Source organism: Schistocerca gregaria, chromosome 6 (assembly GCF_023897955.1).
Source record: "Schistocerca gregaria isolate iqSchGreg1 chromosome 6, iqSchGreg1.2, whole genome shotgun sequence".
In the NCBI taxonomy this organism is placed as follows: domain Eukaryota; kingdom Metazoa; phylum Arthropoda; class Insecta; order Orthoptera; family Acrididae; genus Schistocerca; species Schistocerca gregaria.
The window spans coordinates 121,177,179-121,249,267 of record NC_064925.1 but is presented as its reverse complement, the minus strand read 5'-3'; positions in this window follow the sequence as shown (position 1 = coordinate 121,249,267).

Here is a 72,089-nt window from a genome sequence, read left to right as displayed (position 1 = left end):
GTCCGAAAGAAAGGTATTACATTTGAAATGTGTCGCTGAATTTTTTAATTTTGAATGCGGAAAAGGATGACGTTCTGACTGTCTTCTCAAGCCCAGGATGGTAAACAGGCATTCCACGTAGCTATTAATTCTGGACCTATCTCAAAGTAATAAAAATGCTACTGTGACATTCCAAGAATACATACATTGATATTAATGACAAGATTGGGATTTAGCCTAAAATGATAACAGTCTCTCCCTTTTCCATATTACATTTAATTTACCAAAACTCTCAAGAATCAAGTTATAATCAATAAGCAGTTTTAATTACTTCTTCTCTCAATAAATCAATTAATATTCAAACATTGAATATGTAATTAATCAAAATATATCTTTGTGTATGAAAATGTTATCAACTGAAACAAGTAAATCCTTAGCAGTGAAAATTACATCTACGTCTTAGCTGTAGAATGAACAAAGTTGGGGGAGGAAGACTTTACCTAATCTATTCTCAAGTACTCATTGGAGGGTACGTTAGTGATTAGCTCGTCAATTTCTCTATTCAGAGCGTACGCATTTTGGAGTATGCAACTGTCGCAAAATTGGAGTCAACATTTAATTTCGCCAAAAGCGTTTCGTAGGTTACCAAACGGCAACTGCGTCGGCGTTGTCTCAGGGCTGGATCTGAAATCGCTAATTCCCTACTCTGGCCTTCACTGAATGTAATGAGGCTCAAACGCTATGCGTTCCATGTCACGTTCGAATTTCCCTAGTCCAAGTTAATGACAATTGCACACTCGCTCTGGGTTGAAGCGATGTGCACAAAATTTCTCCAGAAAAGATTTTCTCAGGAATATTGAACTATCGCTTTACGTTTGTCACCACGATACGTGAAGCGTATCGCCCTCACTTCGCAAACATGGAGTCATAGTCGCGCCTTTACCACACGCAGGTGTGTAGCCCGCCGCTAGAAGTGAGCGCCAACTCTCTCTGTCTCTGTGTCTTAATTGAGTTCTCAAAGTGCTAATTGATTCGTCCCAGTGTCATTAGCCACCTGAGCCGTCCGTCTCCAAGCTGCGTTCACTTTGTTATATTACTCATGCCCCTGTCGTTAAAAGGGTAAATCGTTTGTTATTCGGTACATGCTATAGCTCTAATTATTTCCTATTGTCAATAATATAGTTATCTGCCGGGGATTTTATTCGGTATCTTCGTTATGCACCTTATGTAAGGCCAGAAAATTTGGACACCTTACCAATTTGAAAAAAGAACGTACAACTTACCAGTTTTGTTTTCCTCATTAACGCTCTTCTCATTGAAATCAGGCACAAACTCTGTTATAACTTCTTCATACGCATTCGTTTACATCACTTTCTTGCTATAGTTACCGCTTTTCACATGCCAAATAGCAGGACGGTGGTTCATGGGGTGGGTTCCTGTAGTCATGTTCTAGTTCATGAACCACGGGCAATGTATGAGTGGCCAAGTAAGTGGTCCCGACAGTCGGGATACCAGTTACTTTGGAATAAGGCTGGGCATCTCGGACATATTCTGAGTCGTAGTCGCCTTTGTGCTCATACGGCAAAGACTACCAATCCACCGGTTAGTCCCTCAGCCGTTAGGGGTAAAACCCAATGGGACTCGGGGCAAGTAAGGCTAGCAACCTGCTTCCCTGGGACTTTAAATATGATGCTGGCAACGATCAGAGCAAAATGTCTCGGACCTTTGGAGGTGACGGAGTCCCACCTCTAACTGACAAACCACGGACTCCTAAGATACGACTTGGCAAACAAATGGTAATGAGATGCGGAGCTATTAATATCAATGGGGGCTACTCTGGGAAGAAAGTAGAGCTGGCAGAGGCTGCAAGTGAGATGGGGCTGGACGTTTTAGCTGTTAGTGACATTCGGGTAAGGGGTGAAAAAGAAGAGGAAGTGGGAGAATACAAGGTCTACCTGTCAGGAGTCAAAGCAGGCATAGCACAATGGGGTGTAGGGCTTTACATCAGGAAAGAAATGGAACCCCAATAAGGTATGTAAACGAACGACTGATGTGGATAGATTTGACAGTGTCTAGCAAGAAAAATAGGATTGTGTCAGTATATTCAAATTGTGAAGGGACAGATCAAGATAAGAGGGACAGTTTTTATCAAGCACACAGTGATGTAGTTGTTAGAGTAAAGGACAAGGACAGTGTTCTGCTCATGGGTGATTTTAACGCCAGGATTGGAAATCGAACAGAAGGGTATGAAAAGGTTATGGGTAAATTAGGAGAGGATATGGAGGCCAACAGGAACGGCAAACAACTCTTGGATTTCTGTGCCAGTATGGGCTTAGTAACCACAAACTCCTTTTTTTGAACATAAGAACATTCACCGGTATACTTGGGAAAGCAGGGGAACCAGATCTGTCATTGAATATATAATAACAGATTAGGAATTCAGGAAGGCTGTGAGGAACACACGTGTATTCAGAGGATTATTTGATGACACTGATCATTATTTAATCTGCAGTGAAATTGGGATTGTGAGGCCGAAAGTGCTTGAGGTCAGGTCCATATGTAGGAGGATAAGAGTGCAGAAACTTCAGGATAAGGAAATCAGTACATAACAGCGATCTCAGTAAGGTACCAGTTAGTGGAATGTAGTCAATTACAGTCATTGGAAAAGGAATGGACAAGGTACAGGGACACAGTACTAGAAGTGGCTAAAGAATTTCTTGGAACAGTAGTGTGTAAAAGTAGGATGAAGCAAACAGCTTGGTGGAATGACACAGTCAAGGCAGCCTGTGAAAAGAAAAAGAAGGCGTATCAAAAATGGCTACATACTAGAACTCAGGTAGACAGAGAAAGTTACGTTGAAGAAAGAAACAAAGCCAAACAGATAATTGGAGCATCCAAGAAGAAATCTTGGGAAGACTTTGGAAACAGGTTTGAGACTATGGCTCAAGCTGCTGGAAAACCGTTCTGGAGTGTAATTAGCAGTCTTCGAAAGGGAGGTAAGAAGGAAATGACAAGTATTTTGGACAGCTCAGGAAAACTGCTGGTGAATCCTGTGGATGCCTTGGGCAGATGGAGGGAATATTTTAAAGAGTTGCCCAATGTAGGTGAAAGTACGATCAGTAATGTTTCAGATTTCGAGGTAGAATGGGATAGGAATGATGATGAAAATATGATCACATTTGAGGAAGTGGAGAAAATGGTCAATAGATTGCAGTGCAATAAAGCACCTGGGGTGGATGAAATTAAGTCGCAACTCATCAAATACAGTGGAATGTCAGGTCTTAAATGGCTACACAGAATAATTGAAATGGTATGGGAGTCGGGACAGGTTCCATGAGACTGGACAGAAGCAGTAATCACACCAATATTTAAACATGTAAACAGAAAAGATTGTAACAACTACAGAGGCATCTCTTTAATCAGCGTTGTGGATAAAATCTTCTCAGGCATTGTTGAAAGGAAAGTGCGAGTATTACTTAAGGACCAATTGGATGAAAATCAGTGTGGGTTTAGGCCTCTTAGAGGTTGTCAGGACCAGATCGTTAGCTTACGGCAAATAATGGAGAAGTGTTATGAGTGGAACAGGGAATTGTATCTATGCTTTATAGATCTAAAAAACGCATAAGACCGGGTTCCTAGGAGGAAGGTATTGTATGTTCTACGAGTTATGGAATAGGCGGCAAACTTTTGCAAGCAATTACAGGTCTTTACATGGATAGTCAGGCAGGAGTTAGAGTTGACGATAAATTGAGTTCATAGTGAGGACAATATTATGGAAATAGAAGAGGATGTAGATGAAGACGAAATGGGAGATACGATACTGCGTGAAGAGTTTGACAGAGCACTGAAAGACCTGAGTCGAAACAAGGCCCCCGGAGTAGACCACATTCCATTAGAACTACTGACGGCCTTCGGAGAGCCAGTCATGACAAAACTGTACCAGCTGGTGAGCAAGATGTATGAGACAGGCGAAATACCCTCAGACTTCAAGAAGAATATAATAATTCCAATCCCAAAGAAAGCAGGTGCTGACAGATGTGAAAATTACCGAACTATCAGTTTAATAAGCCACGGCTGCAAAATACTAACGCGAATTCTTTACAGACGAATGGAAAAACTGGTAGATGCAGACCTCGGGGAGGATCAGTTTGGATTCCGTCGAAATGTTGGAACACGTGAGGCAATACTGACCGTACGACTTATCTTAGAAGAAAGATTAAGAAAAGGCAAACCTACGTTTCTAGCATTTGTAGACTTAGAGAAAGCTTTTGACAATGTTGACTGGAATACTCTTTTTCAAATTTTAAAGGTGGCAGGGGTAAAATACAGGGAGCGAAAGGCTATTTATAATTTGTACAGAAACCAGATGGCAGTAATAAGAGTCGAGGGGCATGAAAGGGAAGCAGTGGTTGGGAAAGGAGTGAGACAGGGTTGTAGCCTCTCCCCGATGTTATTCAATCTGTATATTGAGCAAGCAGTAAAGGAAACAAAAGAAAAATTTGGAGTAGGTATTAAAATTCATGGAGACGAAGTAAAAACTTTGAGGTTCGCCGATGACATTGTAATTCTGTCAGAGATGGCAAAGGACTTGGAAGAGCAGTTGAACGGAATGGACAGTGTCTTGAAAGGAGGATATAAGATGAACATTAACAAAAGCAAAACGAGGATAATGGAATGTAGTCAAATTAAATCGGGTGATGCTGAGGGAATTAGATTAGGAAATGCGACACTTAAAGTAGTAAAGGAGTTTTGCTATTTAGGAAGTAAAATAACTGATGATGGTCGAAGTAGAGAGGATATAAAATGTAGACTGGCAATGGCAAGGAAAGCGTTTCTGAAGAAGAGAAATTTGTTAACATCGAATATAGATTTATGTATCAGGAAGTCGTTTCTGAAAGTATTTGTTTGGAGTGTAGCCATGTATGGAAGTGAAACATGGACGATAACTAGTTTGGACAAGAAGAGAATAGAAGCTTTCGAAATGTGGTGCTATAGAAGAATACTGAAGATAAGGTGGATAGATCACGTAACTAATGAGGAGGTATTGAATAGGATTGGGGAGAAGAGAAGTTTGTGGCACAACTTGACTAGAAGAAGGGATCGGTTGGTAGGACATGTTTTGAGGCATCAAGGGATCACAAATTTAGCATTGGAGGGCAGCGTGGAGGGTAAAAATCGTAGAGGGAGACCGAGAGATAAGTACACTAAGCAGATTCAGAAGGATGTAGGTTGCAGTAGGTACTGGGAGATGAAGCAGCTTGCACAGGATAGAGTAGCATGGAGAGCTGCATCAAACCAGTCTCAGGACTGAAGACAACAACAACAGTTCAGAGTAGTTACAGGGGTAAGACAAGGCTGCAACCTGTCTCCACTGTTGTTCATATTATTTATGGATCATATGTTGAAAACAATACACTGGCTGAGTGATATTAAGATATGTGAACACAAAATAAGCAGTCTTGCATATGCAGATGACTTGTGATGGCAGATTCGATTGAAAGTTTGCAAAGTAATATTTCAGAGCTAGATCAGAAATGTAAGGACTATGGTATGAAGATTACCATCTCCAAAACGAAAGTAATGTCAGTGGAAAGAAATATAAACGGATTGAGTGCCAAATAGGAGGAACAAAGTTAGAACAGGTGGACGATTTCAAGTACTTAGGATGATATTCTCACAGGATGGTAACATAGTGAAAGAACTGGAAACGAGGTGTAGCAAAGCTAATGCAGTGAGCGCTCAGCTACGATCTACTCTCTTCTGCAAGAAGGAAGTCAGTACCAAGACTATGTTATCTGTGCACCGTTTAATCTTTCGACCAACTTTGTTGTATCGGAGCGAAAGCTGGGTGGATTCAGGTTACCTTATCAACAAGGTTGATGTTACAGATATGATAATAGCTAGGATGATTGCAGGTACTAGTAGATGGGAACAATGGCTGGAGGGTGTCCACAATGACGAAATCCAAGAAAAACTGGGAATGAACTCTATAGATGTAGCCGTCAGGGCGAACAGGCTTAGATGGTGGGGTCATGTTACACACATGGAAGAAGCAAGGTTACCCAAGAGATTCATGGGTTCAGCAGTAGAGGGTAGGAGGAGTCTGTTCAGACCAAGGAGAAGGTACCTGGATTCGGTTAAGAATGAATTTGAAGTAATAGGTTTAACATCAGAAGAGGCACCAATGTTAGCACTGAATAGGGGAACATGGAGGAATTTTATAAGGGGGCCTACGCTCCAGGTTGAACGCTGAAAGGCATAATCAGTCTTAAATGATGATGGTGATGATGATGATGATGAATAGCAGGACGACTTTCTGCTTCACTTACAATGTCTTCTGTATTAATAAAATCTAAACTCATGGGTACAGCGTGTGCAGTATAATGTACAATGAATGTTTCGCGTCACTGTCTCAGAAATGATTGCCTGTAGGTTGGTGTATCTGCAGCGCGGTGTCTGTGATTAGTGTTCCAGTGTGAACACTCCAGTTCAAACTAATGTATGTCTGGCGGTGACTGCCGTGAACACGGTGACCTTGCTGGTCACGTATGGCGATAAGGCACTGCTGGGTCACAGTGGCTTCGTGAGGCAGTGCAGTGCCCCAGAGTGAATGCTGCAGTTCAAACGGAACTTATAAAAAAATTAATGCAGATAATGTTTTGTTTCTCTAATGTGCTATTTTACTTTTGTACAAAGACTGAACTATGAAGGAAGAAAGAACAATTAGTGTTTAACGTACCATCGGCAATTTGGGGCATTTGAGGCGGAACACAAGTGAAATCACTGAAATCATGGAAATTCTAATTCTGGATGGACATCAGAACTGTCGTCCTCCTGAATGCGTGCCAGTGTACTAACCACTGTGCTACCTCGCACGGTGGTCTAACTATTCTCTTTGCCAAACGTAACTTCACCTATAAGTTAGACTGGTAATGCCATGTGTGTTTTGTACTGTTACACAACAAATCTTCACATATTTTGAGAAATACTACAGACCATTTTTTGTTTCTTTTAAGTGCTGTTACATTTTTTGTGATAAATCTGTTTTCGTCTGCAATCAAAGACAGAAATGCCCACTGTGTGGAACCATCTTAAATGACGTCACTACTGCTGTGAGCTGCTCAGTTCACGTAAACAAAGGAGCTGCCAGTTTGGTCTAAATATTTATCAACCTAACATTTCGCATTTGGTGCTTTTCGTAATTATACTTGTACGAGACTAAAATATGCAATTTAAGTTACACACCTCATTAAATATCTCTTCAAAATGCATAATTCTTAGTACAAAGTCCTGCGCTAAGATGTGGTAAAATGTGATGCCTGCAGATGAAGGCACTACAGAGCTTAGTATTATTTAGTAGTTCATTAGGGAATGGAAAGAAAACTTTTACTGTAAACTATTTACAGAACATTGACACTAAATCTCAGATCAGTAAACTTCACAAATTTCTTCGAAAGTTCAGTTTTGTACCAATAGTGGAACATGATGTCAATTCGGCCTAAGATCGAAAATATTAAGGAAGGTTATAGTAATCAGTTATATGTTTCTATTGTTGAACATGATGCATTATCCTCTTTCGCTCTAAATTTTTTTTTGAGGAAAATCTTTACTGAAATACTTCTAAAGATACTGGGTGATGATAGTTCGATGTTTCTACCACTCGTAACATAACATCAAGTAAGCCTAAAAAGGAAACGCCAATAATTGTATATTTTTTGGTAAAATTACAGACAATTTAGATGTTGAAATATCATTGTGACACTTAATCTGGGAGTCTACAGTTGTGTTTTAGTTATCAAGTGTACCTTAACTTGAAAGTTAGATCAATAGTGCTATTAAACGAGCCAGTGGTCTTATGCTGAACAATAATTCACACCATTTCAGTGTGGAAACAGCACTGAGATATTTAATTTCCGGGTATAGTTTACATGAGTGGTAAAATGTTAATTATGATTGGGAGATATAAATATATTTGTGTTGGCTTGGTGGCATTCTGACTGGATAGTTTCCCAGAAAATGGTATGGCTTAAGGAAGAGTTGAAAATATGATTGGGCGATAAAATGCTGTGTTGACTTAGAAGCTCTCTAACTGGTTCCAAGAAAGTCATGTGGCTTAGGAGAGGCCTGGAAGGGCCTTCACAAACAACAGTCATGTATATTAGTCCCTAAATTCCTGTTGCTTTCCTGCTATCGGATGTAGTCTCATCGTGCCCCTATAAGATGAAACCGTTTTAATAAATTAAAACTGCAGAACATCCACAATTTTGTAATTTTCTTATGGATATGCAGTGGTTCTAGCAAGCATTGACTTAAAAATCATCCTAAGTATCTAGAACATCCACTAAATATTTTCAAGATTTTTTTATCTGCCCTGAAATTGTATCAAAAAAGAGCACCATGAGGCTACAAGCTACAACGGAGCACTTACTTCGAATACTTTGCTAATGAAAAAACGAACAGATTAAAATATTAGTGGTTCAAGGAAAAAAAACGATGTGCTGAGGACAAAAACAAAATTACTCAACCTAAAGCAGTGAATTACTTGGAAAACAAACCAGGACCTACAGTGTCAAAAAGCGAAATAAGGCAAAGCGGTCACAATACTGCAGAGTCCGTCGAAAGCACTATGTTTTAGACTGTATAACATGCATGGAATATGTCTGTGAAGACATTGTGGGTCTGTGTTCTGCAGTTGTTGAACCTTTTCTTAGTCCTGATTGTAAGGCAATTTTAGCTTGAATGTTCATTTATTTTACTTTTGTCTAGCGTGCTGAAATTTCTTGTTTATAAAAGGAAAGAGGTTTTCTTTTTGGTTCGTGAGAACAAATACATTTGCACTAAAAAGAATCATTTTCAGCTAGATTGGTATGTTGCCACAAAATAACAACATTGGATATGTGGTATCTTATATTTTCTGGTTCTACAATAATTTAAGAAAATTGGTCTTAGTAATTATTTGCGACCCATGTTTTTAATAAAGATTACTTGATGACTGGCTGTTAGTTATATACCACAGGAAACATTATGAAATTCTAAATTTATCCTTTTTTTCATCTAACATGGAAATAAATTAATTTTGCAATATTGTAGATAGCATTTCCCCTAAAGTCTAAAGCAAAACTGTTGAACTTTATGTGGGTCTTAATTGATTGTCTTAGCTCAACGTGATGAAGATGATTAGTCAGAAGTGGTTTCTGTGTTTTGTTTGACTGTAAACGCACTCTTTTTAGGCAGATGATATATATGGTATCCTCTGCTCAGATCAGTTTGCAATAAAAAATTCTGTAAAGACCATGATACACAAATGTATCAGATTTCTGGTATTATTGACAAGAAGAATTTACGCCCTGTCTTCCTACTAAGTCGTGGTATACATGAGTAGTGACGCATATATAATTTTACAGGGTGGTCCACTGAAAGTGACCGCGCTAAATATCTCACAAAATAAGCATCAAACGAAAAAACTACAAAGAACGAAACTCGTCTAGATTGAAGGGGGAAACCAGCTGGGGCTATAGTTGGCCCGCTAGATGGCGCTGCCATAGGTCAAACGGATTATTTTGTAAGATATGTGGCCCGGTCACGATCAATGGACCACCCTCTATAGGCGTTGCCGACCGCAGCGCCGTATTCTGCCATTTTACATATCTCTGTATTTGAATACGCATAGCTATACGAATTTATTTGGCGCTTCAGTGTATATTAGCTTCTAATGTTATTTAATAGATTCGGAGACTCGAGTTTTTAATCTCCCCATTTTGATGAAATTTGTAATTTTTTGTGATATATTGTCAGTGTATGAGATTCTGTACGTAAATTCTTTTTCTGTTGATTTATTGTGTAGTTATTATATGGATTTTTCTTTACTTTCTCCAGTATTGAATCAACAATGGAAGCAATCTCCAAACTGTTTCCCAGCATTTGTTTTGTATTCCGTGTTTCTTTATCACATTTTTAGTAGGCTTTTTCTACCCTGATCCACATGCAGCTTTTTTATGAATGTTCAAGTGACATGAAGCTGAAGAGATTTCTGTGTTCTTGGCGTTTAAAGTTTGAGAGACACCGACAGGTAAGCCATCAAGTCACTTAAACCTGGAGACACTCGAGGAAAGCATAGACATTACCATTACAAACTAATGGGTATATTGTTCACCTGCTGCTTTGACACCCCAGTGATATTGACGAACTTTTCTGCAATCGGCCTTCAGTTCCTGGCGTGCAGTGTTGCAACGTAAAGCACCTGAGAGTGACACAGGAGTTCTCAGGTTGCATGTCAGTTCTCATAAGATCGGAAATTTTCAAAAATGGTTCAAATGGCTCTGAGCACTATGGCACTCAACCGCTGAGGTCATAAGTCCCCTAGAACTTAGAACTACTTAAACCTAACTAACCTAAGGACATCACACACATCCATGCTCGAGGCAGGATTCGAACCTGCGACCGTAACAGTCGCGCGGCTCCGGACTGAACCTCTAGACCACCGCGGCCGGCACGGAAATTTTCATCCTGTATGAAGAATGGGAGGTGTGGTTACGCTGTGTTAGTCGCTGAGCCAACCAAAGACAGAGTTGGTGATTGCTGAACAAATTTTCCAAGTAGGAAAAGCAGTCAATGTCAGCTGTTAGTTTAATAAGTCAGAGACAGGTCAGTCAGTGAGTTAGCAGTGCTGTCAGAGTGGATACACACAGGAGGAGAGAGATCGTGAATTTTCCGTCTGGATGCCAGTCTATTCTTGACTCCGTCTTCGACATTGTGTCAGATCGCTGCATTCACTGTGATGTCTATCGTCACTTTATGATATGCTTGTTTCATTCCATGTCGAATGGACTTGTGTTATCGAACAATGCTAGAATCTCTAGGCAGCCTACAACACATCCCTGTCAGACATCAGATTTCAAATATTAAGCTGACACCGCTCTGCAATACAACACACAATGAGTGCAAGAAAAATAATACTGCGTCGGCTGCTGAGACCGCACTTTACCTGAAGGGATTAAATCAGCCAGTACACTAAAGGGAATGCCCTATGGGGTTGCTTCTAAGCCAGAGAACGTAGAAGATGAAAGTTGTCGGCCGTCAACACGCTGCCACAGATTGAGAAGTAACCGACACGTCACGATGAAGATGTTTTTTCCTCACACGCCTTTATATAAAACAGACTCCAGTGACTGTTGAAATTAAATGAATCACTCTACCTCTGCTTCACCGATTACTGTATCGTATTTATGCCTAGTAAAAACGGCAATGGGGTTATATTTCTATAGCTGATTGTGTAATAAATGTAAATGTTGCCATCCTTCAACCAATTTATTTTCATTGTTCTTAGTTTTCATTTGTCCTTTCGAATTTTGTACAACATCCTACTGCAAATGCACCACAGTCTAGTTCCCATATCGCGAACATCACGCATAATGTCGCAGTACATGGAAACCGTACTTTATGTGAGTGACAGTTACTGTATAGCAAGCGAACACATAGTTTTCACAATCCCGGGCTTTCGTCAACCCTTTTTAAAGGATAAAATACTTTATAAAGCTGAAAGTAAATGACATAAAACACAAAATGTAACAACCGGACAAGTGCAAGTAGGAGTTGCGTTCTGAGAGTTCTGTATAAGCTTAACTGAAGGGCTTATTTCGATAGTGGTTCAAGTCCATTTTTGTTCATATTGAGTTACAGAGTACTAAAGTTAAATGAGCGCTGAAAGATCTGCAGTTGAGATACCAGAAATATTCAAGCATATGGCTTCTTGCTAGAAATGAACCTTTCTTTCTGTTTTAATTTCAGAAGCATTATCGACAGAAAAGTGGAGGTAATGGACTTTTACCACTATTGAAATAAGACCTTCAGTTATGCACATAGGTAGTTCATCAATAGGTTTTATGAGTGACTTTGCGAGTATCAAAATATGTGACATAATTTGCCATATTTTTTCACTGCATTGACTTGGAAGCTTAAATTTTTATACCCCAATGTTAACACCATATACTTTAGTTCCTTTTGTTTTTGTCATCATTCTTCTGACTGATTTAATGCGGCCGGCTACGAATTCCTCTCCCGTGCCAACTTTTACATCACAGAGTTATTTGCCGGATGTATGCCAACCTCGGTCTCCCTCTACAGCTTTTACCATCTACAGATCCCTCTAATAACGTGCAAGTTATTCTCTGACGTCTTAACACATGTCCCGTTGTCCTGTTCCTTCTTCTTGTTAGTGTTTTTCATATATTCCCTTGCTCGCAGTTCACCTAATTTTCGATTTTCATCTATAGTACCACGTCTCAAATGCTTTAACTCTCTTGTGTTCCGGTTTTCCCACACTCCGTGTTTCACTACCATACAATGCTGTGCTCAACACACATTCTCAGAAATTTATTCCTCAAACTAAAGCCTATGTTTGATACTGGTGGAGTTCTTTTGGCCAGGAATGCCCTTTTTTTAAATGTCCTCCTTGCTTCATTCATCATGGGTTATTTTGCTGCCAAGGTAGCAGAATGGCGTAATTTGTCTACACCGTAAACCCCAATTCTGATGTTAAGTTTCTCGCTTTTCTGATTTTGTTACTTCTCTTTACTTCCGTCTTTGTTCTACTTATTCCGAATTCATGTTCAGTACTCAATATATTGATCATTCCTGTAATTCTCCTTAACTTTCACTGAGGATAACAATGTGATCAGCGTATCTTATCATTCATATTTTTCTCCTTGAATTTTAATGCCAATTTGAAATCTTTCTTTTATTTCCGTCATTGCTTTTTCGATATGTAGATTGGACGGTAATGGCGAAAGACTACATCCTTGTCTTACACCTTTTAAAATGCGAGTGTTGGTGTTCCAGTCATATTGCTCCGTCTTGGTTCTTGTACATATCGTACATTCCCTGTAGCATCCCCCTATTTTTCTCAGAAAGTCAAACAGCTTTATCCTTCCTAAAGGCAAACGGATCGTGTTCTGACAAATTATCGGATTGTCACGTTTTTTTTCCATTTTTCTGTAAATTTTTCTTGTTAGCAACTTGGTTGCATGGGCTGTTAAGCTGATTGTACGATAATTCTTTCACTTGCGACTTTTACATTCTTTGGAATTGAGTGGAGAGGTTTTCCCGTAAGTCTGATGGTGTATCGCTAGTCTCATACATTCTACACACGGACGTGCATGGTCGTTTTCGTGTTACTTCCCTTATTGATTTTACAAATTCCGACTAAATATTATACATCGCTTTGCCTTATTTGATCTTAAGCCGTTCAATACTTTAAATGCTGATTCTAATACTGAATACCCTATCTCTTCCCTGTCTGCTCCTCATATAGGCCTTGAATGTACCCTTTACACGTATACGTTCTCTCCTCTGCATTTAACAGTGAAATATCCACTGCACTTTTCATGTTATCACCCTTTCTTCTACTTTCTCTCTTTTTGTTTTTTATGTGTTTTTTAATTTCTGCATACTGATTGTGTTCTTACGATGACCATTTCTTCACATTATTCATGCAACCATTTCTCCTTAGGTATTTATTTCCTTCCAAAATAAATTGTATTTCCATATTCATCAATTTCCATTAACATTTTTGTATTTCCTTCTTTCATAGATCAACTGAAGTATAACCTCTGTTAGCTATGATTTATTCGCATTTGCCTTCTTTGTACCTTTGTTTTTCTTTCTAACTTCTAGCTTTCCAGTATCGCAGTATTTATATGCTCAGAGAACTTGTGTATCTCTTTATTCCTTAATACTTCCATATCTCACTTCTTTGCGCATAGATTCTTCCTGACTATCCTCTCAAATTCCAGCGTAGTCTTCGTCATAACTAAATTGTTATCTGAGCGTATACCTGCTCGTGTGTGTGCCTTGCACTCCAATATTTGATTGACTAATTAAAAATGGGAGGTTCAGCAGACCTGTGGGGGTGCAGTCGAATTTCAGATTATCCAAAATCAGCAACACATGCGTGCAATTGCGAGATGACTGCTGGTGTCACCTTGAAAGTCCGAAGTATCCACAGCATTCTCATCATGAGTGTGTAGAAGCTAGGATGACACTTGGTCATCAAAGGGATAGATAATGTTCATGTACTCAGCAAACAGAATGAGTAGGCCCAAATACCATACAACCATCTTCAGCCTGACGTACAACCCAACTTACGGTGGGCTAAACACCTCACAGGACCGCCGGTGCACTAGACGCATTACAGTAGTATAAAACAGCCAAACAGTGACTCTTCGGACCACACTACTGGCCTCCAATTAGCTACTGTCTAGTTTCTGTATTGTCTAGCACATGGACAAAGTACAGCTTCATGTACCATTGTCAGCGAGGGACTTTTGTGAGATATGCTCGAGAAGTTCAATTTATGTAGTTCCCTTCGCAATACTCTCTTGTAAACAGGTTGAGAAGGAATTCCATCCACTGACAGCAGCAAATTTTGTCAAGTCTGAAACCGAATGTCGCTGATAAGATGTGATAACTCCTGTCCAATCCAGATAGTTAGGATCTTTTTCCAACCACTGGCCTTACGCCACGATGCATGTCTGCGAGTGGTACACCATTCCTTGAAGACATGTTGGAAAGTCTGCGTGTATACGTTATGTGGCGTCCCCGCACTCCAACCGCGTGCTGATATTGTCGATGCCGTAGAGATGCTACTGCCACAGCTCTCGCAGTGTTGTTGAGACACGATGCGCGATTGCGTAGGTCCCCGTTGGTGAACGAGAGACAGAAACGCGCACTCGTACGATGGATGCTTCTTCTGATTTAATATCGAATGTTTGCAGTAGTTGTCAAATCTTATCTCATCCGCATCGTACACACCACAAATTGCGAGGAAGCATTGTAATTATCAGTCTTCTCGTACGTTGTTGGCTCGTTGCTATGGAGTTGAACCTGTGTGAAGCAAGATTCACAGATACTCTTTCATTACGTCTGTATGTACCTACGCCGTAATGTTTAAAAAAAAAATATGTTCAAAAGTTCTCTTCTCAATTAATGAAGTAGGTATTTTAATATTCAGATTAAATTGTCCCTGCTGAACAGTCGTTGGTTAGCTATCATTGATTAAATCACTTAATAATGTAGTCCACGCTTGATATTTCACTTGGAACGAACAGTTTATTGTTCCTTGGCCACTAAATACTTTATAACTTTCGCACCACACGCACACGCAGTTGGTTAGTAAAGGCAGTTCTATTAAAATTAAGTTACTTAACAATTACGACAACTTGACTCTTCAGTGTAATTGTATTATCTTCGTGAAGTCGTGTAATTGTGTCCTACTCGATACTAATTGAGTGTAGTCCTTTGATTTACTATCCACCCTTTTTTTTAGTTCCAACTATTTGAAAGTCAAGACCAATATTCACTAGTTTCGTCAATAAAGTTCAATTAACCCGTTATGCACGGTTAAACGCGTATATTAGTTCCTGTCTTTCTTAGAAAATCATTTCCCGAAGTTCGTGAATCACGTCACGCAAGAAACACTTCTGAACGCGAAACAATGTCGTCGCGTTCCGTACTCTCAGTAACTAAGACAAGAATTGTTCTCGCACGTCTTTACAGGACAAGAGCCAGCAAGCGACTTTCTTCTGTGAAAGAGTATTGTAGGTGCATTGAATTTCTTCGTTGCGCTTACAACCTTAGCTTTCAAGATATTAATTGCAATTATCACTTGGATATTTGTCCATCAATTATATCTGAAGTTTCTTCCTCCTCTTTTCATAACAAAAACTCTCAGTGATGTATAATGTTGTTGTTACCAAAACTTCTTGGTGTTAACATATCGGCAAAGATGTTGTATTTGCCAAGATAACTCTTCCCTACTTCATATTATGATATTTTGTCTCAATTGACTTTCAGGGGGTCATTGGGGTGTTATAGTAAGGAAATGGGGCAACTACATTTGCCTTGTGGCGATGGCCACCTCTGACACGATTACTCGTTTCTGCCATTCTGTCACTACATCGACTAGCTACACAGATTCAGTACGAGTGGCACACATGCATCACTTCAGTGCAAGCACACTCTGTTTTGCGGTTGACTAATGTTTCGTCCACTGCACTTTTGAAGCAAAGTGCTCGGTTTACAACAGAGAGATGAAGGAAAGTGACCACAGATAGATTTTCATCACTACTGCGGCAGCGGGGTCGCAGCTAGTCAGTCAGTATGGGATTTTGGGGGCGGCATTTGGAGGAGTGGGGGCGAGGCAGGCGTGGTTGGTGCTGGCTACTTGTGGACAGCACAGGGGCTGCAGGGGGAGGGAGGGGGAGAAGGGAGCAGACCACCCCCGCCTCCCACTCACTTATTGAAGGCTGCCCGGGGCGCCGTGTCGCAATTACAGACGTCACCCACCCCGTCCCTTTCCGCTCCACATCCACCCCCTCCCCTGCTGCACCCTGACAAATTGCGCCGCTCCAGGGATTACGGGCCTCTGCAAACTCCACGTCTGCAGACACCGCCGCCACCATTGCCGCCGCTGCCCGAGGCGACGTGTAGGCGGGGCTGTGACCGGCCGGTGGTTCAGCGACACGGCCGGCCGTCCAGAGGCGTCTGGCTACGAGTCTGTTTGCCAAACATATTTTTAAAAAATCAAATCCCTTCCCTTATTTTTTGGTCAGGTAGAGAATCTGTGCTGCAATATATTTTACATGAGCAATGTTAATACAGCACCGCAGTAGTTGCCAAGAGAATCCTAATGTATGCTACATGTTTCGACCTACTAGCACATCGTCAGGCCACACATAAAAATCGCTTTACTATATGGAAAGCAGGTGACTAACCACGTTTTCCATAATAATACTTCTGCCTCGAGTGTAACACACTGAAGTTCAAATCTGCGATTCAATTTAACTATTTGAAATGTTTATATCTGATGTTTGGAAGACGGAAATTTAGAAGTAGATTTGAACTTAAGAGTTTTAAACTTGAGTTAGACCGTTAATTATCAAAATCATAAACGGTTACACATATACATGCTGATGAGATATTTTGTGGCCTGATAACGACCTCAGAGACTGAAATCGAGTTGTCAACGTGGCTTTCGCAAAACTCTTATTTCATTTATTTCGTAATAAAGTTTACTGTGGTATCTTATCATTCTATCTTTTCATGGATACGCTTCGGTTTCGGCCTATGTATTATCAGATCCAACCAAATGAAATTCTCTTTTCTTCCTTTCAACAGGGCTCTTGCTCACATGATATATGGAAGAGAGGGTATGCTTAAACCGCCATACGTAGTTGAATCCAGAATGCTGGAAACGATGCTCCAGCATGTCAAGAGTGATGGCTGTAGAGTGGGCTTTTACATGCTAAACAAAATGTCGAAGCAGCAGCCACTATAAGTATTTTCACGGAATTAGCGGAATAATTACGCTCAGTAATTACGTAAAAGCTGTGGATACAGTCCTCAACAAAATCATCTTCTTTAACGATATTAATGTAGTGCTTCGTTCGACACTCAAAATGTTTTCGGTGTCATGTTTCCAAATTAAGAAATAACTGTAATTTCTAGGTATTTGATTCAATCGACAACCTTACAATTTGTGTGATTCGTGGTGCAATCGTAATTTTTTGGTGCTCATGTGGATGATCCAACTTCTTATTGTGAGGGGTCAACTGTCACTTTTCGCACCATGCAGAAATCTTGTCTTAATATTTTATAGTTGTATACAAGGAAGAAACCTGCAGATACTAAAAGGTATCAGATAGATTATATAAAGGTGAGACAAAGATTTAGGAACCAGGTTTTAAATTGTAAGACATTTCCAGGGGCAGATGTGGACTCTGACCACAATCTATTGGTTATAACCTGTAGATTAAAACTGAAGAAACTGCAAAAAGGTGGGAATTTAAGGAGATGGGACCTGGATAAACGGAAAGAAGCAGAGGTTGTACTGAATTTGAGGAAGAGCATAAGGGAACAATTGGCAGGAATGGGGGAAAGAAATACAGTAGAAGAAGAATGGGTAGCTTTGAGGGATCAAGTAGTGAAGGCAGCAGAGGATCAAGTAAGTAAAAAGACGAGGGCTAGTAGAAATCCTTGGATAACAGGAGAAATGTTGAATTTAACTGATGAAAGGAGAAAATATAAAAATGCAGTAAATGAAGCAGCCAAGAAGGAATACAATCATATCAAAAATGAGATCGACAGGAAGTGCAAAAGCGGGACTGCTACGGTCGCAGGTTCGAATCCTGCCTTGGGCATGGATGTGTGTAATGTCCTTAGATTAGTTACGTTTAAGTAGTTCTAAGTTCTAGGGGACTGATGACCACCGATGTTAAGTCTCATAGTGCTTAGAGCCATTTGAACCATTTTTTGAAGTGCAAAATGGCTAAGCACGGATGGTTAGAGGACATATGTCAGGATGTAGAGGCTTATCTCACTAGGGGTAAGATAGATACTGCCTACAGGAAAATTAAAGAGACCTTTGGAGAAAAGAGAACCACTTCTATGAATATCAAGAGCTCAGATGGAAACCCAATCCTAACCAAAGAAGGAAAAGCAGAAAGGCGGAAGGAGTATATAGAGGGTCAATTACTTGAGGACAGTATTATGGAAATGGAAGAGGATGTAGATGAAGATGAAATGGGAGATACGATACTGCGTGAAGAGTTTGACAGAGCACTGAAAGACCTGAATCGAAACAAGGCCCCCGGAGTAGACAGCATTCCATTGGAGGTACCATCTAAACTCGCTAGTGAGCAAGATGTATGGAACAGGGGAAATACCCTCAGACTTCAAGAAGAATATAATAATTCCAATCCCAAAGAAAACAGGTGTTGACAGAAGTGAAAATTACCAAACTATCAGTTTAATAAGCCACAGATACAAAATACTGACACGAGTTCTTTACAGACGAATGGAAAAACTAGTGGAAGCCGACCTCGGGGAAGATCAGTTTGGATTCCGTAGAATTACTGGAACACGTGAGGCAATACTGACCTTACGACTTATCTTAGAAGAAAGATTAAGGAAAGGCAAACCTACGTTTCTAGCATTTGTAGACTTGGAGAAAGCGTTTGACAATGTTGACTGGAATACTCTCTTTCAAATTCTAAAGGTAGCAGGGGTAAAATACAGGGAGCGAAAGGCTATTTACAGTTTGTACAGAAACCAGATGCCAGTTATAAGAGTCGAGGGACACGAAAGGGAAGTAGTGGTTGGGAAGGGAGTAAGACAGGATTTTGGCACTCCCCGATGTTATTCAATCTGTATACTGAGCAAGCAGTAAAGGAAACAAAAGAAAATTTCGGAGTAGGTATTAAAATCCACGGAGAAGAAATAAAAACTTTGAGTTTCGCCGACGACATTGTAATTCTGTCGAAGACAGCAAAGGACTTGGAAGAGCAGTTGAATGGAATGGACAGTTCCTTGAAAGCAGGATATAAGATGAACATCAACAAAAGCAAAACGAGGATAATTCAATGTAGTCGGATTAAATCGAGTGATGCTAAGGGAATTAGATTAGGAATTGAGACACTTAAAGTAGTAAAGGAGTTTTGCTATTTGGGAACAAAATAACTGAAGACGGTCGAAGTAGAGAGGATATAAAATGTAGACTGGCAATGGCAAGGAAAGCGTTTCTGAAGAAGAGAAATTTGTTAACATCGAGTGTAGATTTAAGTGGCAGGAAGTCATTTCTGAAAGTATTTGTGTGGAGTGTAGCCATGCATGGAAGTGAAACATGGACAGTTTGGACAAGAAGAGAATAGAAGCTTTCTAAATGTGGTGTTACAGAAGAATGCTGAAGATTAGATGGGTAGATCACATAACTAATGAGGAAGTATTGAATAGTGTTAGTGAGAAGAGAAGTTTGTGACACAACTTGACCAGAAGAAGGGACCGGTTGGTAGGACATGTTCTGAGGCATCAAGGGATTACCAATTTAGTATAGGAGGGCAGCGTAGAGGGTAAAAGTCGTAGAGAGAGACCAAGAGATGAATACACTAAGCAGATTCAGAAGGATGTAGGTTGCTGTAGGTACTGGGAGATGAAGAAGCTTGCACAGGATAGAGTAGCATGGAGAGCTGCATCAAACCAGTCTCAAGACTGAAGATCACAACAACAATGTTTTATATTTCTTTTTGACCTTCTGATGACTTTACTAGCCAGTAAGCTACCTCACCATCTGTAAACAATCTAAAAGATCTGCTCATATTGATTTCTACATCGTCTGTTTAGATTAAAAGCAGGGAAGGGCATATAAGTCTTCCTTGGGGAACTCCAGATTCAACTTCGGTTTCGATAGGTGACTCTCTGATAATTTCTGTGAAATGTGACCTTTCTGCCAGGAAAGAAACGAGAAGTGACTGTCTTTATTGGAAAAACTTCCAGGAAAAAGTTCTCGTTAAACTTAACAGGGCTGTTTTTCAATTAAAAGGTTTGATCTTTTTCAACAAGACTTTGATCAATGAACGTGGCATTTGGAGAAGTTCCCACAGATCTATTTTGTGAAATCTGAGAGGTTTAAATGTAATGTTTCAGTAATTCATCCAGGAAATAAACGGTGGGAAGTCAAAGTTAAACCATTTCAAGTTTACTCAATTTTGCAAGTAAACAATGTTGAGTACCCATTCAGAAATTTTTAAAGGATGAAATATTGGGTAGAATTACCGTTTTAAAAATATATCGTTAAATACTGGTTTATCTGAATGCAATAATCGCGTCGCATTTACTTGTAATATCCTACTTATGAGATTTTATTGGATCTTTACTGTGCAGTTTCTCGACGCGATGAACTTGTTCTTCAACGTTATTTATAGCTGAAGCCTTTAATCACGTTAATTGGTGCCAAATGTAGAGCAAATGGTGATTTCTAAAGTAATGTAATCTGTGAAACATGCCAGTTCTCCCAAGACTTATACTTAAACAAACTCTCCGAACATCATCCTCACCATCACAAGCTCCATCCCCTATACGTACAGTAACGGTGCAGTCCATTGACGAGTTGTTCTTCACAATAGTTAATTTTCTTGAGGTCTGTGTTGAAGCTTTTGCATTACTGGGCACTAATACTTTTAACCTATATATATACACAATTACTTAAAACTTCATCTTTTGACAGTTAAAGCTGTTGTCATTTGTATCAAGCCATCTTAAAACAATTCATTGGGAACTAGCCAAACATTTATTATTGTGGGAACCTTAACTGATAGACAAGCTAGAGAGCAGAATCACAATGTCGAATATCTTAAGGTGTCTAAAGTGATCTTATAATGGCGATAATATATACACATACTGGCTAGCATTTAACATATTTTATTCGTTAAAATGATGAATCAAAGGCCTCCTCCAAAAGCGATAATGAGAAGGGATTCTGATAAGTGCGACTGTTCAGTAGATAAATGCTACTCAAGAAATTTAAACCTGTAATTATTTTCTATAAATGGAACACAAATTTGTTCACGAATTTGTACACGAAACAGTCGTTTATATTAACTTAAGCCAAACACGTAAATAGTCCTCACTTGATAGAAATGTTGGCAGGAACCTAGTACACACGATACTGCATAAAATCTAGTGTGCCTCTCCAATACTAGGAGGGGGAGCAAAGAGAACAGATGAAATGTATTATGTCGATAAACAAGTGAGTAATCGCATGCAGCACCACGATCTCACCTAAGGGGGGAAAGTGATCTATGGATATCACCGCTAAGAAAGCTCAGATCGAATTTTGGCGGATGAAAAGTCAAGTGAAACCCTGTAGGCTGGAGCTGCATATATTACCGACAGTATGGAGCAAGGCGGCAAGCTGATGTCGGCTGCTGCTCATGGTCGCCTGTGCTGCTTCGAGATAGTGCTCCACCTTGGAGACATAATCCAAGTAAATTGACCTAGTGTTTGTCTGGTGGCCGAAAACGTGAACCTACAAATGCAATTACTCAGCAGAAAGGCCGGCAAAGTACGGGATCAACTCCTGCAGTTGGCAGAAACCAACTCTTCAATCCTCCTTGCCTCGTGCCCAGAGAACGACCGCTGTGCTGTGTCAAAACTCGGCCAATCGTCGCTGATAAACAAAGCTTTCGCCAATTATGGCTTTACAACAATTTCGTCTAGACTCCCAATACCGTACTCCGTCAACCTAGGCGCCAAACCATTCCTTCCAGCATGTCCCGACAGTGACTGCAAACGTGTGCTGAAGTGACGGTCGAACAGCCAATCATATCCTCCACCAGGAGTGACTGGGAAGCTTTCCTGGCAATGGGCGCCAATGGAATATGGCGCTAAGACGGCGTATTCCCGCCCAGAACAGAGGCTCTGGCGAGAAAACTACTTCCAGCCATTGTATAAACAGTGAAGATCCATTTCTTTGGCCCCTGAGACCCGACACAAAAGAGAAAGCTGCCAGCCAGGAGTCGGGACCGTGTCAGCAACTACCAGCGGCCAGGTGTCCCCCCACCTCTAACTGTTGTAAGTGCTTGGCCTACTCACAGCGCAAAAGTTCCCGCTCGTCCCCTATATGAAATGAAGTGAACTACTATTTGCATGCACCCTACTCCCGATCATGTCTACACCTATACACAGCCTGCAATTACCTACTTTGCATGACAGTATAATACAGAAGTGAAATGACACTAATTTGCATGTATGCAAATTCACATTTTAGGAATGTAAGATGGGCCTGTTTGATGGCTCTTAATAAATGTATCATGAGGCCAGGGAGCCTGCCATCTTGCAACATGCATAACGTTTTATTTCCTGTCAATTTTTACACTTGTTTTATTTGTTAATTTTAATTTTTCGTTTTACTTGGTCAATACAAATAATAAATGATTGTAGTAGCAGACTATATAAGCACTAGCTCCGCTGCACTTGGTGCAGGCAGGCCACATGGGATAAACTGACAGTACCCCTATCCCATTTCATGACTAATTTATATAGAACCTATGTACAATTAGCGTTGATATTTGATATTACTCCATTTTAACAATGATAATATTTTAGGAGCTTGAAATTCTTAACGTCACCGTAAATCTTCTGAAGTCCTGGAAGTAACTTCTATTACAGACTGTATGTTAGTTTCTTTCCTCTCTTAATTGTTTAACTATAATTAAGGCGATTACTCTTACATTGATGTAAGTTATACAAAAGCACTGACAGAGCATGCCGTAAAACCGAAACAAGTTAATTTTAAGTAGGTTAAATTATATGTGAAAAAGATACTAATCTACCCAGTTCGCAGCGTAATGTTATGAGATACCCCACAAAATCGTTATTGAGCGTCTAAACTGAAAATTTCATCACTATGTACGTAACTAAAAAAACATTTCTGGTCCTGCTAATATTACGCGTGATAGCCGACTAATGTCATGATATCACCTCTCTCAGATCGTGGAGTACCACTCAGATATAAAAATATAGTAGAAGGGTGTCCATTTCTATGTCAACGAAGGTTAGGAATAATGACGTCACCTTTAAGAATGTAGCCATGGGGAGGGGAGAGAGGGAGGCGGGGGGGGGGGGGGGGTTGACAAATATACACCGTCTGCAGAGAATTCAGTCCAAATCTAAAACGCACTGACAACGAGAAAGTATGGAACACGCTGTTTGTTGATTTTTTTAGGAATACCAAGCAAAATTTGTCCTGTTACAGATTTCAGCGTCCTTTGTAGCTGCTTAGTTTGCCTGTTTGGTGGAACTGGCCCAGGTAGTGTTAGCAGACAGAAATTTCGTTGAATTCCTTGCGAAGTAATACAATTACCGTACTGGCAGCACTGGATTTATATCGCTATGGCATTAATGGAAAGCACATGTGTAGTGGGGCTATCAAACACGAGTTGCGGTGTAATTATGCTGATGTAGAAACAATACACAGATCCTTAACAGTATCAATAAACGAGACTACACATTAATCATACCAATGCACGAGTTAAATGACATTAAGTGTGGATACTTGATCATATATTACCGATTGAGACAACACACTTTGATGCTCACACAGTGCTTAAATGGGGTTTGGACATCCCAGTAACGGAATTTCGTTGGACTTGAGTTTTTTTATATTTCTAATCATTATTATTTAAACTTTTATTGCCGCAGTTTTAACAGGAAATCATAAATATCCCGAAAACATTCAAACATGTCTTAATTAGACAAGATGCTATTCGATTTATTTTGAAGTATCTTCAGTGGTCACATTTTTAGGTCTGACTTCAGTTACTGACGTCCTTCTACACAAGTATTCTATTTGTATCACACTGCACTTCACTGACGAAATATACTACTGTCCAATATTTTGTAATCCAAATGGAGTACCTCTGTGTAGAGGAGCGTTACGAAATAAAGTAGGAGGCGGAAAGAAAACCGACGTCCTGAGGATGCTCTAAAACAAAGCGAAACGCATCTTTTCTAATTAAAACTTTTACAACAGTAGCGAATACGTAATATGTTCCAAATTCCTTGCATTGCCTTTTTAATGAATTTGTAATAATTTTTCTTCAACCAGATTTTCCTCTTACACTAAAAATTGAAAATTTGAAATGCGACAGTACGTGATTTCAAGATTAAGGCAGCCTTCTAGAGATCACGGCAGCTATTAAATGTGTAGGGGTGATCTAATAGAAGATATAAAATGTGGAAAACACGAAACAACCGCAGTAAAAAAACTCCACTAGGAGAATCAGATTTCTAACAGCACATGAATCTCCAAAGAACCAAATGCTGGTGCTTCCAGCTGTAAATTTCTGCTGCGTATTTTGTACTCGTTATCGAGTAGGTATGACTGCAGACTCCCAAAATATTCAGAGGCGCACTGCGAGGATTGGAACAGGTCTGTTCGGGCTGTGTCAAATACTGGGAAGTCTTTGTCACAGTTTCGCGGAACTCTCTTGGGAAAACGTGGGGAATCGGTGTTCGACAAGTCAGTTTCATAACTCTCTCGGTAGAGGGTGAGTAAAGTACAACTGGCCTCGAAAATATTTAGTGCACCTTAAATTGCAACCAGCCTTACATTTTTCGCACTCGGCGTAGATAATGTAAGTTAGGTTGCCTATATTAAGGTGCCTGAAATACACTCCTGGAAATTGAAATAAGAACACCGTGAATTCATTGTCCCAGGAAGGGGAAACATTATTGACACATTTCTGGGGTTAGATACATCACATGATCACACTGACAGAACCACAGGCACATAGACACAGGCAACAGAGCATGCACCATGTCGGCACTAGTACAGTGTATATCCACCTTTCGCAGCAATGCAGGCTGCTATTCTCCCATGGAGACGATCGTAGAGATGCTGGATGTAGTCCTGTGGAACGGCTTGCCATGCCATTTCCACCTGGCACCTCAGTTGGACCAGCGTTCGTGCTGGACGTGCAGACCGCGTGAGACGACTCTTCAACCAGTCCCAAACATGCTCAATGGGGGACAGATCCGGAGATCTTGCTGGCCAGGGTAGTTGACTTACACCTTCTAGAGCACGTTGGGTGGCACGGGATACATGCGGACGTGCATTGTCCTGTTGGAACAGCAAGTTCCCTTGCCGGTCTAGGAATGGTAGAACGATGGGTTCGATGACGGTTTGGATGTACCGTGCACTATTCAGTGTCCCCTCGACTATTACCAGAGGTATACGGCCAGTGTAGGAGATCGCTCCCACACCATGATGCTGGGTGTTGGCCCTGTGTGCCTCGGTCGTATGCAGTCCTGATTGTGGCGCTCACCTGCACGGCGCCAAACACGCATACGACCATCATTGGCACCAAGGCAGAAGCGACTCTCATCGCTGAAGACGGCACGTCTCCATTCGTCCCTCCATTCACGCCTGTCGCGACACCACTGGAGGCGGGCTGCACGATGTTGGGGCGTGAGCGGAAGACGGCCTAACGGTTGCGAATGGTCCTCGCCGATACCCCAGGAGGAACAGTGTCCCTAATTTGCTGGGAAGTGGCGGTGCGGTCCCCTACGGCACTGCGTAGGATCCTACGGTCTTGGCGTGCATCCGTGCGTCGCTGCGGTCCGGTCCCAGATCGACGGGCACGTGCACCTTCCGCCGACCACTGGCGACAACATCGATGTACTGTGGAGACCTCACGCCCCACGTCTTGAGCAATTCGGCGGTACGTCCACCCGGCCTCCTGCATGCCCACTATACACCCTCGCCCATGTCCGTCAACTGCACATACGGTTCACGTCCACGCTGTCGCGGCATGATAACAGTGTTAAAGACTGCGATGGAGCTCCGTATGCCACGGCAAACTGACTGACACTGACGGTGGCGGTGCACAAATGCTGCGCAGCCAGCGCCATTCGACGGCCAACACCGCGGATCCTGTTGTGTCCGCTGTGCCGTGCGTGTGATCATTGCTTGCACAGCCCTCTCGCAGTGTCCCAGCAAATTAGGGACACTGTTGCTCCTGGGGTATCGGCGAGGACCATTCGCAACCGTCTCCATGAAGCTGGGCTACGGTCCCGCACACCATTAGGCCGTCTTCCGCTCACGCCCCAACATCGTGCAGCCCGCCTCCAGTGGTGTCGCGACAGGCGTGAATGGAAGGACGAATGGAGACGTGTCGTCTTCAGCGATGAGAGTCGCTTCTGCCTTGGTGCCAATGATGGTCGCATGCGTGTTTGGCGCCGTGCAGGTGAGCGGCACAATCAGGACTGCATACGACCGAGGCATACAGGGCCAACACCCGGCATCATGGTGTGGGGAGCGATCTCCTACACTGGCCGTATACCTCTGGTGATCGCCGAGGGGACACTGAATAGTGCACGGTACATCCAAACCGTCATCGAACCCTTCGTTCTACCATTCCTAGACCGGCAAGGGAACTTGCTGTTCCAACAGGACAATGCACGTCCGCATGTATCCCGTGCCACCCAACGTGCTCTAGAAGGTGTAAGTCAACTACCCTGGCCAGCAAGATCTCCGGATCTGTTCCCCATTGAGCATGTTTGGGACTGGATGAAGCGTCGTCTCACGCGGTCTGCACGTCCAGCACGAACGCTCGTCCAACTGAGGCGCCAGGTGGAAATGGCATGGCAAGCCGTTCCACAGGACTACATCCAGCATCTCTACGACCGTCTCCATGGGACAATAGCAGCCTGCATTGCTGCGAAAGGTGGATATACACTGTACTAGTGCCGACATGGTGCATGCTCTGTTGCCTGTGTCTATGTGCCTGTGGTTCTGTCAGTGTGATCATGTGATGTATCTGACCCCAGGAATGTGTCAATAAAGTTTCCCCTTCCTGGGACAATGAATTCACGGTGTTCTTATTTCAATTTCCAGGAGTGTAGTTCACGAGATACGAAGTCAAAAATATTAAGCTGCATGAAAATGAAATTACAGGGCGAAATTCGCTAGATATGCACGTGAAATATGTGCACAAATGCGCATGAAATAAGTTAAATATGTGTGAATTATATTTGAAATGTTTGTTTAGGAGCAAAGAAGCTCATCCTAAACCTCTGGAATACCTTCAATCAAATTCGGTTCACATATTAGATCCAGTCTGCAAGGAAATTCTGAACTGTTGTAGGGGTAAGAACTGCGAGCCTCCTATTTAGGGTGAATGTGATTACATTGAGCGATAAGGAGTGAAAAGGAAATGGACAGACAGTGTAGGGGGAAGGAGGATATAGGAGCAGGTAAGAAGAGTAGTGGACAGAGATAGGGGTGGCGAAATGAACTGAGAGAGAGAGGGAAGACAAAGAGATAAACAGAGTGAGGAAGGAGGAGGCGATGGATAGAGACAGGAAGTGGAAGACACAGATAGATGAGGGAGGAGGAGATAAACGCAGAAAGGAAAGGGAGGAGTTGAACGAGGAGAGGGGGACGAGGAGATGGTCAGAGAGAGGAATACAAGAAGAGGGCTGAGTAAATTGACAAAGAGAGGGTGAGGAGGAGGTTCAATTAGAGGAAGAGATGGACAGGAGTAAAGAAGAAGATGGACAGATGGGGAGGTACAGATTGAAAGAGAGAGGGGGTAGTGGGAGGTGGACAAAGAGATGGGATGGTGGAGGTAGACAGAGAAAGAGAGAGTGGAAGTGGTTGACAGTGTAAGGAGTATGGGAAGAGAGTGGTGAGAGAAGTGGATAAAGAGAGTGAGGATGAGTAGAGAGAGGTGGAAGGAGGAGGTGGATAGAGAGAGGAGAGTAGGAGACGGACTAATGAAAGATAAATCTACACCTGGGCAACACTGGGTTTCTCTTTTAGTTCTCGTATAGGGGACCCGTGGTACAGAGTAATTAGGTAGTTATAAATTATTCCATTTGATACCCCAATTATCTTCGTTCTTAACTGTTGAGAAGCTTGCAATAGGCTATCACCAAAACGTGCAGTGAAAAACAACCACTGGATAAATGTAAAAGTTTGCTGATGTGGTTGCCGTTCCTGCGGGGGGCAGCTGTGCTTATCAACGTCTTGTTACTCTTTCCATTGCATCCAATGAACCAAGACTGTAGCGCAACGGTCAGAATTTACCATTTAAATACTCTTCCTACTCAGGAGTAATAACCGTGAGCATATCGAGCCTCTAACACAGTAGTGCAAAAAAATTTTATAACCACGAACAGTGGGAGTACTTAAGTTTTTTGTGCACTGTTTTGAAACTGAAACTGGAAAGAAAAATTGGTTTTTGTCCCTACGATAACTGGTAGCTTGATGTACGTCTGATATATCTTATAGCACTGCACTCCCATGGTAGCGATATGACGTATTAATAATAAGAAAGCATTCATAAACAACCTGTAAGAGAGCTATGATATTAATCCTGCATAAAATAACACTGTAATTAATGCAAAAATATGTTGCACAGCGAGCATAATTCTGTGATTTGAGTGTTATAAATTTGAGTATTAAATCCGGTCAGGTAAACTGTAACTTTAAGCTTAGTGCATTATAGACTTAAAATGATTAAAAAAAGGCAACATCAATGTAATTACTCTCAATTAATAAAACTAAGAAATTTCAATAGAAATTATTTGTTTACAATATATATTCCTCTATGCCTCTCCATGGTGATCATATGTTTAGTAACAAGTCAAGATACATTTCTTCTTCCGTAGACTCAACGTACAGTCAGAGATGCCACCTCACATATTTTACTGATCACAGTTGTATTTAAAGCACACACTACCTCTCTTATTGTGAGCCACAGACTTCCCCTGCTCTTTTAACAACAAATAAATTCTCTGGCCTATCTAGTGCACTTTTGTTCGAAACTTTAAGAACAATGTCTACATGTATCTTTTGTTTTTCACTAATCGTTTTGGTGTTTGGATCTTAGTTAGTCTTTTTAAAAAGTAACCACAAATAAAATTACAACTTTGTATGGATAAAATAAAAGCATCTACACACATAGATCCCCAGGTCACTATTCTTATACGAGTATTATCCAGAAAGTAAGTTCCTATCGGTCACGAAATGGAAACCACTGGGAAAATCCTGTAAAGCTTTGCACAGATGTGATGGGCAGTGTCTCTAGTGTGCCCGTTGATCGTGTCGCGTGGCTCTTTTCTGTTTTGAGTGAACAGTGAGCACGTAAAGATGCCTAGGGAATAGCGTCTCCAGCAAAGTATGAGGGCCTCGTTAGAGATTTCATCTGCGTCATGCAGCCCACGTAACACAACTGTCGAGCAGTTCCTTCTTCATGCCAATTCTGGGTCGCACACTCCAGGGGCAGTGAACGCTCCTGCAGCGTTTCCGATGAGAAGTGTTTGATCACCCACAATACAGTCCGTAATTGGCTCCCCCTGAGTCTTCTCTCCGCTTACAAGAACCGCTGGCTATGAAGACAAAACTTTTCCACAGACAACGAGCTGCAGACCAGTGCAGATAACTGGCCGAAAGCCCAGGCACCTCCTTTCTATGACGAGGATATTGGAAAGTTGATACAGCACTACGACAACACCCGAAGTTGGAGCGGCGATTACGTGGAGAAGTGGGTGGAAGGTGTACCTAACTGTTGCAAATAAATCGTTTCTGGTTTTCACTGTGGATCAATTTCGCCACCGATCGGAACTAACTTTCTGGACAACCCTCGTATTTACAGAACAGTGGCGTATATATTAAGATATTCATACTAAATTATTTAAAACCTAGTAAATAAAAGAAAATTTTGAGTTGTGCATTAATGTCTTCAATTTGTGTACGTGTTTTGAATGTGTATTGTTGTCATGAATTTAGTGTGTCGTTACATGGCTCGATATATACAACAACTAACTCCAGTAAACAAATCCATATCATTGTTAACGAACAACTAACACTGCCCTAACACTGCCGAAGAAACAAGCCCAAGACATAACCGATCAGTACTGTATGCAAGCTTGATGTCGAACAGTATAGACGTCATTACTGTTTCCAACTAAAAGTCCATGGACTGAATGCAATAAGTTTGTTTCTAAACAAGACACACACTGCATATCATCGGTATTTGCACTGTTGTGCTGATATTTTCAACATAATAAAGACACAGAGCTGAAGAGACGTAAGAAATGAAATCAAATTTCTCTGTAACGGTTTAATGGAAACCACGGGTTCGTCGTTGTGGAGTGTGTTCTTGGATAACTACCGAAACTTCGTCAGTGAAGTTCGTATTCACCACGCACATGTAGCTGTAGATGTAGAACTAAATATTAATGTTGAATGCAAGTGGGGAAAGTACTTCAAGTGAATCATAGTGTCTGCGTGCACCATATAAGTAGTACAACTATATCAGATACTGCGAACTACATGTACTTATTTCGTATGATTTACATAGCTTAAATCAGACAATTTAGTCAATTCTACCAAGCTGAAGCCATACATTACTATTAAGTTCAAACTTTTTAACTGCATGATAAAAAATTGTATGTGAGTGCGATGGAGAGGTAAGCCGGGACGTAACAGTTCTTCTTTGCTGGTATTATCTCATACAGGCTTAAAAATTCAAAAGATTTATTAGTTTAAAAATGACACTGGTATAACAATCATTCAGGCAGAAGTGTTGTACAGACACTGAACACAATTTAATAAACCTAATGACCCTTTGGAAATGTATCTTTGCTGTATTCCACATCCTACTGGAATACTGACAGCACTTCTGACTCCAGACTGAATTTTAACTCTGGAGCCAAGTTCTTATCGACTGAACAATCCAAGAGTGACTCTTGCTCGCACTCAGAGCCTCACTTCTGCAATCCACTAGGTTGTGTTTTTAACGATTTCTCTGCAAGGCTATTTATTTTTCAGGAATGCTTCTCCATCAAGGGATGCAAAAGAGTATTCACGAAGCTTGTATAGTAGAAGAACTGGTAGAAATGAGACTGTTAAGCACAATCTAAGTTGTGCCTGGTAACTAAGTCAGTAACAGTATTTTTCGAGATTTGGAACGTGGTTTTGACAAATCATATTTCCAGCAGGAATATTTATGAAACAGATATTTTCATTGCGTGCAAGAGCTGTCTACCAGAAAATGTCTTCAGAATAATTTATTTTCACGCGAGTTTCAAGTTGACAGCGAGATGCAAAGACTGTCAGTGCACTCATTTCGTCTGCTAGGAATGCCACAGTCTTCGACTGCACTGCGCTGGCACATCTATTCGCTGTACGTTGGAAGCGCTACCTGAGTGACTACTCCTGCGTCAGCACATTAGATATTTGAGCTAGTGTGCCTATGTGGACTCAGGAACGAAGCTTAGTCGTGTTTCCACCGGCCACTGGGGTGGTCACATAACGTGGTCACTGTCTGCATTCCTCCACGATTCAGATGGTTTAAATTCGAAGTCTTATGCACATTTCCATAGCGATTCCTCCATGCATCCTACAAGAACCTGTGGTGATACGATAGTTTGCTCACAAATTTTGGAGCAATAACCTACTTCTTTTTCAGCTTTATAGATATGCTTCGTAGGTGATGAAAAAGGAAGGAAGCATGGTGTCTGATGTACCGTCGACGTCTAGGTCATTAGGAGAACAAGATCGGATGATTTCAAATATGGGGAAGGGAATCTGTCTTGCTCTTTCAAAGAAACCATTTCGACATTTGCCTGAAGCGATGTACGAAAATTTCAAGACCTAATGCCTGAATGAGCGGACACGGGTTTGAACCGTCGTATTCCCTAATGCAAGATCAATGTACTGACCACTACTGTACCTCGCTCGATCTTTGTGATAAACTTTAAAAATCGGTTGTTAAAAATGAGAGACATGGATTCCTGTTCAAGGGTTAATATCAGTTTCAGAAACTCATCCGGGAATATAGACCAAGGTTCACGTTAGAATAACATGTATATAGTGTTACTATGAGTGTTAGAAATTATAAGGGATTCCTTTTGTTCCGATTTTGATGTTTTGTGATCATTGTATTCCATGAGGTCCCATGGAGAACGCCAGTAATTTCATTACTGAGATATCGTGTTGGCTTCCTTGAATACTGGGCAACAGTTGTTCGCAAATTTCTCTTTAATCATCTCTCATTCCCTACCTGTTTACAGGTTATTAGGTTTTCTTGGTTATTCATAACGAACCCCGAACACACTTAACTGAATACGTTTTGCCTTCAGTGGAACCGTCATGTAGACCGGCTGTCATAGCCATTTTCAACGATTATTTCTTTGTACGCATATTATATCAAGTATAAGGTAGATGTAAGGAACTGACAACTTGGAGGCACCTTTCGATACTAAATATACTGACAATGCAAGTTATGATTACTTTTGAAACGGTTCATTAGTTTCCACTCCATAAGCAACAGGTTTCGCTGTTCACTTGCACCGGGAAATACAGAGGCGACTCCGCCGCCAACTTTATTGCAGGACGCGGCCTGCTGCGGGTGCTACAGAATCCATGTGGACGTGTGGAAAGAAATGTGTCAGGCTTCATAATACATATTTATATGTGTCGTGTATTATGTATTTCTTGTACGTGAATATGAATCTGCACATGAACTTTCCTAATACTCCTCACACTATTCCATAAAGCGTGGCCAGATCTTAGATGGGAAGTAGCTCTGTAGTATAGTAGTGCCAGCCTTACTCCTGGGTAGGGAATCAGAGAGACAGCACAGGCAGGTAAAAGTCAAAGACGTTCCAGTGTCACAAGATTTTGGATGGAGAGGTTGGTCACGGCCAATTGGTTCGACCATCCCCTCCACCGGGGCCCAGGAAGAGGTCTGGGTGCCTGTGATATTCTGGGAGTGTTACAGAAGACGGGTAAGTGAGCAGACGTGCCCTCAGTGCGTCTGTCTCGACGTTCACGCGTGGAAAAGAGGTGAATAATTTCACTAATACTTTTATTTCCAGCTTTGGATTGTCTAAGGAAATGAATGTTCTCGTTTAATTTCGGAAATTTGACCCCCTATGTTAATGTATCTGGTCGCCAGTTTGTCCGTTATCCTCCTCACATAGTGGATGTTCCATGTAAAATATGGGGAGACTTTGGTGGTATACATTTGGCCAACGCAATTCCATCTTGTCCGTAGAAATGTGCGTGCAGATTAGTATATAATATACCCGAGCTATAAGTTGTAAAATTGTAATATCTGTAAACTGAAACAATTGCTGCAATCGATGTAAAGTCGAGTGATAATGTTTAAAATAAATATGTAATCAACTGTCATCAATCTTTAACATAGCTTAAAAATCACAAAGAAGTCAAGTTAAAGAAATTTATTTAAAATAAAAGATATAGAATGCAGGGACCCAGACATCAGCGTGTGAGCCCTCCAGCCCCTTGCCTAGTATCGTACAGAAAGAGCACGCCCTCTAGGTAGCGCTCTCAAGCTCCCCTCCCCAGTCATCCGTTGCGCAATTTTCATTCAGGGCTTGACGGCATCAACTTTCTTCTGGCGTCCCTAGGCAAGGAGGTTTGAGGGTAATCTTCCACTTTTACACGTAGATGTGAAGCTACCCAAAATGGAGTTTACGTTTCCATAGCGCGCACTCTGTGTGCAAGGGAGGATGCAAAATGCTCTTACTTACAGGTTGTGTTAACGGATTTTGGTGTGCTGAATGTAACCACGTATAACTTGGACGAATCTTCACAATCCAAAATGTTACCATTGTGCTATGGAAGTCCCTTTTAGTCTCCGAACATTTTATAAAAAAAACCGTCAGATCACGTTAATATTCGTTTGTGGGCCAAAATCGTATAAAGAAGACCAAATGTATTGATACTGAAGTCATGATAATTATTGTACTCAGGTTAAATTTTAAAAAAGAGAGAGCTGAAGGAGTTTTACAAGTGAATACTGATAAGCTGCGTACGTAGTGTATGCTGATACTGAAGTAGTGGCAAAGGATGGACGAGTTTTATCGCGATATATTCTGCTGGCGCAGTTAGCTACGTCAGAGCGACTCGTCAACATCGGACCACTACCTACCAAAAGCCTTACAGCAGGAAGGAACTGGAGATAGGCGAGTGTGTGTGTGTATGTGTGTGTGTGTGTGTGTGTGTGTGTGTGCGTGTGTGTACGAGGTGGTGGGCGCCAGTCGCCGGGTAAATGCTTTAGAGGGATTGGGCCGGGTAGAGAACGTGGCGCGAGATCAACATTTGGGCACAAGTTGCGATAACACCAATAAAGTTATTTGGTCCCGGTGGAGCGGATGAAATGGAGACCCGTTCCGCAGCACCCGAATGAATGAAGGAGCGGCCAGAGGGATAGCTTCCGGGTTCCCGACTGTCGGCTGTTCTCTGAAAGGAGCTCCGTCTCCAGTCTTCATCAGACTCACCCAAGAGAAAGGTAGCGTAAAGGGCTCTCTAAAAATCGGTGATATCTCAAAGTCAATATCGTGTATGTATGGAGTGTCACGGGTAGATAATTTTTTACTAATCTATAATGAATTCAAAATCAAGCCACGTACATAGGATTTGTCGACCTGGAAAAAGTGTTCGACATTATAATAAGGTGTAAGCTGTTCGAGATACTGAAAAAAGTAGGGGTAAGCTATAGGGAGAGACGGGTCATATACAATATGTACAACAACTAAGAGGGAATAATAAGAGTGCACGATCAAGAACGAAGTGCTCGTATTAAGAAGGGAGTAACACAAGGCTGTAGCCTTTCGCCCCTACTCTTCAATCTGTACACCGAGGAAGCAATGGTGGAAATAAAAGAAAGGTTCAGGAGTGGAATTAAAATACAAGGTGAAAGGATATCAATGATACGATTCGCTGATGACATGGCTATCCTGAGTGAAGGTGAAGAAGAATTAAATGATCTGCTGAACGGAATGAACAGTCTAATGAGTACACAGTATGGTTTCAGAGTAAATCGGAGAAAGACGAAGGTAATGAGAAGTAGTAGAAATGAGAACAACGAGAAAATTAACATCAGGATTGATGGTCACGAAGTCAATGAAGTTAAGGAATTCTGCTATCTAGGCAGTAAAATAACCAATGACGGACGGAGTAAGGAGGACATCAAAAGCAGACTCGCCATGGCAAAAAGGCATTTCTGGCCAAGAGAAGTCTACTAATATCAAATACCGGCCTTAATTTGAGGAAGAAATTTCTGAGGATGTACGTCTGGAGTACAGCATTGTGTGGTAGTGAAACATGGACTGTGGGAAAACCGGAACAGAACAGAATCGAAGCATTTGAGATGTGGTGGTATAGACGAATGTTGAAAATTAGGTGGACTGATAAGGTAAGGAATGAGGAGGCTCTACGCAAAATGGGAGAGGAAAGGAATATGTGGAAAACACTGATAAGCAGAAGGGACAGGATGATAGGACATCTGCTAAGACATGAGGGAATGACTTCCATGGTACTAGAGGGAGCTATAGAGGGCAAAAACTGTAGAGGAAGACAGAGATTGGAATACGTCAAGCAAATAATTGAGGACGTAGGTTGCAAGTGCTACTCTGAGATGAAGAGGTTAGCACAGGAAAGGAATTCGTGGCGGGCAGCATCAAACCAGTCAGTAGACTGATCACCAAAAAATGAAAAAAAAAAAACAAAACATTCCATGTTTTCACAGGAAGGTCAGTCTACAGTGAAAGTTGATTAATGTGCATAAAACGGAGAAGAGTGCCATAACACTCAATTCCAAAGAGTGCTAAAACGTTCGTTAACAGATAGTCGATGACCACTGCGAAGCAACTACAGTTGTCACGGAAACTTAACATATATGTTGTCAGTTCACAGATACGTTCATCACTTACCCTGAAAATTCTGTTACGTAACGAGACCATCTGAAGCCGTGGCTCTAGTGCTGACAACATTGAATTTACATCCGCAAAAGACGGAGACAAAAAGAAGTAGAGAGAGAGATTACTACACCCTACGCTTCTGTATTCTTACAAAAGGCGCAATGTAACTAACTCACTAGCAACAACTTCTTCTTAAATTGCTTGGCCACTAGTGGAAGTTAACGGCTACGGTTTCCATAGCTTCTTGGTTGCCTTCGGTGGGCATCATTGACTGAATATCGCGTTAGCCCTAATATTTAATGTTTCGCTGCCAAGGATTCCGACTCCAGAGCCGTGCCTAGCCGCGCTAAGTAACTCTGCTGAGGATCAGTGGCAGAAACAGCCCGATAGAGGTGACACTTCGGATTCTTCATTGGGTGGAAATCCGGGCAATTTGACGGCCAGCGGATTACGGCACATTCATCCTGGTGTTCTTCGAACAACGCACCCACTGGAACCTGGTAGTTAAGAGAAGGCTGGATTCGGTTACGATTGTGGACGGGGCCGTAATTAGTTACTATTGGTTGCCTTTTGCAGTAACACACAATTTATTTTGAACCAGTTATTTTAGACTCAACAATAAAAAAAAATACCACACGTTATTAATAAAGGAATAAAGAACTGTGTGTTACAGTTTAAAATATCACCATTAAATACAGATACAGCAGATAATGTTTTAAAAGCAAACCACTGTGGTCCGGGCGGAAGGCCTTAGACGCCAGGAATGGTAATAAATAAATAATTGTTTAAAACTCGCTGCAACTTACAATTTACAGGTATTGAAATATTAAAGGAAAGTCGCCACAAACACAGCAGACGGCATCATACGCCAGCAATGGCAGTAAATAAGGTTTTAAAGGCTTACTACGTAAATACAAATACCAAATTAGAATTTTAAGGAAAGCGACCACAACCACAGCTGAAGGCCTTGCACGCCAGGAATGGCAATCATATAAAAAAAATTAGGAACCTGCTGTAAAACAACAAATACAATAGCAAACATTAATTAAAAAAAACAAGCAACTGATCACCAAGCGGGAGAAATACGACGACTGGTAAACTTTGAGACACAACCCTTAACATCTACTGAACACTACATTGCTGGATTCTTTCTAGCCCTAGGGCAGGCAACTGGGGCGTTGGCGGCCACCAGCAAGAAAAATTACCGCTGGTGGAACTTAATAACTTTTAACATGTTGAACGCAGTATATAGTAATAAGAAGTCGAGGAAAGATAACCAGATCCGCCTTCCCCAAGCTCTCCACACGCTGCTCTTTGCCTCGGCGATAATACGAGCAGCAACACGAACCCAAGTCACGGGAGTATCGCGAGATATCACAATGGTGGAGGTTTCTCTACTTGGATTCAAATGCACTCAACTTGTCGACTTCGGCTTACGACGAGATCATACACCCTCGTGACCACAGCCCTTCCATCCGGCAGTCCATGCGTGCCGCCAGCAGTCCCGGCGTGTTCTGGCACTGCGCAGACAGGCACCTGCTGAGGCGCCAACCGAATTGGCACACTCACACGACCCGGAAAAACAACGACGTCGCCCCAGAGATAGGGCAACAGTTACTACATATCGATAACCACCGCTGCTGCCACTAGCGGACAGGCAACGCTTGCGAAACCGAGTGGCGCCAGTCAACATGAGAAGCAGACAAACAACCGCAACCATGCCTACTAAACGATACCGTCTAGCCTCCAAAGGAGGGCGGAAACCTACAAACAGCGCCAGCGTAAGCTGCAGCACGGCTCCCGTACGCTGCGAGTTATGTCATACGTTGCATTGTTCTGCTGATAGATGCCATCGTGCCGAGGAAAAATAAACTACATGGAGAAGTGCACATGACCTGCAAGGATAAATGCAAACTTGTGTTGATCGACTGCGTTTTTCAGAATGATGGGATTACCCAGGGCGCCCGCATCTCGTGGTCGTGCGGTAGCGTTCTCTCTTCCCGGGCCCGGGTTCCCGGGTTCGATTCCCGGCGTGGTCAGGGATTTTCTCTGCCTCGTGATGGCTGGGTGTTGTGTGTTGTCCTTAGGTTAGTTAGGTTTAAGTAGTTCTAAGTTCTAGGGGACTGATGACCAGAGATGTTAAGTCCTATAGTGCTCAGAGCCATTTGAACCATTTTTTTTATTACCCGGGGAATGCCACCAAAACATTCCCCAGATCACAACTGCTACAGGGTGATTACTTTCAGACGTTCACGCTGTGCACTCCGACCGCCATCAAAAAGGGCCAAACATCGCCATTCAATGGACGTCCAATTGCGGTACTGGCTTGCAAATTCCAGACTTCGTAGCCAATGAACAGCAATCAGGATGTTGTTGTTGTTGTGGTCTTCAGTCCTGAGACTAGTTTGATGCAGCTCTCCATGCTACCCTACCCTGTGCATGTTTCTTCATCTCCCAGTACCAACTGCAACCTACATCCTACTGAATATGCTTACTATATTCATCTTTTGGTCTCCCTCTATGATTTTTACCTTCCACGTTGCCCTCCAATGCTAAATTTGTGATGCCTTGATGCCTCAGAACATGTCCTACCAACCGGTCCCTTCTTCTCGTCAAGTAGTGCCACAAACTCCTCTTCTCCCCAATTCTGTTCAATACCTCCTCATTAGTTATGTGATCTACCCATCTAATCTTCAGCATTCTTCTGTAGCACCACATTTCGAAAGGTTCTATTCTCTTCTTATCCAAACTGTCCATCTTTCACTTCCATACATGGCTACACTCCATACAAATACTTTCAGAAATGACTTCCTGACACTTAAATCTATACTCGATGTTAACAAATTTCTCTTCTTCGGAAACGCTCTCCTTGCTATTGCCAGTCTACATTTTATATCCTCTCTACCTCGACCATCACCAGTTATTTTGCTCCCCAAATAGCAAAACTCCTTTACTACTTTAAGTGTCTCATTTCCTAATCTAATTCCCTTAGCATCACCCTACTTAATTCGACTACATTCCATTATCCTTGTATATCTTTTCTTGATGTTCATCTTATATCCTGCTTTCAAGAAACTGTCCATTCCATTCAACTGCTCTTCCAAGTCCTTTGGTGTCTCTGACAGAATTATAATGTCATCGGCGAACCTCAAAGTTTTTATTTCTTCTCCATGGATTTTAATACCTACTCCGAATTTTTCTTTTGTTTCCTTTACTGCTTGCTCAGTATACAGATTGAATAACTTCTGGGAGAGCCAAAACCCTGTCTTACTCCCTTCCCAAACAATGCTTCCCTTTCATGTCCCTCGACTCTTATAACTGCCATCTGCTTTCTGTACAAATTGTAAATAGCTTTTCGCTCCCTGTATTTTACCCCTGCCACCTTTAGAATTTGAAAGAGAGTATTCCAGTCAACATTGTCAAAATCTTTCTCCAAGTCTACAAATCTTTCTTCTAAGATAAGTCGTAAGGTCAGTATTGCCTCACGTGTTCCAATATTTCTACGGAATCCAAACTGATCTTCCCCGAGGTCGGCTTCTAACAGTTTTTCCAATCGTCTGTGAAAAATTCGCATTAGTATTTTGCAGCTGTGACTTATTAAACTGATAGTTCGGTAATTTTCACATCTGTCAACACCTGCTTTCTTTGGGATTGGAATTATTATATTCTTCTTGAATTCTGAGGGTGCTTTGCCTGTCTCATACATCTTGCTCACTAGATGGTAGAGTTTTGTCAGGACTGGCTCTCCCAAGGCCGTCAGTAGTTCTAATGGAATGTTGTCTACCCCAGGGGCCTTGTTTCGGCTCAGGTCTTTCAGTGCTCTGTGAAACTCTTCACGCAGTATCGTATCTCCCATTTCATCTTCATCTACATTCTCTTCCATTTCTGTAATGTTGTCCTCAAGTATATCGCCCTCTATATACTCCTTCCACCATTCTGCTTTCCCTTCTTTGGTTAGGACTGGGTATCCATATGAGCTTTTGATATTCATTCAAGTGGTTCTCTTTTCTCCAAAGATCTCCTTAATTTTCCTGTAGGCAGTATCTGTTTTACCCCTAGTGAGATAAGCCTGTACATCCTTACAATTGTCCTGTAGCCATCCCTGCTTAGCCATTTTGCACTTCCGGTCGATCTCATTTTTGAGACGTTTGTATTCCTTTTTGCCTGCTTCATTTACTACATTTTTATGTTTCCTCCGTTCATCAATTAAATTCAATATTTCTTCTGTTACCCAAGGATTTCTACGAGCCCTCGTCTTTTTACCTACTTGATTCTCTGCTGCCTTCACTACTTCATCCCTCAGAGATACCCATTCTTCTTCTACTGTACTTCTTTCCCCCACTGCTGTGAATTGTTCCCTTATGCTCTTCCTGAAACTCTGCACAACCTCTGGTTTAGTCAGTTTATCCAGGTCCTATCTCCTTATATTCCCAACTTTTTGCAGTTTCTTCAGTTTTAATCATAACCAATAGACTGTGGTCAGAGTCCACATCTACCCCTGGAAATGTCTTTCAATTTAAAACGTGGTTCCTAAATTTCTGTCTGACCATTATATAATCTATCTGATACCTTTTAGTATTTCCGGGATTCTTCCATGTATATAACCTTCTTTTATAATTCTTGAACCAAGTGTTAGCTAAGATTAAGTTATGCTCTGTGCAAAATTCTAACAGGCGGCTTCCTCTTTCATTACTTACCCGCAATCCATATTCACCTACTACGTTTCCTTCTCTCCCTTTTCCTACACATGGATTCCAGTCACCCATGACTATTAAAAATTTTCACCTCCCTTCACTATCTGAATAATTTCTTTTATCTCATCATACATTTCATCAATTTCTTCCTATTCTGCAGAGCTAGTTGGCATAGAAACTTGTAGCACTGTAGTAGGCATGGGCTTCTTGTCTATCTTGGCCACAATAATGCGTCCACTATGCTGTTTGTAGTAGCTTACCCGCACTCCTATTTTTTTTATTCATAATTAAACCTACTCCTGCATTACCCTTATTTGATTTTGTATTTATAACCCTGTATTCACCTGACCAAAAGTCTTGTTCCTCCTGCCACCGAACTTCACTATTTCCCACTATATCTAACTTTAACCTATCCATTTCCCTTTTCAAATTTTCTAACCTACTTACTCGATTAAGGGATCTGACATTCAACGCTCCGATCCGTAGAACGCCAGTTTTCCTTCTCCTGATAATGACGTCCTCCTGAGTAGTTCCCGCCCGGAGATCCGAATGGGGGACTATTTTACCTCCGGAATATTTTACCCAAGAGGACGCCATCATCATTTAACCATACAGTAAAGCTGCATGCCCTCGGGAAAATTTACGGCTGTACTTTCCCCTTGCTTTCAGCCGTTCGCAGTACCAGCACAGCAAGGCCGTTTTGGTTAGCGTTGCAAGGCCAGATCTGTCAATCATCCAGACTGCTGCCCCTGCGACTACTGAAAAGTCTGCTGCCCCTCTTCAGGAACCACACGTTTGTCTGGCCTCTCAACGGATACCCCTCCGTTGTGGTTGCACATACAGTACGGCTATCTGTATCGCTGAGTCACACAAGCCTCCCCACCAGCGGCAAGGTCCATGGTTCATGGGGGATGGATGCATGAATAAGGCACCTGCAGTTGAGGTCCATTTGCAGCAACGTTCGCTGAACAGTCGTTGAGGTGCACTACTTGTAACCCACTGGCTCATCTGGGCGTCAGTTGCTCAGCAGTTGCACGTCTGTTTACTAGTTCACATCCCTACAGAGGTTGTTAAACCCTCTCATGGCCTGTAATGCACCACAATTGTCCCGCTGCCGGTTTTGAATAGCCACGCACGCCCTACACTTAAACGACGACGACACGAGAATAGTTTACGAACTTAACCATTTCGGAAATTCTTCCATCCTTGACTCGAAAACCACTCATCTTGCCCTTTTGGATAACAGATAAATCTCTCGATCTCCGTGTTACGACAACGTCTTGCACTGTTTTTCTGCATCCCCTCCACATACTTTATATACCAAGCACTGCTATTGCTGGCACCTGCCGTCTGTGAACTGCTATTGCAGGTCGACGTCGAACACAGGCGGCGGTCACATTAATGTGACTGGACTATATACATCTGAAACCATAAAAGTACCCAATAATCATAAGCTCTAATATAACTTAAGAGCAATGACCACTTGTTGATCGTTGATACACTGAAACGCATCTCTTTTGCTCCATATTCTCTGCTTTCCATGTACTGAGTGGCGTAACATGAAGAAAACCAATAAACAGATCCAGTAAACATGGGGTCTGAAGTGTGCACCGCTAGAGCAATGAACACTTTTTCACCTCTGCTTTGTGAAATATATTTGTTCTATTGAATGAGTGTTCATAGCACTTCAGATATCCATTTTAGAGTCCACGTTTTCTGGACTTTTTTGCCATTCTGATCCATAGTACCACATATCAGAATATCAAACACTTTTTTAACTACACTAAAGAGCCAAAGAAACAGGTACACCTGCATAATATCGTGTAGAGACCCCGCGAACACGCAGAAGTGCCGCAACACAGTGTGGCATGGACTCGACTAATGTCTGAAGTAGTGGTGCACGGAATTGACACCATGAATTCTGTAGGGCTGTCCATAAGTCCGTAAGATTGCGTTGGGGTTGAGATCTCTTCTGAACAACACGTTGCAAGACGTACCATATACGCTCATTAATGTTCATATCTGGGGAGCCTGGTGGTTAGTGAATGTGTTTAAATTCAGAAGAGTGTTCCTGGAGTCACTCTGTAACAATTGTGGACGTTTGGGGTGTCGCATTGTCCTGCTGGAATTGCCCAAGTCCGTTGGGAATTCACAATGGACATGAATGGATGCAGGTGATCAGACAGGATACTTACAGACAGCGTCAGAGTCGTATCTAGGCCTGTCAAGGACCCCATACCACTCCAATTTCACATTCCCCACATCATTACAGAGCTTTCACTAACTTGAACAGTCCCCTGCTGACATGCACTGTCTATGGATTCATGAGGTTGTGTCCATACCAGCACACGTCCATCTGCTCGATACAATTTGAAACGTAATTCGTCCGACCAGGCAACATATTTCCAGTCATCAACAGTCCAATCTAGGTTTTGACGGGCCCAGGCTAGGCGTAAAGATTTGTTCCGAGTAGTCATAAAAAGTACACGTTTGGGCCTTCGGCTCCGAAATCCCATACCGATGATGTTTCATTGAATGGCTCGCAGACTGACACCTATTTGTGGTCCAGCATTGAAATATGTAGCGGAAATGTTGCATTTCTGTCACGCTGAACGATTCTCTTCAGTCTTCATTGGTCCCGAATGAGATTTTGCACTCGGTAGCGGATTGTGCGCTGATATTAAACTTCCTTGCAGATTAAAACTGTGTGCCGGACCGAGACTCGAACTCGGGACACAGTTTTAATCTGCCAAGAAGTTTCATATCAGCGCAAATTCCGCCGCAGGGAGAAAATCTCATTCTGGGAACATCCCCCAGGCTGTGGCTAAGCCATGTCTCCGCAATATCCTTTCTTCCAGGAGTGCTAGTTCTGCAAGTTTTCGGAGAAGAGCTTCTGTGAAGGTAGGAGACATGCTTGGGTTACTTAGTTGGTAGAGCACTTGCCCACGAAAGGCAAAGGTCCCGAGTTCGAGTCTCGGTCCGGCACACACTTTTAATCTGAAAGGAAGTTTCATTGGTCCCGTTCTTGCAGGAACTTTTTTCGGCCACAGCGATGTTGGAGATCTTATTTTTTACCGGATTCCTGATATTCAGGGTACACTCGTGAAATGGTCATACACGAAAATCGCCACTGCATCTCTACTTCGGAACTGCTGTATCCCATCGCTAGAGCACCGACTGTAACACTACGTTGAAATTCACTTAAATCGTGATAACCTGCCATTGCAGCAGCAGTAACCGATCTAACAACTGCGCCTGATGCTTGTTGTCTTATATAGGCGTTGACGACCGCGGCGCCGTATAATGCCTGTTCACATATCCCTGTCTTGGAATACGCATAGCTATACCAGTTCCTCTGGCGCTTTAGTGTACTTCCCGAATCAAAAACCAACAAAGGAGAGAAGTCTAAGAATGGTGTTCTGTGAGTCAGAATAATTATTTATTCGCGGAGATCACTATGAACTTTTCTAGCCGTCGGAAAGTCTCCTCTGTCGTAATATCGGAGCAGTGTTCTGCGCAATAACTTTTCGTCAAAATCTTCAAATTCCGTAATTTCTCTTTTCATTTATATTCCTTTCTTGGGGACTCAAGACAGTGCTCATATCTAGAGCTATGTTACTAAACTATTAATGCAGAATACAGTCAGCTCGGGAATATCATTAGGTTTATTAATTTATGAACTTGCGCAAAATTTATATTATTCTTGTTTCTTCATTGTTGCCCTATCAGTAAAAAAAAGAAACTTCAGTACAGTCGATACAACAATTGAATGTCTTTTCACCCTCTACGTAAGCCCTTGCAAGCTACCTAACACACGTCAATGCTCCGTTTCACAGAAAACTGAAACTACATATGAACACTCGATGATACTCAGGAACACAATACGTTCGGTTGGAGCTAAGTAACAGCACTGTTAACATTGTAAAAATTTACATGCAACAACAAAGCTGTGACACGCAAATTACAGCGCTTAACTGCAGTGGGCCTCAGGAGCAGGGTGTGACCTTGCTCTGGTGATTTCCCATCTACTGCGAAAGCAACGCTAATGGAGCCGGGTCGGGGTTGGGAGAACAGTGGGGGCGGGAGGGGGGCGGCTGCAGGAAATAAAAAGGGTAACGAATTTTAATTTCTCGGTATAGTCCCCACTAAGCAACTTTTTTTTAAAAAATACCTGTATGTAAGTGGCAGGGATCGTTGACGGAAAAGAGCCGTTCAGCTCAACTTGGCTTCAAAGCCAAGCTGGCACGGAGGGAAAAGTTTTTTCTTGGAGCTTTCGGATGTTGCCATTTCAGAATGTGCAGCCTAAGAGCTGGGAAGTCACGCCCGCCCCACCACATGAAAAACAGTAGGACAGTCAGCCCAGCCTCCACTGTGAGATTGGCTGCAAGAACTACATTTTTACTGGTGCAGTAACATCACCTACTCAGTAACATTAAAGGAAACACGCTCCTTAGACCCCGTGGACGCATATTATTGTCGATGCCGCTTGGTTTTAAATCGCTAGCAAAAACTAGCACAGAAACCTGCCACCATCTCTGTTAGTAGTATGTAATAGCAACAGTTACCATAGGTTCAGATGCACAAAGGGTCATCATGGTAGAAACTCGGTCGTATTCCAAGAAGATGCACGCAACTACCATGGTAACAGTTACAGACCATGCCGCACTTTACATCTGAATTTCGTTCACTCTCATGATCAATAATTTCATCCTTCTTTCCCACGTATTTTACTAACTAGTACCTTAATAGGGTTGAACAAACTTCTTATTAATATTGTATAGTCTTTTGTTATAAATTCAAAAGCCTGTGGAGAACAGGCTATTGCTACAGAGAATCCAGCACTGTGGGCTGGTGCTGTTCCACAACGTAAAGGCGGCCTCCCATTTCATTTGTCTTAATGGTACACACCAAAGTTATGCGACTTTCCGCCTCTGTGTTATTTTTCGCAGTCCTCCCCCGGTCCCTAATCCTGCCCCACTATTCTATATTCTGAGAGGTGATAGCTTGGATGAAAATGGCAAAAAATCACCAGCAAACGTGGGCTCTAAAATGGATATCTCAATAGCTATGAGTTGTTCGGTAAAAGAGATATGTTTCACAGTAGAAAGATGAACATCTCATAGTTCCTGAGGTATACACTTTAGAGTGAATAATTGAGGAAGATCCTTCAGACAGGTTACTATTTATCTACAAATTCTATTTACTAACCAAAAAAGTGGCACTAACTCTAAGAATATGGACCACTGTTTTAACTATACACACATTTATACACTGAAGTGCCAAAAGAAACCAGTATAAGCATGCGTATTCAGATACAGAGATATGTGATCAGTCAGAATAACGCCCCGCGGTCGGCATCACCTATATAAAACAACAAGGGTCCGGCGCAGTTGTTAGATCGCTTACTGCTGCTACAATGGCAGGTTATCAAGATTTAAGTGAGTTTCAACGTAGTATTACAGTCGGCGCACGAGCGATGGGACACAGCATTTCCGAAGTAGCGATGCAGCGGCGATTTTTGCGTATGGCCATTTCACGAGTGTACCATGAATATCGGGCATCCGGTAAAAAATAAGATCTCCAATATCGCTGTGGCCGGAAAAAGTTCCTGCAAGAACGGGACCAATGAAGAGAATCGTTCAGCGTGAAGAAGCGCAACCCTTGTGCAAATTGCTACAGATTTCAATGCTGGGTCATAATAGGTGTCAGTCTGCGAGCCATTCAACGCAACATCATCGGTATGGGATTTCGGAGCCGAAGGCCCACTCGTGTACCCTTTATAACTACACGAAACAAAGCTTTACGCCTCGCCTGGGTCTGTCAAGACCTATATAGGACTGTTGATGAATGGAAATATGTTGCCTGCTCGGACGAGTCTCATTTCAAATTGTATCGAGCGTACATACTTGTAAAGGTATGGAGACAACCTCATGAATCCACGGGCTCTGCATGTCAGCAGCGGACTGTTCGAACTGGTGGAGGCTCTGTAATGGTGAGGGGCATGTGCAGTTGGAGTGATATGGGATCCCTGATACGGTGCGTCTAGATACGACTCAGGTGACACATACGTAAGCACCCTGTCTGGTCAGCTGTTCCGCTGGCAACCAAATTCCTGAGACATGAACAATAATGAGCTTATACGGGATGCCTTGCAACGTACTGTTCCGAAGAGATCTCCACGACCGCATACTCTTACGAATTTATGGACAGCCCTGCACGATTCATGGTGTCAGTTCTCTCCAGCGCTACTTCAAGCATTAGTCGATTCCATGCCACGCCGTGTTGCAGGAATTGTGCGTGCTTGCGGTTGCCGTACACATCTCCCAGATAGATGCCATTTTCCTTGACTTCCGTAAGGCGTTCTATACAATTCCGCACTGCCGCCTGATAAACAAAGTAAGATTCTACAGAATATCAGACAAGCTGCGAGGCTGGATTCAAGAGATTTTTTAGCAAACGGAGCATAACATGTTGTTCTCACTGGAGAGAAGTCTACAGCTGTTAAAGTAGCCTCTGGTGTGCCACAGGGGAGCGTTATGAGACCATTGCTTTTCACAATATATATAAATAACCTAGTACATAGTGTCGGAAGTTCCATGCGGCTTTTCGCGGATGATGCTGTAGTATACAGAGAAGTTGCAGCATTAGAAAATTGCAGCGAAATGCAGGAAGATCTGCAGCGGATAGGCAACTGGTGCAGGGAGTGGTAACTGACCCTTAACATAGACAAATGTAATGTATTGTTAATACTTAGATAGAAGGATCATTTATTGTATGAATATATATACCGGAACAAACATTGGTAGCAGTTACTTCTGTAAAATATCTGGGAGTATGCGTACGGAACGATGTGAAGTGGAATGATCATATAAAATTAATTGTTGGTAAGGCGGGTGCCAGGTTGAGATTCATTGGGAGAGTCCTTAGAAAATGTAGTCCATCAAGAAAGGAGGTGGCTTACAAAACACTCGTTCGACCTATACTTGAGTATTGCTCATCAGTGTGGGATCCGTACCATATCGGGTTGACGGAGGAGATAGAGAAGATCCAAAGAAGAGCGACGCGTTTCGTCACAGGGTTATTTGGTAAGCGTAGTAGCATTACGGAGATGTTTAGCGAACTCAAGTGGCAGACGCTGCAAGAGAGGCGCTCTGCATCGCGGTGTAGCTTGCTGTCCAGGTTTCTAGAGGGTGCGTTTCTGGATGAGGTATCGAGCAGGACTGGAACAGGAAAGGGAGGTAATGACAGTGGCACGTAAAGTGTCCTCCGCCACACACCGTTGGGTGGCTTGCGGAGTATAAATGTAGATGTAGATGTAGATTAGGCAGGTGCTCTTAGGCTCTTCAGTGTATAATGATGGTGAAAAATTTTTAGTGGAATGCAGAGATAGTGCCGCTTTGATGCGGCGCGCTAGGATTTCCCCTCATCCGCTAACCTCTTCATCTTGGAGCAGCTCTTGCAACCCACGTCCTCACTTACTTGTTGAATGTACTTGAATCCCTGTTTCCCTTTATAGTTTTTACCCACTACAGCTCCCTCTAGTACTATTGAAATTATTCCATGATGTCTTACAAATGTCTTATCAGCCTGTCCCTTCGTTCTGTCAATCTTTTCCATAAATTCCTTTCCTTGCCGATTCTCTGGAGAACCTCCTCACTCCTTGTCAGACCACCTAGCTTTCAACAATCTTCTGTAGCACCACATCTCAAATTCTTCGATTTTCTTCTTTTCTGATTCACCTCACAGTCGATGTTCCACTACCGTAAGGTGCTCCAAACGTAAATTCTGAGAAATTTATTCTTTTAACTAGGGCCTATACTTGATACTACTAGACTTCTATTGGGGGGAATGCCCTCTCTGCCGGTGTTGATCTGTTTCTTTAGGCTCTCCTTCCTCTGTCCGCCATGAGTTACACTCCTGGAAATGGAAAAAAGAACACATTGACACCGGTGTGTCAGACCCACCATACTTGCTCCGGACACTGCGAGAGGGCTGTACAAGCAATGATCACACGCACGGCACAGCGGACACACCAGGAACAGCGGTGTTGGCCGGCGAATGGCGCTAGCTGCACAGCATTTGTGCACCGCCGCCGTCAGTGTCAGTCAGTTTGCCGTGGCATACGGAGCTCCATCGCAGTCTTTAACACTGGTAGCATGCCGCGACAGCGTGGACGTGAACCGTACGTGCAGTTGACGGACTTTGAGCGAGGGCGTGTAGTGAGCATGCGGGAGGCCGGGTGGACGTACCGCCGAATTGCTCAACACGTGGGGCGTGAGGTCTCCACAGTACATCGATGTTGTCGCCAGTGGTCGGCGGAAGGTGCACGTGCCCGTCGACCTGGGACCGGACCGCAGCGACGCACGGATGCACGCCAAGACCGTAGGATCCTACGCAGTGCCGTAGGGGACCGCACCGCCACTTCCCAGCAAATTAGGGACACTGTTGCTCCTGGGGTATCGGCGAGGACCATTCGCAACCGTCTCCATGAAGCTGGGCTACGGTCCCGCACACCGTTAGGCCGTCTTCCGCTCAAGCCCCAACATCGTGCAGCCCGCCTCCAGTGGTGTCGCGACAGGCGTCAATGGAGGGACCAATGGAGACGTGTCGTCTTCAGCGATGAGAGTCTCTTCTGCCTTGGTGCCAGTGATGGTCGTATGCGTGTTGGCGCCGTGCAGGTGAGCGCCACAATCAGGACTGCATACGACCGAGGCACACAGGGCCAACACCCGGCATCAAGGTGTAGGGAGCGATCTCCTACACTGGCCGTACACCTTTGGTGATCGTCGAGGGGACACTGAATAGTGCACGGTACATCCAAACCGTCATCGAACCCATCGTTTTACCACTCCTAGACCGGCAAGGGAACTTGCTGTTCCAACAGGACAATGCACGTCCGCATGTATCCCGTGCCACCCAACGTGCTCTAGAAGGTGTAAGTCAACTACCCTGGCCAGCAAGATCTCCGGATCTGTCCCCCATTGAGCATGTTTGGGACTGGATGAAGCGTCGTCTCATGCGGTCTGCACGTCCAGCACGAACGCTGGTCCAAGTGAGGCGCCAGGTGGAAATAGCATGGCAAGCCGTTCCACAGGACTACATCCAGCATCTCTACGACCGTCTCCATGGGAGAATAGCAGCCTGCATTGCTGCGAAAGGTGGATATACACTGTACTAGTGCAGAAATTGTACATGCTCTGTTGCCTGTGTCTATGGGCCTGTGGTTCTGTCAGTGTGATCATGTGATGTATCTGACCCCAGGAATGTGTCAATAAAGTTTCCCCTTCCTGGGACAATGAACTCACGGTGTTCTTATTTCAATTTCCAGGAGTGTATTTTGCTGCCTAGGTAGCAGAACTCGTCTCGTTCGTGACCACTAATCCTGACGTTAAGTTTCTAGCGGTAGTCGTTTCTGCTCCTTCTCATTACTTTCGTCTTTCTTTAATTTACTCGCAGTCTGTATTCTGTACTCCTTAGACTGTTCTGTCCATTCAGCAAATTCTGTAATTGTTATTCACTGAGGACAGCAATGTCATCAACGAATTTTCTCACTGATATCCGTTCACCCTGAATTTTAATTCCAATCTTAAACATTTCTTTTATTGCCGTCACTGCTTCTTCGATGTAGAGATTAAGTAGTAAGGGCGGAATACTACAGGGTGTTACAAAAAGGTACGGCCAAACTTTCAGGAAACATTCTTCACGCACAGATAAAGAAAAGAAGTTATTGTACATGTGTCCGGAAACGCTTAATTTCCATGTTAGAGCTCATTTTAGTTTCGTCAGTATGTACTGTACTTCCCCGATTCACTGCCAGTTGGCCCAATTGAAGGAAGGTAATGTTGACTTCGGAGCTTGTGTTGACATGCGACTCATTGCTCTACAGTACTAGCATCAAGCACATCAGTACGTAGCATCAACAGGATAGTGTTCATCACGAACGTGGTTTTGCAGTCAGTGCAATGTTTACAAATGCAGAGTTGGCAGATGCCCATTTGATGTATGGATTAGCACGTTGCAATAGCCGTGGCGCGGTACATTTGTATCGAGACAGATTTCCAGAACGAAGGTGTCTCGACAGGAAGACGTTCGAAGCAATTGATCGGCGTCTTAGGGAGCACGGAACATTCCAGCCTATGACTCGCGACTGGGGAAGACCTAGAACGATGAGGACACCTGCAATGGACGGGGCAATTCTTCGTGCAGTTGACGATAACCCTAATGTCAGCGTCAGAGGAGTTACTGCTGTAGAAGGTACGTTGACCACGTCATTGTATGGAGAGTGCTACGGGAGAACCAGTTGTTTCCGTACCATGTACAGCTTGTGCATGCTCTATCAGCAGCTGATTGGCCTCCACGGGTACACTTCTGCGAATGGTTCATCCAACAATGTGTCAATCCTCATTTCAGTGCAAATGTTCTCTTTACGGATGAGGCTTCACTCCAACGTGATCAAATTGTAAATTTTCTCAATCAACATGTTTGGGCTGACGAGAATCCGCACGCAATTGTGCAATCACATAGATTTCCTGTGAACGTTTGGGCAGGCATTGTTGGTGAGGTCTTGATTGGGCCTCATGTTCTTCCACCTACGCTCAATGGAGCACGTTATCATGATTTCATACGGGATACTCCACCTGTGCTGCTAGAACATGTACCTTTACAAGTACGACACAACATGTGGTTACTGCACGATGGAGCTCCTGCACATTTCAATCGAAGTGTTTGTACGCTTCTCAACAACAGATTCGGTGACCGATGGATTGCTAGAGGCGGACCAATTCCATGGCCTCCACGCTCTCCTGACCTCAACCCTCTTGACTTTCATTTATGGGGGCATTTTAAAGCTCTTGTCTACGCAACTCCGGTACCAAATGTAGAGACTCTTCGTGCTCGTATTGTGGGCGGCTGTGATACAATACGCCATTCTCCAGGGCTGCATCAGCGTATCAGGGATTCCATGCGACGGAGGGTGGAAGCATGTATCTTCGCTAACGGAGGACATTTTGAACATTTCCTGTAACAAAGTGTTTGACGTCACGCTGGTACGTTCTGTTGCTGTGTGTTTCCATTCCGTGATTAATGTGATTTGAAGAGAAGTAATAAAATGAGCTCTAACATGGAAAGTAAGCGTTTCCGGACACATTTCCACATAAAATATTTTCTTTCTTTGTGTGTGAGGAATGTTTCCTGAAAGTTTGGCCGTACCTTTTTGTAACACCCTGTATAAAGTGGGTGTCAGCGTACTCTTCATTGGTGTAACGTCTGTCCGTGGTGCCTACACGTTCCTAACTGATTATGAGGCCGGTACGGCCCAGTGCACGGAAGGGGAAAGGGAAGTAGCTGCGCATGCGTAAACAAACGGATAGTATATCGCAAACCTTGAGATACCAATGTAAACACGGGGCTGTCCAGGGGCGGTTTATAGTTGGTTCCTAACTCGAATAATGCGATACCTCGTCAACGTTTGATTTGCGGACCCAAGTGTATTGGCGGTTTTTAGCTACTTTTGGACTGTACTTTACATGTGTGAATTATTGATCATCAATTCTGAAACACGTGTTGCTTAGGTGTCGGACAGGTACGTGTATTTATGTAAAATCCTTTCACAATATGTGTTCTGGAAAGACAGGCAGTTTCTTGCACTTCTAAATCACTTATCCTGATTATGATACCTCCATACTCCGCAACCTATAATCTTAGGATATAACGGCGAAATTATTTATGATTGTATTATATTGCATTCTGTATCACGGTGATGGACGGCGCTTCCTCCTCTCTGAGAAAGAAGAGGTAAATATCACTCTTTCAAAGGAGAATCAATATATCAATCAGTTTAGAGTGCTTCAGTGGTAATCTTAGCAAGAGACTGTGGAGGCGCGAACCTAGACAGGTGAATTTCTGTTGGTGAAATTATCCGCCAGCTACACACCTCGAAATAGTCCACAGTATTCGCACCTCCTTCCGTCGCCAGTACTTAAATATCTGTATAACGGCAACTGAAGTGAAGGCGCAGAGATGAGATTCCATATTGTAGGAGGAGACCTAGCTGAGTGCTTTAGTGGCTGACCGCGGAAGTTTGGCCATTCGAGTAATGCAACGGAGTTTACAGTGAAGACTACAGGCTGTGCATTGAGTGTATCGAATGATCATTAAATCAGTAATGTTACACGTGGAAGGTCCGTGAGCACAGTGTAGCACTTTACGGTTGTTATGTGATGGCACATTGTGTACGTAGATGTTTCTCTAAAAACGAGATTCATGCTGACTTTTTTATTTGCTCACTGTGAGCGAGGTCGATGTTGTATGTGTACATAAGATGATCTTGTCATTATTAAGATGTGAGCGTGACTGCTTTTTCCATGCCATCGAACCGAAAATTATAGTTGTTTTACCCTGTAAGAGTAGTCTGTTTTATAGTCATATTTTAGAGAGAACTGTGATGAGATACTTGAGTAGGTACTCCTGTAGATGGTTAACAGCAGTTTTGCTTTAGTGAGTAGCCCATAAATTGACCAAAGATAACATTTATCCTAGACTACAGTTGTAGCCAACGACCTATATAATCATCATAGACTGGCTATGGCACCGCCATCTTTGAAGCAACTTGAAACCTGAGCCGCCGTATCTTGTAACATCAAGGTGCAGCCTACACGTCGTCTGCTAATACTGAATGTTGTTATTGTTTACTACGCATGGCGTAAAAAAAAGCCAATCTGCACTGACAATCTGATTTTTTTACTGTAAAACATATAGTGATGAGGCTAAAAGAAATGAAACACACTTCTGATATCGATTAATTGAAAAGTTTATTACGAAATGTTGCAGTTCATTTCGCTGCAATGCCATATAGATTAGGTCAAAAACAATTTTAAATGGTTCAGTACGTCCAAAAACGACCAAATGACAGTGCAGGATGGGGTAATTTAACAGAATTCCTCAAATAATTATAAACATAGGAGTAAAAATTGAGTGTAAGGGCAAACTGTATTATTTCTTTAAGATATTCAGGAATTGAACATTTGTTTTGCATCGAAAAAAGTTCTTCCGAATATCACTATTTTTTTCACATCCTATCACTTCAGAAGCACAGTCTTGAAGTCTCTTATTTAGGCCTACAACCACTGTTTCATATGTCACAATTTGTTTCTTCTTTCTTGAAACACTTTGCCTTGCATGTTCTACTTGCTTCCTCAGCTTCTCAGTCCTTTTCTGTAGTGCCTCATAATTCTGTTTCAATTTTTTGGGGCTAGGCAAACAATAAGAATGATCTATATGATCATTCTAATTCACTCTTTCACCTATAAAAATGCAGTATTATCATTAAGCTTTATTTTTCTTTGAACAAACATTGACTAATAATAAAATTCACACATAACCCATGTAGCAAATAAATAACAGGAAAACTATATTACCTAGTTCATTTGATAAGGAAGTTGATTCTTCACTGACAGGCCGTTTCCTTGGTTGTCTCTATACTATAGTTGTTTTCTGCACATGGTCAGCAAACGTAAATATTGTCGGTACTGCGTTTGCCAGTAGTCGCCTTTTCTCCTTTGTACTATACATGTATCTATCTTCAATGTGAAACGAGCATATGTAACTGTATTGATTGGCTGCCACTTATCTCGCCTCATATAGGCTACCCACAGACTTAACAGCTCTTTCTTTTCTTTAGAGGAAATGTAAAAATAAAGAGACGTGTATACAAGAGTTTATTTACATTTTGTATACAGCTTAAACACGAAAATTGTGCACAAGACGCTAAGTACAACAAGCATTTAGATACTCACCTGAAATATGATATTCAAGTTGTTTTATCACTTCTATTAGCGCAATTGTACGCTGCACATACACTGGACATGATTCGCGATCGATCAATAAGACTTTTAAAACAAATTACAACCGGGAAACAGTGATTTTCTAACGTCAGTACTATACACCAAATGTAAATATACTGACATGTAGACGTTTCAAAAAATGGCGTCCGGTGTTGCTTTTTGCTGCCGCTGGGAGCGCTGTTACCTCACAGACAGCCACTCTATGTAGTTTATATACCTCCTTGGTTGTAGCCACATCGAGCTGTAAGTTTGCTGTGACTACAAAGTAACTCGGCAATGGAGATGTTAACTTCGCTTCTCTCTCGTACTCTTGGAATAGTAGTACGCCTGTTAAGCGTTACTCGATTGTTTTAAAACCGATATGAAGTTTAAACGTTTTACGGACTGGAAGTATTAGTCAGTAAAATCATCTTTACCGTTTAGACATATAAGGGAGTTTTTATATATGTGACAGAAAAATGACTCCTGTGATTGGTGATTTGTGTTGGGACTTAGCCTTCGTGATACTTAACAGTCACAAACATCGAAAGGACACAGAAACTGATCGCCGACATAAACTCAATTATTAGACTTGAGTAGGCAACAGATAAACGCAATCACGAAGTACTTACAATTGAGCCGTGTTGTGAGAAGCTACCGTCAAAGTTAGAATTGCTGATGTTAACAGACTCAGTCCCCTGAATGACATATCGGTGTGTGTGCTCAGTGTAGGGACAAATAATTACGAAGAACAATTAACTTTAATTCAACTTTAATTCTTCGTGTCGCTTACATCATTTAATGGACATTTGAATGTATTTGCGGAATTAACTGATTCTTCGGATAACATAAAAGTGAAAAGTGATTTAGTGGCAATTTAACTGTAAACAGCAATACGTTTACACCGAAATACGACGCATTTTGAACATTGCTCACAGGTATGTTTTCTCTGGAATTATGTCGTGTAGTTGTTGAATACGCAACATAGCGACGACTTGACGACGAAATAATAATTAACAACTCAATATCTTCGCAAAATCATGATGGATTGATGATTCAAGACATTATAATTTCAACGTTTGAATACTCATTCTCAAACCGGGCATAAGAACTACAGTCAGCAAGTTCGCGAACACCCAAAGGACTTTTGGTTATCATTTCAGATGAAGGGAGTCATCTCGCTATCGAGTGGTGCAGTAGCTATATTTATAAATTCAGAAGATCGATAGACATCGAACACCATTGCTTTAATTACAAGCAAGGGCGGCGCACACGCTCCGGCGTGCGGCTCCATAGAGACGTTGATATCAGTGTTGAGAGACAGTATCTGAAAAATAACCAAACCACGCGAGGAGTTTGTTTTTATAACAGTTACAGACTGGTGTTGATGTTGGAGTATGGTCGATCACACTAAGACCCGGAATACGACGGCTATTCAATAAGTAATGTAATAAATTCCTTTTCTTTGCCCCTCCCTAGTGACTACTCCTGCTAATTCACAGACGAAAGCAAGACATAATTTCTGAAGCTGCAGCTACACGCACAGAGGTGACACAAACCGAAATCACACTCCGCTACGAATGCATGTGTAGAATGTGCGTGGAGTGGTGTTTGGGCAGGGGTTGAGGAGGCGTTGGCTTATTTTATAAGACAATTTATTAACAGTATGAGTATGTTGGCACAAATACAATAATATCAATTGAACGTCATACCGTCAAACTATTCTGCTCAGAGTCAGTCCTTATGTACAAATGGCCGTAATGCAATTAGAAAATAAATAAAACACTTCCTAGGAAATACATGTTCGACTCAAATTCGTTTTGGCCTGTGCGACGCATGAGCGGGCACCAACCAAGGACAACAGAAAACAGATCGCAATATTCACGCTCTCTTCCCACGGCATGTGACAATCAGGCAACAGTATAAACACAGTACAATAAACGAACAAGTTCGCAACTGGATATACCTCTTCCACCAAGGGCCTCCAATCGAAACTTATTACCGCTACGTATAAAAGAGCTACCGAGCTTAACTAGTCTTTCAACAACAGAAGCAACATAAAGTTTACAATTTTTTTTAGCCATGTATTGTAGTTGAATATGTCTTCAGCGTTATTCCAAACCTAATATAGATGACTCTCATGTTCAATGGTAGAGTATGCGCTCATCATGGAGATACGGAATAATACAAAAGCATGGCCTTGCATTCCCTACAGCCCTGCCGTGTAATGCCGCAGCTTGATATAAAAACTTCTTATTCAAAACACATGCACTAGCCACTGGCTGTCTTCATTATACACAATGCCTGCCGTACAATAATCTCAATTTTAATGAGAACTTGTTAGCTACCAACCAAAAATTTTAGCCACTGAAGTATACTCCAAGAGCTCAGTGTGTTATAGCGCAAACAAAACCACTGTGCTCCACAAATGGCTTGTGGTTGTCATGTTCTCTGGCCTCAGATAAAGACCGCCCTCCACGTAGTATTGTCGATGACAGCTCAGTCACACGCTGCATTGACTGTTGACAGCGCAGACTGACCAGCTCTTCAGTGCACCACATACCAGCTGAACTTCTGTTTCAGTTGCTGGTCCCTCCAGACAACTGTGGACTGCTCCAACTGCCGTCTTTGGTGACAATTTTGTCCCACGACACGGCACCCACCACGAGCCCAGAGAACACGCCGACCATGGCAGCACTATCCCGCACTTGTCCACTGCCAGCTAACACAGTTTCTGGCAGAAGCTGAAGTTATAGTCGTGCCACATATCCCTGTCCAGCTAACTGATGCCTCGAGGCCAAGCCCACCTCCAACAACAACGCCAGCCATAGCCGCATGACTGACTGCTGCTAATGTTGTATAGGATTGCCACTGCTGGCCCTGCTCGATCTTGGCGTGTATACAGCGGCAATTAGGAGATGTAGACAGTTGGAAGTGATGCAACTTGTTACGACCAGACAAAACTACAGCCGTCTGGCCGTAACTCTGGGTCGTTTTATTGTCTGGGAGATGGCTCATTGGAACTACAACTTATGAAATATTAGTTCACTTTATTACCTGTATCAGTAAAAAGATTTACTTAGAATGAAATATTCGCTCTTCAGTGGAGTGTGAGCTGGTATGAAACTTCCTGGCAAATTGAAACTGTGTGCCGGACAAGGCTCGAACTCGGGACCCTTGCCTTTGACAGGCAAGTGCTGTACCGACTAAGCTACCCAATGCATCGCCTCGAAATGCATAACTATCACAAAAATACTACCTGTTGTTAGCTCTTATTATAATCTCTGCCAAGGGGCAGTAATGAGTCTGCAACTCACGGACACACGATCTCTTTCCTTTCGTTGTCAAGATCTTGTTTAAGTGAAGGTTGGAGGGATCAGATAGCGGTACCGAAAGTACCCTCCGCCACAGACCTTTAGGTGGCTTGCGTAGTATGATGTGGATGTAGACAGATGTAGATGAAGCAAACTCTTCACTCTCCAAGAATCGAACAGATTCTATTGTACGTTCAGTTAGGAATGGTACTTCCTTACTGTCCGCATTATTGGCAAAATCAAGGTAATCACCTCCTCCATGTTATTCAAATTTGTTTCTGACTATACAAGCCTCGTCACGCTGTTTTCGATCCTCTTATAAAAAACTACCATTTTTTCGTCCACTGATTTAATACGAACATCATATTCCAATCGTACGGCTTTTGTGCCTATATTTAAATCTCTTGTAAGTTTCCCTCTGCTCGCCCATCTCCTTCGTCTGCTTTTCTACCTCTTTTCACTGCCTATTCCCTGTCTTCCCCGTTTTATTTCCTTCCTTTCTGTGCTTGTTTCCTACTGTCATTTGTTCTCAGGTGATTCATGTGAAAAGGTTTCCGACGTGTTTATGGCCTCACGACGGGAACTGACAGATTTTTGAATGTGGAAGGATAGTTGGAGCTAGACCTACAGGACTTTCCATTTCGAAAATCGTTAGGGAACGCTGTATTCCGTGATCCACAGTGTCACGAGTGTGCCAAGAAAACTAAATTTCTGGCTTACCTCTCACCACAGATAATGTAGCGGCCGACGACGTTTTTTGACGACCGCGGCAGACAGACAAGCAGCACTGCTTAAGTAACTGCAAAAACGACCGACGCAAGTGTCTTCGCTAACAGCACAAAATCGACAGCAGTACTTTCCCTGGGTTCGTGACCATATCGAATGGACTCTAGACGACTGGAACACCGTGACCTGATCAGATGAGTCCCAATTGCAGTTGCCAAGAGCTGATGGTAAGGTTCGAGTGTGACGCAGACCCCACGAAGCCATGGACCCAAGTTGACAACAAGGCACTGTGCAAGCTGGTGGTTTCTCCATAACGGCGTGCACTGTGTTTACATGGAATTGACCGGTCCTCTGGTCCAATTGAATCAATCATTGACTGGAAATTGTTATGCTCTGCAACTTGGAGACCATTTGCAGCCATTAATGGACTTCATGTTCCCAAACAACGATAAAATTTTTATGGATGACTATGAGAGGTGTCACCGGGGCGCAACTGTTCGTGGTTGGGTCGAAGAACACTGTTGACAATTCGAGGCACTGGTTTGGCCACCCAGATCGCCTGACTTGTATTACATCAAGCAGGAGTGTGGTACCATGCGGCCACGATGGCCACCACAGTAAGGTGGCGTAAGGCCGTCACATTGAACGGCGATTATTCTACAAGAAGGGTTTTGCAGCCAAAAGAGTGAGTATTCGAATCCTGAATAAAACCAATCTGATTTTAGAAAAAAAATCTTGCATTAGTTATATTGAGTGTCCATCGTACATTACCAAACAACTAACTCAGGGAAAATTCAAGTTGGAGGTTGTCTGTCTAACGACTTCCAGAAGCAAAAAATATTTAATTTTTTGGACATTTCTTGCAGTTATTGACCAAATTAAAAAAATTATTAAAGTGTTGCCATAATCTACTCATTAAGAGAATGTCTTAAGGTCCAGTTACAAACTGTGGATATGTTTTTAGTCAATGTAAATCACGAAGCACATATTACCCGGACTATTTTCATCTAGTACTTGAAAATGAGAGCACTTAGCGGCGTCCAGCAATCTGTGCACATAATTTGACACATTTCAGAACTTTTTTCTCGCCGACACCTACTGCAGCATGATGAAAGAGAAGAAATTTGTCGCTTACAACGTATTAGCTGTGTGTAATACCTAAACAACTATCTCCCAGTATCATAGCTTTTTATTTTTTCTCGTCATTAATTTGTATGAATGTTTTCTCTTCCTCATTAGTAAAAGGAAATATGATCATTGCGCAGAAGACCAAAAAAATAGGCTTCTAAAATTACCTTTGTAATAGAAGAGCAATATCCGGAGAATACTCGATTTCTTTAACTAGTTTTGTTTCATTCTCGCTTGAGAGTACTTATGTTTAAGATCTCACATAAAAAGGACGTGTAATTTTTCCTCGTGCGTCAACAATGTGTACAGTAAATGCTATGTGTGTATAAAAATGGAAGAAAATGGTGTTACAAAAAGGTACGGTCAATCTTTCAGGAAACATTCCTCGCACACAAATAAAGAAAAGATCTTACGAGGACATGTGTCCGGAAAAGCTTAATTTCCATGTTAGAGCTCATTTTAGTTTCGTCCACCTACGCTCAGTGGAGCACGTTATCATCATTTCATACGGGATACTATACCTGTGCTGCTAGAACATTTGCCTTTACAAGTACGACACAACATGTGGTTCATGCACGATGGAGCTCCTGCACATTTCAGTCGAAGTATTTGTACGCTTCTTAACAACAGATTCGGTGACCGATGGATTGGTAGAGGCGGACCAATTCCATGGCCTCCACGCTCTCCTGACCTCAACTCTCTTGACTTTCATTTATGGGGGATTTGAAAGCTCTTGTCTACGCAACCCCGGTACCAAATGTAGAGACTCTTCGTGGTCGTATTGTGGACGGCTGTAATACAATACGCCATTCTCCAGGACTGCATCAGCGCATCAGGGATTCCATGCGACGGAGGGTGGATGCATGTATCCTCGCTAACGGAGGACATTTTGAACATTTCCTGTAACAAAGTGTTTGAAGTAACACTGGTACGTTCTGTTGCTGTGTGTTTCCATTCCATGATTAATGTGATTTGAAGAGAAGTAATAAAATGAGCTCTAACATGGAAAGTAAGCGTTTCCTGACACATGTCCACATAACATATTTTCTTTCTTTATGTGTGAGGAATGTTTCCTGAAAGTTTGGCCGTACCTTTTTGTTACACCCTGTATACGGGTGGTCCATTGATGGTGACCGGGCCAAATATCTCGCGAAATAAGCGTCAGATGAAACAAAACTTGTCTAGCTTGAAGGGGGAAACCAGATGGCGCTATGGTTGGCCCACTAGATGGCTCTACCATAGGTAAAACGGATATCAACTGCGTTTTTTAAAATAGGAACCAACATTTTTTACTGCGTATTCGTGTAGTATGTAAAGAAATATGAATGTTTTAGTGGGACCACTTTTTTCGCTTTGTTATAGATGGAGCCATAATACACAAATATGTAATAAAAATGGGGTTTCCTATTTTTAAAAACGCAGTTGATATCCGTTTGACCTACGGCACCGCCATCTAGAGGGCGAATCATAGCGCCATCTGGATTCCCCCTTCAAGCTAGACAAGTTTCGTTCTTTGTAGTTTTTTCGTTTTATGCTTACTTCGTGCGATATTTGGCCCGGTCACGATCAATGGATCACCCTGTATATTAAAAAATCATCATAGCCACAAGAATATTTATATTTATTATGCTAAAATATTCGTTGATAAACATGACTTTTGCCTGCATTCATAAGAAGAGGTAGTAATTTCTTCTATCCTGCCTGATACCTTAAAATATATACGTGCTAATCATCAAGATTTAGTGGGTGGACTGCATGATCGGCAACCACAGAAAGTTAGAGGTAAATTAATGACATCAGTGCCACCTAATAGTGACTTCTATTAAATAAGTATGTGTAGTAATCGAACAATTGACTTTTAGGCCAGCCGGGATGGCCGAGCCGTTCTAGGCGCTACAGTCGCAGGTTCCAATCCTGCCTCGGGCATGGATGTGAGTGATGTCCTTAGGTTAGTTAGGTTTAAGTAGTTCTAAGTTCTAGGGGACTGATGACCACAGAAGTTACGTCCCATAGTGCACAGAGTCATTTGGACCATTATTTTTTTACTTTTTGTTAAGCACCAATTTTGTTGCAAAATCATACATTCTAAAAATCTCCATAGTGAGTATTTGTGCATTGTACATCGTACTGCATTTTTCTCACGCTACAAGGAAAACTGTTCATGGCACCAACTTAGTTTCACAAGAACCCAAGCTTTAATTCCAGTACTGCAAGTAGTAATTATCTCTCATTACGTAAATTTCACATAGTAGAAATGTCGCATCAGGCATGAGGTTTTAATGTATTCGTTCTTTATTACATATTGCTGATAGTATCTGCAAAATTGAAGGGGTCGGGGAGATATAGTCATACGCCACATCGAACTAGTTTTGAGATACAGCGCGTTTAAAGTTCCATGGAGACCTGAAAATGTTTAATACAAAATAGAAATCTTATTTCTACTGCAAACACTTGCTTAATACTTGCGAAGCATGTTGTTAAATACTCAACTCTCTGCATGCTATAAAATATTAATTTTAGGATGATTCTAATTAAAATGTAGTCAACGGTGGCTTATGACTATATCTCCCAAAAATTGTTTAAAACATAAAGTATGAATTTGTAAGGATTTATTTTAACTACTCTTACACAGAAAGCAGAATATATAACTTTTGCACATTAATATATGCATATAGGTATCTGAGATGAATAAATTACTTTTTCAGTGATACAGTTACATCAAGAAAGTTCCTCTACCTCATCGTTGTACACGTTATTTCCAGTACATGACGGAAAGAAATCTTGATTTGCTACAGGTATGTATGGCATAAGAGACAGTACATCATATATTTCTTTCTGGTTAATTGGTAGTGGCTTTCTGTACTTTATTGGCAGCTGATATGGATTTGGTTCAACTAGCCTTCCTTTCTTTTTGAAACGAATATCCATTGACATGAAAGCTCCTATGTCTGAATAAGAGTGCTTTCCACTTAGCTTGAAGGGATCTTCAGACTCAAACTTAAATTGAGTAGCTTCACTAAAATGGTGGGGATCTCCAGGCTTTCCAAACATCTGAGGTCTTCTCTTCCCATTTTAGTTACAATGAAATGTTTTGGAGTCGCAGATTTTATTACTTCTGCTATTCATCTGGAGTGTACACTATTGGACGTCTGTTTCTTGCATACCGTTCAATGCGACCAAAATCAAGATCGCAAGGTAGCATGGTGGACCTACCACAGGGAAGTAATGCTGGACAGAATCAAATCTTTTGGTAGCAACAAGGGACCTTCCCAAAGCAATAATAGTCCATTTCTTTGCCTGACCCTTGCAGTTGTCTGTGATTATGTGGTGATGTTTTGTCTGAGGATCAGTTATCTCCAAGTATTTCAATAAGCAGCTCCCAACCTCATCTGAACCCCGTCCTCCATCTTTCTCGCTCCACAGAAACATATAACCCTTATTTGATCCACAGTCGTGGATACTATAGTTGTATGTCCATTTTTTCCTCTTGTACAATGCTGGAACAACTTTTAGTTTAGGTGTGGGGAATGTTTGCTGCATGTCCATTGCTATCAAAATGATGCTCTTTCGAATTTTCTTTAGCCAGAGCAGTTAAAGACACAATCATATTTTGTCCTCTTTCAGCCTTTTTGAGATGCAGTTCATATTGCTGTTTCCTTTCTGTGACTTCTTCTGAACATAATTCTGGGTTATTTACTGCAATTAGAAATCCATCACATTTTGAACAGGTGTCACTTTTTGGTAGTTTGAAGCCTATGTTAAATTCAGAATCGAAAATTTCTCTGAATTTACTGTCAGATACTTCAGGAAACTTTTTTTCCTTGCTGTATTCTGAGTATTAATCTCGAAATAAGGAAGCAATTGTGAGATCACAATGCAAATACACATTATTGGGGTTCTGTTGCCTACTGTAATGATTGTTATATTTCGGTATGGCGTTGAGAAATTCTCTAACACTTTGTACTGCTTTGTCTTGAAATTTAAATGGGTAGTTTCCATGTTTTCCTGAAAGAAAAAAAATCATGAGCTTATATCCTCTTAGAAATATTTGTATAGTACTCCGTGTGAGTACATCCCTAACTTACAGCACAGAGTAACATACAAACCTCTTCCATCTACTTTTGTCACTGCAAATTCCTGCTTCATTTGATGTTGCAATTTCCTCACTCTTTGTACATGTGTCTGTAAGCCATGAACCCTTAGGAAAGCTTCCTTGCAGATCATGACTTCTATTCCGCATACCCTCACATTATAAGAAAATGTAACATCCCTGGATGATATTTTCTTGGAAGTCTTTTTTGGATAGTTCTGAAAGAAATTATGACAAATACAACAAAATGAAATTAATATACAAAATATTAAACAATTTGTATTTGAATAGTGAAAAAACCTCCTCGTTTTTGCTTCCATTTTCATACAGCTCATCAGGTAAGTATTCCGGCCATTAAAGTTTCCTAAGTCCCAAAATGAATGAAAAATGTTTTCTTCCTCTCGAAGCAGTTTTGTGAAGCACTTATTTAAACAAGTACAGGGACTTCCTATAGTAGCAGCCTGAACAGTCTTGTGGGTTTTTAAAGACTTATATTGCCGACCAGCCTTTCATCGACGTTTTGCTTTATTTTTCTTCCACTGATTAATATTTCGCTTTCTTTTCCGTGAAGGCTTTGGTTTTTTGGGTGATTCTTCATTTATCCTAATTATTTAAAGCTATAATATGAAGAGCAAAATAGTCTAAGAATTTGCGTGAGATATAGTCATAAGCCACACAAAACATTAATTTCATTAAAATCACATTAATGAGAAAATATTTTTTACACATCTTTCTCCTTTGAAACTACATTATTGCACCATTAAGCAGTAATATAAATGTGCCCATCAAGTTCCATCATTAGCACACAAGAAGGCTATCAAATGCGTTGGCAATGTTGAGAGAAACAAAGTCACAAGCCACAGGAAATTAATCACCAGAAATAAACCGTTTTATATAGTTACAGAAACATCATCTGAGCTGGAACTGCTGGTCGGTGGATGCCAAGCTTCATCACTGTTAGGATCCAAAGAGTAAAGCTCTTCACTTCCACTACTGTCTGTGTCAAATATGCGTTGAAGACCCAAAGACGCTTCAGACGTCCCTGACCCACCTACCATTTTGCCGTGGCTTGTGACTGTGTATCTTCTGAAACTACCACCAGATGGCACGACATAGAACTGCACTCCATCATAGCCTGCCATCTGTTGCAGTAACACGGAACTTTTTCAAAACATTGTGAAGAAGACATTTTTAAGAATGCCATAACATGAAAAACTCAATTTCGTGGAAGTTGTGGCTTATGACTATATATCCCCGAGCCTTTCAATTATATATTATCAAGAGACATAGTACAGGAGACACGATAACATAAACATTGAACGCGTAAAAATAGCACCAGCATCCAGATTTTTATTTATGTCAGTTTGGTTCTTTGATGAATCGGTTTATTGGTTCTCACTTGTCAAAAAAGAACTTGAAACAGATCGTAAATATCATCAAGTTCTGTTAAGACCAATAGCATAGCTAAGTGGCACATGATAAAAGTTCTGCATTCGGAACAGTGCGTAATAATACTGAACAAAATGGCTATTCACAATACTTCCATACTTTTTCAAACGTTAGACAACATTTAGATTCCAGGAGTGAGGTCACGAGCACGCACATGGGGTCCTACACGCTTTTCCAGGTCTGGTAACGGCTAGGAGAGATCTGTCGCCGCATGGGAACTTCCGTCTCAGCTACTGTGGTCGCGACCCACATCTTGATCGGATAAGCAGAGTCTAGCGCCTGCGGAGCCGTTGGAAGATCTAGCTGGGTGTTGTACGGCGCCACTTGCTCCAGCAGGAGGTCAATATCGGCCGTGGCTGGACACGCTACGTTACGCTGCGGGACCGGCAGCGCGTCGTAAAGATAGCGCCGGGGCTGACCAGCTGATTTGGTGGTGGCACCGCTGAACGAACGCCGAGCAGCTACCAGCACCCCCAAGCACACACACACAAACACACACACACACAAACACACACACACACACACACACACACACAGGCTGCAGTCTGCGGGAGACGCCACCGATGGCTGCGTAAGGTAGCTGGCACAGGGGTTATTGCGATCGCGATGCCATCTCCCTCTAGACAGCCTGTGATACATATTCGAGCAAAACAAACGAGATAAGGTAGCTGCGCTCCATACATACAGACAGTCTGTAAACCGAAGAGCAAGTAATCTTGTGCTTGGAGGAGTGCTCTTCCACGGAGAAACGTTGCAACTGCCTTATAGGACACTGAAGGACGTACTCCACATCGACAGGCTAAATCCGAACAAAAAATCAGTTCAAAATGCAGTTATGTCTGCTCGAATACCTATCAACGTTATTTATCTGTAAGACACTTTAATCTGTACACAGTCGATATCTGAAAGGCAACGAGTCGAAGCGTACAGTAGCACAAGTCGGTGGAGAAATAAAGCTGATTTTATCTTAAAATGTTCCACTACTACTGAGATTTTCATTTACGATCTACTTTTACTGAGAATTCAAGAAAAGCCTCACCCATGTAGCACAAAGTTTGGTGCTATATCCTGTGGCGTTACCTATCATGCACGCCTCGAATCGGCAACCGCTCTTTGTTACACGTGCACGTTTTTGAGGATTCCATATGCATGGTAATTTTTGGAGGTTTTTCACTTGTCTATTCTGCATAGTTCGACCACGGGCATTGACGAGAATGACGGTTTTTGGATTGTTTGCCAGCACGACATCTGGTACCTATACTAAAAACTGTTATGACAGTGTGTTTAAAGTAGCTAGAATATTAAAAAAGATACACCATACAACCTTATTCTACACAAATTCTCAAGAATTTTAGTTACATACAGACAGAAGACAACGAAGAAGAAATTAAAACACTAACGTGGAGACATCTGGCTGGCTTATCACTGAGCTAAAAAAATCCGTCATCAATGCTGCAATGCATTGAAACATCGAAGATTTGCTGGAACTTGAACTGGAGTTCCGATAAACAGGAAACATTTTACTGTGATTATTATAGTTATGGAATTAAACAAGAAGTTTCCTGTTACCAGTCACTATTTACTTATATCCACAATGCGTTTCGATGGTTTAAACCTCCACCGTCAGGTGGATTTATACGTGTTAGTACATGTTTGTGTTGTGTTACGAATTTGGGGTAACCTGTGGCACTGTTTCCAATGGTCCCATGCTACATTCTCAGTCGTAATACATCACATATAAACTATCATACTTTCAACATCTGAATGTAATACTTTGTAAATATAAAAATGCAGTAGATGAAGCAGGCGAAGTGGAATACAAGCGTCTATGGTTGAAATGGCTCTGAGCACTATGCGACTTAAGTTATGTGGACATCATTCCACTAGAACGTAGAATTACTTAAACCTAACTAACCTAAGGACATCGCACACATCCATGCCCTAGGCAGGGTTCGGACCTGCGACCGTAGCGGTGGCGCGGTTCCAGACTGTAGCGCCTAGAACCGCTCGGCCACTTCGGCCGGCTACAAGCGTCTACAAAATGAGGGTGACAGGAAGTGCAAAATGGGTTAACAGGAATGGCTAGAGGACAAATGTGAGGATTTATAAGCATACATCACTGATTAGATTAAACTAGATTAGATCAGATGTACTTTTCATTCCAACTGATCCTTGGTGAGGATATCCTCTGGGATGTGGAACATGTCAGAAAATCAGAATAAACGATAAATATTTACAAAATACGAACAGATATGCTAATGTACCTTCCAAAGACACTGGTAGAAATTACTCTTGTGGATGTGGAATCGGTAAAAAAAAATCTGAAGCATATTTACATTTAAAGGGATAGGTAACTTGCCACCAAATATTAAATGTTCGGTAGACTTAGGCAGGTATAATAATTCTTCGGCTATCATAGTCAAGCATCATAAAGAAAACCTTTTGCAACTCTTACTTCCAATGACCAAATTAGTGCACAAAACTTGTTCAGAAGACAGATATTCACAATATTCGTATTATGTGATATTATTAACAACATACACACACCATTCGGTTCTGCTAAGAAATTCATTTGTGGAGTAGAAGGAGTTGGCCACCAAAAAATCCTTCAGTCTTTTCTCAACCTGAGCTTTATTATTAGTTAAACTTTTTATAGCTGCTGACATGTTACTGAACACTTGTATTGCTCAACAGTGGACACCTTCCTGAACCAAAGAAAGTGACTTAAAATCTCTGTGAGAAAGCAGAACCAGCTATATGAATATCAAGACCTCAGACGAAAACCAGTCCTAAGCAAAGAAAGGAAAGTTGAAAGGTGGAAGGAGTATATAGAGAGTTTATACAAGGGAGATGAACGCAAGGGCAATATTATCAAAGTAGAAGAGGACGTAGATGAAGATAAGAAGGGAGATATAGTACTGCGTGAAGAACTTGACAAAGAAAGTGTCTTTAAATCTTTGTGAGAAAGCAGAACCACCTATATGAATATCAAGAGCTCAGAGGGAAACCAGTCCTAAGCAAATTAAGAAAAGCTGAAAGGTGGAAGGATTATACAGAGAGTCTATACAAAGGAGATGTACGTAAGGGCAATATTATGAAAATGGAAAAGGACATAGATGAAGATGAGAAGGGAGATATGGTACTGGGTGAAGAACTTGCAAATCACTGAAAGACTTAAATCGAAACAAAGCCCCGGGAATAGACAACATTCCGTTAAATTTCTGATAACCTTGGGAGAGCCAAACACGACAAAACTCTTCCGTCTGGTGAGCAGACTTAAAAAATAAAATAATAATTCCAATTGCAGGGGAAGCAGGTAATGACAATGTGAATATTACCGAACTATTAACTTTGTAAGATGTCAGAAAAATAGCACATGTTACATGGAATGCCTGAAACAATTCCATTTAAATCGATGTGTCACATGACATAGTTACATGAAAAAGCACGAAATTGCATCGATACGCAAATCGAATAAACAAGCCAACATCTCATGAATATAAACCTCTGACAATCACACTAGGAACTGCATGCAAGTAATCTCCCAGACCTAGCTAGGAGATGCAGTTCTGAGGAAAGGAGAATTTTGCGATGGCAACCCCCGTCCCATGTTCGGTCGAAACCTTCTCAGCCGAAACTACAGCGGACACAGTGCGATGCCTTGGCCACTGTGCAGGCCGAAGCCAAAAGCCACCCTTGTCCCTGCTTTTAATGGCGACATTTCAGACAGCCTTTCTGCGGGAACACAGCTAGAGATGGCGGATAAACATCAAGAGATATCCAACTCAAAACAATGGTGATTCATTATGACCATCTGCAAAAAAAAAAAAAACCGCTTGGAGAAAAAGCTGCTTGTCTCAGTATTACGTAGCAGAAGTTAAACTCTGCCCTGCGAAAGAAACGATGCCTATGATAAGCAACAGAAACTCTAGTGTGTGGAGTTATAACAAGTATGAATTCTCTGATTGGCCAGAAGGAGAATGCGTGGCCATCAGCTTTGATACAGGCAACTGCAGACAGAAAAATTCCCCTTCTCTTGTAGCAAATCGTCGAGTGCTTGAGCAAGGCGACCAGCGGCACGCTAAGACGATTACCAGAATACTTATGTGAACACTTCTTTACAGGGTCGTATAAACTCGTAAGGAGTTGAACTGTAAAGTCTCCGGCCGGCCGGAGTGGCCGAGCGGTTCTAGGCGCTACAGCCTGGAACCGCGCGACCGCAACGGTCGCAGGTTCGAATCCTGCCTAGAACATAGATGTGTGTGATGTCCTTAGGTTGGTTAGGTTTAAGTAGTTCTAAGTTGTAGGGGACTGATGACCTCAGAAGTTAAGTCCCATAGTGCTCAGAGCCATTTGAATCATTTTTTGTAAAGTCTCCTAGTATAGAGAATTGCGCCGAGCACTGAGAGTTAGTTCATGCGAGCGATTTGAGGGCAACGACGTATGGGCCATTCCTGCCAAATAGCGTGTACTGTGCCAATTAACTTAGCTAGGGAACAACTAATAGTCTCGGCTTCACTGAAGACGTAGGAAATATATCAGACTGGTGTTTAACCGTCGAGAGAGATTTAGAATAGATTCTCAGGCTCACGGTTTGCGTAGACAGTAGCTACTGCCGCCGGTGACGTAAGGTAAACACAGGCGCTCGCGCTACGCCAGCAAGTGATAGTCAATTGACACTCAGAACTGCGGTCGTCCCCGTCTCTCCTAATTTTTTCGTACATTCAACTATGACCTGTAGTTAAACATATTCACAATTGCCGCGATTAACTGAAAGGAAAACACGTGATATATCCGATCTAACGAAAATGGTTGATCAGGCACTGCATAGTGCTTTATACTCTGAAGTTATTGAACTGTTTTAATTGTGCAGTTACATTTGCAGTGATGTTTACGTATTCTATACAGACCCCATTCAATTTAGAGTATTTTCACAGTGCATTTTTAGCTCAATTGATATTTCTGGTACCAATTGTATTTAATTTATTGGTATTTTACCGACCCGCAGATATGGTTATCAACCATCTTACTACTAAAGAATCTTAGAATAGTTGGAATTTCGCTTCAGGGTTCTGAACACCCAGTATCAATATTTTATCATCCTGTGCGTATTACAGTTATGAGTGACATGTCATAAAATCATACTTAAAGTAAAAAAAAATTAACCTTAGTAATGAAAATATAAAGTTTTCATTTTTTGCTAATATATAGTTATGCCTGAACCCATACACTAATTTCTGATATCGATAACGTTTCCTTCACAGGGATTATAGTGGGACCTACATTGAGATCATTGATTACATCACTGTCTGTACTGCTGCACTTTTCTGAACTCTGCATATGTAAGATGGTATCTTCCTACCTTGCAGGCCGTAGGTTCAGCACATATACCTAAAACATTCACAGAGTGTCCTTGTGCCACTGTGGTAGAAAGTTGGATCAGGACCAGTCACACACATGTTGGAGTTTAATATATCACACTTGCAAAATATTAACACGAATTCTTTATGCAAGAATGGAAAAACTGGTAGAAGCCGACATCGACGAAGATCAGTTTGGATTCCAGAGAAATGTAGGAACATGCGAGGAAATCCTGACCTTACACCTTCACATAGAAGGTAGGTGAAGGAAGGCAAACCAACGTTTGTAGCTTTTGCAGACATAAAGGTTTTGGTAGTGATGACTGGAATACTGTCTTTGAAATTCTGAGGGTAGCATTGGCAAAATACAGGAAGCGAAAGGCTATTGACAACTTATATTGAGACCAGTCGGCAGTTATAAGAGTCAAAGAGCATGAAAGGGCAGCACTGGTTTAGAAAGGAGTTATAAAGGGTTGTGGCGTAGCACCAGTGTTATTCAGTCAGCACACTGAGCAAGCAGTGAAGGAAACAAAAGAAAAATTTGGAGTAAGACAGAGCCCAGCGAGAAGAAACAAAATCTTTCAGGTTTGCCGATGACACTGTAAATCTCTCAGAGACACCAGATGTCTTGGAAGAGTAGCTGAATGGGATGGACAGGATCTCTATATTTAAGTCTCAGGAAGTATTTTCTGTAAGCATTAGTACGGAGTGTAGCCATGTATGGAAATGGAACATGGACAATAAACAGTCTAGACAAGTAGAGAATAGAAGCTTTTGAAATTTGGTGCAACAGGGGAACGCTGAAGATTATATGAGTAGATCACGTAACGCAGAATGAGACCAAGAGATGAATACAATTAGCAGATTCAGAAGAATGTGGGTTGCGGTAGTTTCCGGAAGATGAAGAGGCTTGCACGGGATAGAATAGCGTGGAGTGCTGCATCAAACCAATCTTCGGACTGAACACCACAATAATACATCGTAAACAAAAATGAGACCCCATCTCTATTTACGAAGTATGACAGTTTACATGTGACGTATTACGACATAGAAAGGAGCGGGTGACTACTCAACAGAGTGCCACAGTTTACCCCACACTCGCAACACAACATATACCTGTCGTACTCAGACATATAAATCCACTAGATGATGACGTTTAAACCTTCGAAACGCGTTGTGGATATAACTATACAGTGGCTGGTAACAGTAAATTTGTTGTCTCATTCAGTATACTGCTTTTGCTATACTCGGCTCATCTTCAGATAAAATAGACGACGGATCCCTGATGTACTAGCACCCTCTTCCCAGAATATAGTGCACCTTACCGGAGTCATCACAGATTTGGCGGAGAGGGATGGGGTAGGGTGAGGGGACGGTAGGGGTGGAGCCGTCCTCCCGCCATGGTATGAAGCCATGCTTTTATCGAAAGTGTTCCAGTTTGGAGGGTGATCAGGGTAACT